This window comes from Haliotis rufescens, unplaced genomic scaffold (genome assembly GCF_023055435.1).
Source record: "Haliotis rufescens isolate VD_foot unplaced genomic scaffold, xgHalRufe1.0.p SCAF_5, whole genome shotgun sequence".
In the NCBI taxonomy this organism is placed as follows: Eukaryota; Metazoa; Mollusca; class Gastropoda; order Lepetellida; family Haliotidae; genus Haliotis; species Haliotis rufescens.
This window is the reverse complement of record NW_025964223.1, coordinates 41,474,949-41,547,037: the sequence shown is the minus strand read 5'-3', so window position 1 is coordinate 41,547,037 and position 72,089 is coordinate 41,474,949. Positions and strand designations below refer to the sequence as shown.

The following is a 72,089-nucleotide window of genomic DNA, read 5'->3' as shown; positions in this document are numbered from 1 at the left end:
ACAAGATATATATGTTTTGAATTCATAGACATTCCTTGTCAGACTGACTTTTAAGAACAGGAGGCATAACTACTACTGTTACGTAAGTGTTATAGAAATAGTGTTTCTGTCTCCAGAGTCGTACAGAGTTATTCTCAAGCTCACATCAGATTCATCTGTGGAGAAGTCTCATTTTAGAATGGAACGCTTGTTATCTGCCATCAGACCTATTACACCAGATTGTTATATGGGGTCAATTGACCTGAGAGGCCTACTATTCTGTGAATATTGCTGAAGAGGACATGGCTTTCCTTCGATTTGTTTGGAGGGGAATCATCTATCAGTATACATGTACTTTTATGCCTTTTGGACTAACATCTGAAGGGTTTACCTCTCAGTGGCTTATATTGACGATTCTTTGCTCAAGGGAGAATACAAAAAAAAATTTGTAAGGCTAATTTAAGTGGTATTAAAGACTTATTGGAGAAGTATGTTAGTATTCCCATTAAGACGGAGATTTCAATTAATTTGCAACATTTAGATATGACATGCTGTGGTGGTCTCTGACTGTCCTTAATTCTGCTCAAGTATCTAAGGTTTTAACAAACCAGGTATGAACAACAGATGCATTATCACGGAGTTGGGAGAGGTGTATTGTAAGAAAGAAATGCGAACAATGAAAGAGCATTACCAGGAACATTAGCTGGCAAACCACATCAGTTGTTTTAGTATGGACTAAAGTCTTATGTGTAAGTGTTGAAAAACAGTGACATATGGGTTATATTCTGGAATAGACAGTTTAATAGCAGCAGCATACACTATTGAGCATATTCGAAAATAAGAGATGAATACAGAAATATAAAGTGGTATCCAGTGATGTTAAGACAATCAACAAAAGAACGACGACGGGTATGTGGCCAACAAATTATCGTTTGAGATCAATAATGAGTCATGTCACAAGGATTGGTCAAACATTCGTTTATACGGCGAGGCATTGTCCAATATATGTGCAAATAAAATTAGATCTGCGTGTCTTCTTGCAGCGCCTGGCCAAGGTCGGCGAAGGTCGGGTGGCCTTTGACGTCGTTGTGAACGTCCCCCAATCACGTCCCAGGCGTGCACTATGGCGGAAAGGTCAGGACTCATGGCTGGCCATTGCATTCCGGTCATGTTTTGCTCTTTGAGGTACTCAGTTATGATATGTGCAGGGTTGGCACAAGCTGATGCCTGTCATTTTGAAGCACGCCAATAGCCCTAATTCGTTCATCATGTTGATTTTCAACTATAAATTCATCATACTGGAATCTGAGAACTTGGAGACGGATCCATTCGTCAGACAAAAGTCGCTTTCTGCACCACGTCACAGACGGAAGAACGAAAGTTTGGAGGCAACGGAACACGGCCTAAACCCCCAGGAACATTATGACCGACTGTCGCATACGGTGGGGGCTCGGTAATGGTCTGGGGGTGTATCTCTCATGATTGCAGGTTGGATTTGTCACCATAAGCGACCTTGGGCGGGGGTGGTTACTCTTGGTCGTCCCAACATTGACCGATCACGTGTTGACCCATGCTGTTGAAACCGATCCAATAGCTTTCTGATGGTGCTGGGCGCTACATTGAAAACCCTGGCAACAGCTGATCGGGATTCCCCTGCATGTAAGCGGCCTATGACGTTGTTTCTTTGCACTTGAACTGTCACTGTTCGATTGACGCAGATGCCAGGCAATCAAAACCCTGCACTTTTATACCGTTCATAGTGTTGCTGCACGTGCAGTGCGTGGAGCTCCATGGCCCTTTTGTTCATGCACTGGGTGCGTTTTTCCGAATCGTACGTGTTTCCCGACTAACGGTTTGCATGTCCTTGTTATGATCATTTTGGTCCTGGAAATTTGTCACCGACACTATAACACACTAAACCTCTTCATTTTGCACCTCTTAGTCAACTAATTTTACTTTTATGGACAAAAATATCCGTATTGCGTTTCTTTTTTTCGAAGAGTATATATTTAATTTTAGCTTTTCACTTTATGGCTGAATTATTGCCGATGTGACGTTAAATATTAACTCGTTAACTAGAACTAAGCCGACAATTTCCTATTTTGATTTGTACATGTATCATGATGTTCCCGTGTTCTTTTCTGGAGGTGATCAGTTCATGATCACTTGCCTTGTCTTTGTGGCGAGAGGGGTGGGGGCTGAAGGATACGCCCATATTTTCGCGAACGCCTGGTATCATAACTATTTGATAGTGATCATGATTCACAAACACTTATACATGCTTATGATACAGCCATAATTACACAAGTGAGACTTTTTATGATTACGAAACGTGTTTGGAACTTATGTTTTCTTGAATTGACAGCCAGTGTCTCAAATGACGAACTGGTACGGTTATGTTCCTTCTGGTTTATTAAAGTATGAGGGAAACTTTGGCACCAAATTTCAGTTTAGTAGGCAGTCTGCAACAAACAATACAACGGACGATGGAGGAAGGGTCGACTTTTCATTTCACAGAAAATATACAAAATATTAAATCTTAAAAGCACTGATTTTGAAATCCGTTTGAAGCACACTAACTGCAACACCACAGGTAACAACGACTATGATTATTCACAACAAAATTCGAAAAAAAAATAGGAAACTATAACAACAATGTTTGCATGACCCAAGGGAGTAATCGAAACACTACATAATGTTGCTACAGGTTGTTAATCACCAGATCGCCATTCGAATATCTCTCAGAAGGATCTTCAAATTTCGCTCCGCTTTCACATGGTTTGCAAAATATTTGCAACATGTTTGTCATTGAGCTAACCCATTAGCCTTTATAGAATAAAGAGTGTTCAAGTCAGAACGACACAGAGAAAATCAATAAGCCACTAGCACTTGGTCAGTGAGCAGAATTTTCTGTTTTGTTCTATTACATGCCTGAGCGCGTTAAGTAATTCTCTGACGAGCATGAAGAGATTTTTGTAGGCTAGGGGTAAACTAAAAATTAGTCAGGGCATCTTCCAGAAGTGGGATGCAAGGATGTTTTGCAGCGTCGCGTTTTCTTGTTCTTTTTGTTTCGTTACTGAAATAATCATTATTGATGATTCCCAGTAAACTACGAGTAGTGATGTAATGATTGAGCCAAACAATATTCACGTTTAACCACAACTATGACGGATTATCAATTTTAAACCGTTAAATGTACATGTGAAAATTCTTTGGCTTTCTTCATCTTTGGGATTCTGGGGTAGAATCATCGCTCGCCAGTATCCAATGCTTGTCGTAACATTTATACCATGTAGATTAGAATACAAAACCGTCGTCAAATAGCTGGAATATATGCTGAGTGCGGCGTTAAACAACACACAAACAGCATACATAACCCTGTAGAGATGTATTGATGCCAACAGGTATGCGTGAACTGGATGCCAACATTCTGTGTACACGGGTATGCTGAACATTTTCTGGCTTGCCAATATCATCTGCCACAATGCCATGGATGATTGCTAGGATTGCTAGGTCACAGGAATGTCTAGTGGTATTCCTTGCACGTGACACATGGTGTGTTGGCTCCATTCTTCTGTATGCCAAACTCCTTTCTCTTTGTAGACCATCTATATATTTTGTATACAAATAATCATCTTTTCCCATTGTTCTTTTTCAATTCTGAAATCAGGAAGACAAATATAACCTGACGGATAACGTGTCACATATTTTACGCCATCTGTATGACTGCTAATATTGACGTTTAATTCACTGAGCCTGAATATGATCTATGCGTTAATACAAGTGTATGATCATAAAGAAACTTATCAACTATCACTGTACCAATTTACCATGTATTCAAATTCCATTAATAACACAAAAATGTTAACGTTTTGGTATTTTCCACAAAACATAATGTTCATATTGCTTTCAGGATCGCCACTGCCAACAAACAATTGATTTGGGGCATATCCCTGAAAAACGATTTACCCCACCACCACCCCACAACGCACAACCCGGTGCTTTAGCTCTGTTCGCAACATCCATTGATAGTGGTACTTTTACCTTATGGGCCCATTCAAAGAGTTTGTTCAATAAAATATATGCTACAATCACGAAAAAGGACATTTACATGCAACGTAGCTCGAAAAACTTCTTAAATCTCATTAAATTGGATCTTTTTACTCCTATTCGATTTATCTCTCCGTCACAAACCTGCCATAGGTCACGTCAGATGGACACTGAGCAAACGCTGACCATCAAAAACTGGAAGATGTGTGGAATTGTTCAGCCAGCCAGATTCGAGCTTTATGGGACGATTCGGCTTCACTTCACATGATCCGTTGTCTGTCACATTTCATGTCCCGTATTCGGAAAGAAGACCCTAGCAAAAAAGACACGTCGCTTTATGGATGAAATTGTGCCGAAGCGACGTTAAATTATATCTCACTCACTCATCCACACATATCTTCCCTCGATGTGGGTGTGGATGCCATGACGTTTATGTAAAATCGGCAGGGAGTAATTTCTTTCTTTGTTCTCCATTCGGAACTGCCAGTTAAAATTTGTTTTCGAGACACATAAATCAGACCTGCTCATATGAATGCTTCGCTCGCTCGTACTGAAAATTGAGAAGCCCCCCCACGCTGAAAAACTGACTGAAAAGTGTACCTCACGTGACCTTGTCAGATTTTGTCAGATGTATCGAACCGGAGAAAATATTATATTTTGATGAGACTGAAAACGTCTTAAAATGATAGTGTTTCCGATTTTAATGATTGCTTTGGTCAGTATTATGAACTGTCACAATCGACAATTTTCATCTACTCACTTACCAACGGATTAATTTGTCTGATCACTTTGGACAGTTTCGACAGTTTCGAGTGGCTGCGTTTGTTTTAAAGCTGCATTTTTCAATATTACAACCAAATCACCGCGGGATACACGAAGAACGGTTTCTCCAAATTTGGAAATCGAACCTGGGTCTTCGATGTAACGAGCAACCGCTTTAACATTTCGGCTGACCCACGGACCCCTTATTGTGACACCAAGAGATGACACTGATTACCTCATGGTATTATAATAAGGACATATTGGTAACACAAGGTGACATCGGTGATAAATCTCACCTCAAGTGTAAATCTTCGTCACATAAATCTCCCCTCGCGAAGTTAACATTCGACAGGATATATTAGTGACACCAGGTGAAATCACTGACTAATCTCACCTCAAGAGGTACATTTTCGTCAAGATAATGGGTGACATCAGGATATCAGTAATAAATCTCACCTCGTAGAGCAAACCTTTGACAAAATTACCCCTTTCAAAGCGACGGTTGAACTTGTAGTTTCAATGTAGTTTTTCAAACAAAAGGAAAGAGGCTCCTTCGGTCTATACGAAACATAGTGTCTGTCTCAAAACATCTGTCAGGGACCTGTAAAACAAGAAGAGACATCTATCACGTTAACCGTTTTGTATTACGTCTGGGTTATCATCTAATTTTGGTTTCTGTAAAACTATATCTGAAACTCTGGCGCTTGTTGTAGCTGAAGTTGTAACGGTAGTAAACCCTGACACGTTATATAGCTGAAGCTGCAGAAATATTAAACCCCGACACGTGATATAGCTGAAGCTGCAGACGTATTAAAACCTGACACGTGATATAGCTGAAGCTGCAGAAGTATTAAAACCAGACACGTGATATAGCTGAAGCTGCAGAAATATTAAAACCAGACACGTGATATAGCTGAAGCTGCAGAAATATTAAACCCCGACACGTGATATAGCTGAAGCTGCAGTAGTATTAAAACCTGACACGTGATATAGCTGAAGCTGCAGAAGTATAAAAGCTTGACACGTGATAAAGATAAGGCTGCAGAAGTATTAAAACCCGACACGTGATAAAGCTGAAGCTGCAGAAATATTAAACCCCGACATGTGATATAGCTGAAGCTGCAGAAGTATTAAACCCCGACACGTGATAAAGAGATACATTTTCGTCAAGATATATGGGTGACATCAGGATATCAGTAATAAATCTCACCTCGTGGAGCAAACCTTTGACAAAATTACCCCTTTCAAAGCGACGGTTGAACTTGTAGTTTCAATGTAGTTTTTCAAACAAAAGGAAAGAGGCGCCTTCGGTCTATACAAAACATAGTGTCTATCTCAAAACATCTGTCAGGGACCTGTAAAACAAGAAGAGACATCTATCACGTTAACCGTTTCGTATAACGTCTGGGTTATCGTCTAATTTTGGTTTCTGTAAAACTATATCTGTAACTCTGGCGCTTGTTGTAGCTGAAGTTGTAACGATAGTAAACCCTGACACGTTATATAGCTGAAGCTGCCGAAATATTAAACCCCGACACGTGATATAGCTGAAGCTGCAGACGTATTAAAACCTGACACGTGATATAGCTGAAGCTGCAGAAATATTAAACCCCGACACGTGATATAGCTGAAGCTGCAGACGTATTAAAACCTGACACGTGATATAGCTGAAGCTGCAGAAGTATTAAAGCTTGACACCAGATAAAGCTGAAGCTGCAGAAGTATTAAACCTTGACACCTGATGTAGCCGAAACGGCAGAAGTATTAAACCCATGCGCGTTATATACCTGAAGCTGCAGAAGTATTAAACCCTGACACGCAAAAAAAGCTGAAGCTGCACGTATATTGATTACAGTGATCGAGTTGAACATTCATATTCGCATCGGTAGTACTTCAGCCATAAATCGACGCATTGTTTGCATGCTTTGACGAGTCACGGCTGTATGTTTCCGTGAATTCGTCGCATCCTTTTCGTCTGTTGGGTCTCTTTTCCTTTCCAAGTCTCAGAGGTGAATGACGACTCTCAAAAGTTTTGATTTTTTCTCTTGTAAATGTATGTATAGCATAGCGTTTAAGTTGGACACTTTGTAGTAGCAGTTGCAGTACTATGTGGTTGCCGTCGTGCGTACGGTTTTCACTAATTAAAATCTAAAACTAAAAATTAGTGTAAAATCGAAAGTATTATTCATGGTCGTCAGTCATTGTTGCAGCGTGCGATGTATTTTCAATGTTGCAGATAATTGTTAATTTGTACTGTAATTGTTGCAGTTTACAACCATGTGTTCAGTGACTACAATAGACGATGACAGTGTAGTGTTACCACCGTCTTTTGGTTTTGGTTGTGTTTGTTGTTGTGTTTATCGCATTCAGCAATATTCCAGCAATATGACGGCGGTCTGTTATCTCCTAGCCTTGAGCAGACCACCCAGTGATTGACATCGATCTACGCGGTTAGGATACATTGGCATATATCAACCAAGCCAGAGAGACTGACCACCCGATCCTGTTAGTCGCCTCTTATGGTTGGTTTGCACTCCGCACTCAACAATATTCCGGCAATATGACGGCCGTCTGTAAATAATCGAGTCTGGACCAGACAATCCAGTGTTTGATATCATGAGCATCGATCCACGCAATTGGGATCGATGACCTGCTTCAACCAAGTAAGCGATCTTGACCACCCGATCCCGTTAGTCGCTTCTTACGACAAGCAAAGTCGCCTTTTACGGCAAGCATAGGTTGCTGAAGACCTGATCTACCCGGATCTTCGCCTCTTATGACACACAGGGGTTGCAAAAGACGATATCATATCTAACACGGATCTTCACGGGGCAGTGTTACAGTCGATGTATCATATTGCTATGTGATGTCCATGTCACTGTCATGAAAGAATGAAACTGTGATTTTGAATTTGTTCTGCGAAAGTTCCTTGAGGAACATACCATGCTTTTCGCCTAACATCTGGTGTCACCTTGATACGTGTATTTCAGGTTTTAACGTCAGTTTGGATTGGTGTATTGAAGTGTAAACGATTTAAAAGCACTGGTCAATCTGTGTGACCTTTAATTCTCAAAACTTCCTACTTTGAAGTTCCTTTGTACTTTCAAGTTCTCTGGTTTCGCCGAAGAACATAGCAACAATGTTACTTTGTCGGTGTTTGCCGGCTCTCGGTCTGCTCATATTCAGTTACGCAAAAAGAAATAGTTATCTGGCTATATACAACATACGCTGAAGTTATTTCAAAATCGACATAATTTAATTCTCTGAACAGTTTGACAAATAATATTTGGAATTAATATAATCTTTAAAAAAAGGTAACAGGAAAGTGAATAAAAATGTAAACGTGTCTCGAATGCGAAACAACTTTTTCTGCATTTGGGGGCAATTTTGACATGAGAAGTTTCAAGGCTGTCAAGTGACACTGTGAAGCACCAGAAGCATACATGCGTTTGTCGGCAGTGTGGTCTTCTGGGTCATCCAAGCCCCTGTGACCTTTTTGGGATTGTGTCGTGTAAAATTGCGGCATTTTCGAGACCATCGTCATCAAAATGAAATGTATAAAGTGTAAACTTTAAAGTATGAAATTAGATTTATGAATGACATTGTGTTGGTTTCATGTTATTTGTGATTGAGAGAAGGTTTTGATAACCCCAAACCTTTGATGTTTATAGTGCAATATGTAATAGGCATAATGTAACTATTACTTTCTGTAAATGTCATATTAACCAGACAACATACAATATACCAGTTTCTCTCATTTGCTTGTTGTACACATTTCTGGTGGCCATACGTTTTGTGAATGTTTTCAAGGGTTAACCAAAAAATAAGTTTTATCTCAAATCAATATCGCCATAATCCTCACAAACATTGCAAGAGTTCCTTACTGTGAAATTGAACATGTCATTTTAAAATTTTCTGCAGTGGCAATCAATTTCAGTCTCTTCAACTGTCACCATGATTTTCGAGATAGGACATGAAATCATTTTGGTGTACACATAGTGTAAACATAGAGAAAACGTGATTAAATTGCGGAATTATAAACAAAACAAACGCATGTCAACGTTATGTTCACAGGAAGCTAAAAATACTATCCTATATGTGTTTTTCCGAGGCAGACCCATCTCCAAAAGTTAGTGAAGTAAATGTTTCGTTTAGTCACTCTCCAGCCGACAATGTGAACGGATATTGTCGCCAAGAAGTACCAATAATATAAAGTGGTGTTACTAATTGTCCTTGGCGTCCTCCAAGATAAGCACCAATTGGGTCGCATTTGGGCTAATGGGGATATATCGAACCTCTTATCGGAAAATGAAATGTCAACATTTGTTCTTAATGCAGTAAGTCGGCCATGTTGTCGCAAGCCGGAGGACATTGATATAGTCGGTTTCGCCCCTTTCTCATCGTCTGAGAGCCTACTATTTATACCTCAGCAATTACGGAGTCAATCTTCATCACTTCAAATTCGGCCTGTCAAAATATTTTCAAGCTAAGATTTAATTGTTCTGATATATTCCACTGCTTATGAAATACATGCACAAAGACACTCTTTACTTTCTTTTTCAACTTGTTTTATGAATAAAAAAAAGAAAGGCATATATATGCAATTATAAAATTATGTATAATTCACGTATAAGTTTCAATGCAGCAAGATTTCTAATTTGCATGTACTTGTCAATAGCTGTTTTGTCGTCTGAGTAATAAAAACACTCACCTTTTTCTAATCAGAGAGGTGATTGCGCCCGAGCTCGAGAGTACATACGTGATGACAAGCATTTTTGATCATACCTTTTAAGAGGTGAGGAGAGGTGAAATGAGGTTTAACGTCGCGTTCAAGATTATTGCACTGATGGAGTGACGTACCTTTAAATTGTAAGGAGGGAACACGGTGGCATCGACCTCACAAGATGTGGTCATTTCTCTTGTTAGACTTTGGACGGCTTTACGCAAATCATGTTCTGCTGTATTAGGTCAATACTTTACAGAAACCTTTTGAATTTGGAAATTGAGGTTGTTAAATCACAATATACCCCCTCAGATTGAAACAGCCGATTTGACGGCCACGTTACCACGGAAGATAATATGCGTACTTTTGTAGTCATTGTCAGTAGGCATTTTTTAATAACTATATCTACAATTACAGGGTTACACAATGCAATATTCAAAAAGTATAGGTTGCAATTGATTTCGTGCAGAAAACACGATAGAAATCTACAAAGAGAATATATTTTAAGTTTTGGGGGCAACACAGAGCATGTAATTTGGCGCTTTTCTATTTACAACTGTGATGTCATATCTTTTGCGTCACAATGAATTATATGACATCATAATGGTGATGCGATGAAGAACGAAAACTTTACATTGACTGCTTAGTCTATAGGGGAACCCACTATATGCTAGCTTACCAGGTTACCGTGCTCGTATGCTCTCAATGTCTGTCATATGTTCGGGTGAAGTATTACGGTGTTAACAAACTGTTTGAGCATATACAGTACAATATTTTGTTTAAAGGCTGTTGTCGATGAGTCCGTGTTTCAGATCGACAACCCCCTCAGTACACAAAACTCAACTCACGCCACTTCAATCAATATATTTGCTGACACCAAAGAGTTCGCGTTTTATTATTATTATTATTATTATTTTGTTTTTTGTTTTTTTGGTTTAACGCTGTACTCAGCAATATTCGAACTCTATGACCTCTGTAACTATTCGAGTCTGGACCTTAAAAACCAGTGATTGACATTAAGAACATCGGTCCACGCAATTGGGATACGATGACATGCATTAATCGAGTCAGCGAGCCTGACCACCTGATCCCGTTTGTCGCCTGTTACGACAAGTATAGTCGCCTTTTTACGGAAAGCATGGGTTGCTGAAGACCTGTCCCAGCCCGGATCTTCGCGGGTTTTGCGTTATATTTAGTTATGGTGGAATGGAGATAAACATACTGCGTTTTCAATGTTGCTATAGGTTTCATTACCTGAAGGTTTTTAACTGCGCATTGTGTTTATCTCCTAATTACTGAACTAATAAAATGGGAATTCGTTTGTATTTAGTGATTGATTACTGTGTATAATCCTGAATAAAAAGAACTGATATTTCACTCGAGTGCAATAACACTCCATGCCCGAACTGATTTCAGTATGCATGTTGTTATTGTTAGTTTGTTGTTTAACGCCGCACTCAGCAATAGTCCAGCTATATGACGGCGGTCTGTAAGAAATCGAGTCTGGACCAGACAATCCAGTGATTGACAACATGAGTATCGATCCACGCAATTGGGATCGATGACATACATCAACCAAGTAAGCGAGCCTGATCGACCACCCGATCCCGTTAGTCGCCTTTTACGACAAGCATAGTCGCCTTTCACGGCAAGCATGGGTTGCTGAAGACCTATTCTACCCCGGAACTTCACGGATCTGTTACTTAGTGCCTCATTACATCACTGACGTGGTTGCCAGACACTAACAGGCCCGTACTTCTAATAAAACCCAATTATAAACCCGAACCATTAACATAAATGTTAACTTTTGTGAATATCACAATCTTCCATGTATTTGCGGCCAAGAATGTAGGTGCGTATGAACCATAAGATCATACTGGATCCAACAGTATTGAAATCCGTTACATACATGTACAAATATGCATCATTTACGAGAATTGCATATTCTAGAAAATACATGAGAACGATTACCATATTTGCACACACTTGTATTATATGTTCATTATGACTTCAATGTGTTCGTTTATTGAAGAACGGGGTTAATATGTCGCGTGGACCTCGGATTACACGTTCATTTCCTAGCATGAATACATTTGGTAAATACTATTCTTTCGTGTGGCGTCCGAATAATCCCCAAAGCTTAGTTCGTTTCTTGGCTGTTAAACGCCGCACTCAGCAATATTCCAGCTTTTTGACGGCGGTCTGAAAATAATTGAATCTGGACCAGACAATACAGTGATTGACATCATGAGCATCTATTTACGCAAATGGGATACGGGAACATGTATCAGCTAAGTCAGCGAACCTCACCACCCGATCCTCTTACGACAAGCATATTCGCCTCTTACGGCAAGCATGGATTGCTGAAGACCTATTCTCTACGGGTCTTCACGGGTTCCAAGCCTTACTGTTTACCAAGACTGACGTAGTGTGTACAAAGAGTGAGTTAAGGATTGTGGATCCTCCCTATGTGCAATCTCCATCGTATTTTAGCCATCGAACTGGAACTTACCTTAAACAATTGTTTTTGCATGATAGCATTAAATAAATAAGAATAATGCGCAACGGGATTTCATTTTCTCGTCCTCCATACAGTCAGAACGGTAAAATATTATAGCTTGTACGTTCTACAAAATGGACAATTCATCCGACGATTTTGATCATCGTGTTTGTTTAACAAACAGGAAACGTTGATTAAAAGCTTCAGGTTTTAGAAAAATCGATCATGCTCGCTGGATTTGAATTTCTTTTCTTGACAACGTGTTTACTCTAGCCGATGACACGGACTTTTGCAAACAATCTGGGTAAATATCTAGGCACCGATAGAACAGCTACTATAAATGTAATGAAATATTTCATATAGCATGCCACAATTTACATACCGATTTGTACAAGAACAGGTCAGCACAAAACAATCACTTGTACCAGAGGAGGTAAATATAATTAGGATTCTCCGTTAAAGAACGTTATCTTAAATACTTAGGGAAACAGTAGATTTGAGATGTCCAGTAAGCCAGCGGAAGTGGTGCAATGTCGATTACAACAATATTTAATCCAATGACGGCGTGTCGAATCAGGTACAGCGGATCCTGGCAGCAGAATGAATTTTACTTAACGCTACCCTCCTAAATATACTTATTGTTGGAACCTCATTATTTGAAGCGATCGAAACCATGTCAGACGTCCCTATTACCAATTGCGATAACCTGATCTGCTCACAGTGTTACTTAGTTCCTGACACTTTCTACACGTTGACAAGGTAACCTGGCGTATGGAATGTGACATGCAATCAGTTATATTTTTTTATCATGGAGCCGTATGGTAGCTGCTGACTGCACAAGACTTGTTTTATTGATTGAACCTAAGAGAAGACACAATTTGGACTTTTTCTGTATGACATGGTTCTCTCAAAGAGGTCATTTTTTTCAAATTGTCAAAAATCCTTTAAAATAAAATACTACCGGTTTAAGTGAGTGAGTGAGTGAGTTGGGTTTAACGCCGCTTTTAACAGTATTCCAGTCATATCGCGGTGTGTCGGCTTAATGTGGGAGGAAAGCCCGAAGTGATGCAGGTCTCAGACATTTACCACTTCGGTGAAACCCACGAGCACGGGTATGGTGCTAACAAACCTAGAAACATAATTTGGGCGAACCGGGATTCGAACCCACAAACATAGGTTTCTGGCGTGCCCAAGGGACGCAACTCTGCACAGCGAATCGCGGCGCCTTAGACGACTGGGCCACCCGTGCCCCCACTCCCGGTTTAAAGATATGCTGACGATGTATCAGTTGATAGTTAGGGTAAATGTTTTCCTGTTTAAGTAGTGTGTGATTCTCTTTATTTAGCTGTGAGAACGCGTCACCGACGATTAATGGCTCATGATATTTTCATGATCCTAATCCGTTCAGATAAATGTCAAGTGTGTTGCGTAAGAAAACTCATGCAGAGATAATCCTCTGGATCATCTGTTACTTTATAGCTTCCTAGCATTGGGCTTAGTCCGTCACGCCACTATTGGTATCAGATAACTATCAGGAGGGACACATTAGGAGCTGTTGCCGATAATTTTCGTAACACTACGTGTTGGTACGCGGCAATACATGTATAATACAGGTCGGTACACACTAATACAGATGTTACATATTGTATGTCCTCTTGATGGGAGTCATGTACACTGTACGTCGGTACACTACAATAGCGACTCACCAGTTGTAAATAGCGATGAAAATGTCAGGTGCTTCTGTATTTTCACGTAAATAGTTGATCCTTTTACGGACGCTTCGATAACTATCTATTTCGTCACCATCAACAGTAAATGGCATTAAGTCTTCATGCCTCAGAAACCTGTTCATACACGGGCAATATTTGTGAAGGCCAATTGTGATGACTACCCTCCTTGTTTTTGCGGGACTATTGCTAAAAGTGGCGTAAAACCAAACCAACTGACTAACTGTAAATGTATATGTCTTTGGTTACTTACCGTGTTCTACATTGCAGTTGACCTATTTACAGACCGCCGTCATATGCCGGGAATTTTGCTGAGTGCGGCATTAAACAACAAACAAACAAAACAAATCTCCCCTCGCGAGGTTAACATTCGACAGGATATATTAGTGACACCAGGTGAAATCACTGATTAATCTCACCTCAAGAGGTACATTTTCGTCAGGATATATGGGTGACATCAGGATATCAGTGATAAATCTCACTTCGTGGAGCAAACCTGTGACAAAATTACCCCTTCCAAAGCAACGGTTGAACTTGTATATATGAAACATAACAATCACACATATATATGATTTGGTCAGGCAAACCTAAGCTTCAATCAACACGACAAATCCAAACTTATTTTCTAATTGTTCTCTGGGTCTCAGTTATTCTATATTCAATTACAAACCCTCTCAAAACTGTTAAAAAGGGGACACGTTCTGTATAGCACATGCGATGGGACTGTGTGTAATTGATCTATCTAATCATACCGTTACAAAAGAACTTGTGGTTCAGTATAGGGCAACGAATCTGTTCAATGTTTTCCCAATTATTATGAGGGGAAACATTCTATTTTTCCTTACCTGTTTCAAGACATATCTATGCATCTACACAATTGATTCTGCTGCACAGAACTCTCAAATGCTAAAACATAGAGATGCCTCCATTCTACGAAAGGTGACTGAAAAGTTCTGAGCTTAATTAGGAAGAAATGTATAGTACAACATTAACTGCATTTTGACCAAATACATATATTTTTGCATGCATTAAAGTGACTAGGTGATATCTATTGATGAAAATTGGCAAGAACCCTGTCACCAAGCATCGCCAACTGAAATGGCCAACTACAACAGTCATCCGTGTGGCCATGGTGTCAACTATAAGGGAAGGTGTTCCTTCCTGACAGGTGAACAACGGAGTTCAAGAGGGGAAGAGAGAGATTCGACTAAGATTCAAGATGACGAAGATCCTCATCTGCCACCACTAAGGAGAAGGTACAATACATGATATGATTATGTCATCACATGCCACATACATTTAACCAATACAGTAGGCATATACCGAGAAAATTCTGAGTAATGTACTGTGCCCGACTGGGTTCAAATACTTCTGATCAGAAACGCTCCAGGTTCACAATATCCCGTGAGAATTCACGTTACTTTGAAGCAGGCCCAACTGATTTTGGTGAGCGATTTGCAACTGTGGATTGATATTGGGTTCATAACATTACTATCAGCGAGGACCTATCAAGGCTTAACGTTGCAGAAAACATTAAAGGTGCAGTATTCTGCCAGGACAATGCAACTTACAAGGCTCCGCAATGCATGACTGTGATTTTGAACTCTTTGAACATTCTCCACATTTGACACCTTCGGATTTCCAAACAGCCAAACCAAACAATTTTGTACTTCGGGTTTGAAGATTCAACAGAAATTGCAAGATGATAATGTTGATGATCCCAAACAAGTATCAGTGTCCACCGTATCAGCAAATATAATAATTTAGTGTATGTGAACGTCAAACGTTGTCGATAAAAAGCCCACTGGAGCATATTCACATTGGCTAATTTGCGAAAAATTGTGAATGGAATTATCAAATTCTTGGCCTTTTTAAATAAGCCGAATATGCAAAAGAGCTAGAATGTGTTTTGGGAGTGTACAGTTTTAGATCAACACAGGTGTTATATTTTGGAACATATGTTTTGTAAACATGGGGCGTTCTTTTGTTGGTCTACCTCTTGTAATATAAAAGATGCTAATTAATTTGAAAGGGGGTCTTGGAGTGCGTTTGGTTTAACGACGCTTTGACCTTCCATGGCCTGTTAAACTGATGTGATGCATGTCCGGCTAATGGCAACAACAACACCTAATATGACGACCATTAAAGGAACATCATCGAATGTTACAGGATATCGCATCGGTGATATCGTTTATGTAGGTTAGAAAGGAAAGAGTGTTAAACACGTCCAAAAATGCATAATGCTAAGACTGCAATAGAATCTACAGTGGCTAATCGAACTCCCAGAAATCTAGCACATAAATGAATACTTTATTATTTTCATATAAATGATAAGGCGTCACTATTTTGCTGACATTTGCACAATTAAACAAACAGGTTAGTCTTTTATTTTCTGACCAGTCGTTGTACTGGTGGTTGCACTCCTGGGCTGGGCTGTCCGTCCACGATACTTTAGAATAGGCTTTTGCTGAAGTAGCTCATAGTGATTTTGTTTTTCTTCCATATAAACCATATTAATGCAAGGAATACCACAAAGAATAAAGGGGTGATGGGTTGAAATGGGGTAAAACATCGCGTTCAAGATTATTGCACTTGTATAGCGATGTCCATGCACGTGTTTGAGTGTCTGTGTGACTGCCTTTTCCAGATTGGACTAATGGCGATTTTATGGTGCTTCATTAACGTGCTAACCTTCAATGTTGTTATTGGTGCCCTTCAGTAGTTCCTTCAGTTATGACAGACATTATGACTGTGTAGACACGTTTTATGCTGAAAATAGGTGTTTTAAAAAGGTAAAGGTAACTGTAAAAAAATAATTTTTCACGCAGTATGCGATTTTCTTGTATTTGTAGATATTTCTCATGTATTTATAATCATTTTTGACACCTCAAACATTGTACATATCTGATTGTTGTCAGTGTTGTCAGTGTTACCGTTGAATACCGTTGTTCAGCGCATTATTTTGGTATCTGCATCTTCCGTATTGATTTAGTAGTTAACTTGCTACTCGGGTTTTTAGGAAACACATTATGGTTACTTCTCCAGGTGACTATGCTTGTCGTATAGAGGCGACTAACGGGATCGGGTGGTAAGGCTCACTGACTTGATTGATGCATGTCAATTGCGTGGATCGATGCTCATGATGCCAATCAATAGGTTGTCTGGTCCAGACTCGATGGTTTACAGACTGATGTCATACAGCTGGAATAGTGCTGGGTGCGGCGCTAAACAACAAACAAACAAACAAACTTCACCAGGCTATTGCATTCCCTTGGCCGACAAGGACACGTTGTCCTCTACGACGTGGCGCATTCGTATAAAACCCTTGACAAAATTATGTGTCTTTACCTCCATTTGCTCGGATTTAAAATACATCTGTGATCATTGTCAGTGTAATGTTTTTGTAATCTTTTTTATTGTCGTCTATTGATAAAACTAGGTGATAGGAATAAACCTGTGAATCTATTACCACGTTTTCAAGATTACTTTGTTCTTGTTTAATGGTGAGAATGGAGATAAATGCACAATGCTTGGCTGAAGGGGCCTACACAGCGAAGTATATGCAACCAATGCTGTCTGTATATGCCTGACAAACACTGTGTTTACGTTAAATCCTAATAATTTGGAACTTCAAAGGGACCGATGGACAGTTTTGGAATCGTTCTACGGATCTGTCAAGCTGTTGGATCTGAAAGTGACATACATATATGTCAGAGTAATCATGCTGACTAGTCAACATACATCTACGGTTTTCATTTAAATCGCTGATCAAATATCCCTTTATATAATACATGGTGACCTATAGTTCGAGGACGATAGCTCAAAGTGGCGTAAGTCCCGTGAAGATTCCGGGGTAGAATAGGTCTTCAGCAACCCATGCTTGCCGTAAAAGGCGACTATGCTTGTCGTAAAAGGCGACTAACGGGATCGGGTGGTCAGACTCGCTGACTTGGTTGATACATGTCATCAATCCCAATTACGTGGATCGATGCTCATGATGGCGTTAAACAAGAAACAAACAAAGTGGCGTAAAACTATACTCACTCACTCGTATTCATATATCTTCTTCCGTTATGATTTTCCTTAAGATATTAATTAACCAAAGGCAAACGACAAGTGTATATTGTGACAAAAACATGTAGAACGGGTACATTATAAAATACTAATAACACAAACGAAGAGGTACTTAATGGAAAGCACTTTGTCAAATAAAATGCACACACAGGCAATCAACATTTAATCATTCAATTTTATTGTTCAGTATATGACATAATTTGTTTTACATATGTGATAGCAATCTAAATCTAGTTTAGTAGTTGTGATGTGGAATAATATTATTTTATGTTCCGTCAATTCAAAAGTAATTACGTGTGAGAGAGATTTATAATTGTTTCGTAATATTTCTAGTATATACAGTGTATGTATCTCCATGTATGAACTCATTCAGTCTAACGGGAACTCGGTGAATCTCAAGATTTAGACTGTGCATCAAAGTAAGTATTTGAATCATTTCTATAATACATGTAAACACATTGTTTAAGCATAATGCAGTTGCTATATTTAACTATCATCATGGACATACACATGTATCTGCATTTTTATTTCCAGCACAAAAAGCAGTTAATCCATATTAACATTGTACAACACACGTATGTCTTAGGATGATGCATATGTTTGCAGTGTTTGTTCGTTTGTTTGTTTTATGAGAGATGCGTGTCTGGTTGTCAAGGGCTCCTGTCAAGGATTGGTCAGGTGAGGTGAAATGGGGTTTATCGTCGCGTTCAAGATTATTACACAAATAAAACGACGTGCATGCGCGCGCGAGCAGTCCTTGTTTTAGCCCCTTATTACTAAGCGCTAGGCATGGTAACAACAAGTTCTATAATTTAACGTTTTTTGGTATGAAAAGGGCGGGGATCGAACCCACAACATTTTGCTCTCCGGGCAGATGATCTATACATTAGACCACAGAGGCGGTGTTAAGAATTAGTGTTTGTTGACTTAGCAATGTCCCAGTTATATAAAAGCGACCAGTACATTATCTAATCTGGACCCGATATTCCAGTGATTGATATTGTGAGCAACGTTCCACGACGCCGGGGAAGGTGCCACTCCGTCAACCAAATCAACGAGCCAAATCAACTCCCTCCCGATGAAGTCGCCTCTTACGACCAACATAGGTCAACATGGACTTATTCTTACCCTGTATACGACGGGGGGATTGAGGGTATAAACTGTACAAAGCTTGTGTCTCGTGTGTGAATACGTTGGGCTTAATGACGCTTTGAATCGTTTTTCGTTTGAGCACGACGTGTTTGCTTAATGAAAACTGACGCAGATCCCAGATGTTTAACGATGTGGTGAAATAAACGATCGCGAATATGGGATTACAGTGAGAGAGATTTCAGTCTATGATGATCGAAACCTGGTAGGCATATGGGATCACTCTGCCAAGCTAATTGTGGTTGATAACACGGCGAGGTAACACATGCGTGAGCATATTGTCCAAACACTGAAGACGTTGTGTACTCTATCGTTTACATCTGCCCCAGAATCATGTAAGTTAAATTTGTTTTGTAGATGAGAAGCTTCATAGTTGCTCTCCTGCTGCTTGGGGTTGCAGTTAAGCCTACTGAAGGTATTTGGAAGCTACATTTTCAGGATTCTGAAGATATTTGGGCCACAGCTGCTACATAGTAACTTACGTACTTATCAATGTCTGAGAATGTCTATCCAAGACTTTGAACGCCTGCCAAAGGCTATTTTTGTCAATCCATTTGCAATTGTACATTTCGTCACATTCATATGCCTCCAATTATGGCCATGCTGCCAGGAAGGTTGATCGTATCCACGAATCTTTCACATATCACTAGAATTTGAAATAAATATTTAATTTGAACTTGTGTACGACATACTTAGGAGAACAAACGCTGAATTCAATGTTGCAGGTACATGTCAAAGTTTTAAACACTTGTAAATAATTTTGTAATACTAAACTATGTTAGGCAATTTCTCTTTTAGAATATAGCTTTGCCTTAATGACGCACTTATATAAATAAAAACTTGTTTTCGACGCTATTTGGTTTAAATAATGCCGATGCGACATTATATGTTAACTCACAGTTATTACAAATTGAAGTGTCGTCTCAATAAAAGTAGGTTGCATAACATTTTGATTGATGTGATTGTTACAATTTGATACAAAAGCTGACACTACCCTTCAACTTAAAGCAACGTTAGATGCGATAAGCAGCAGTGAGCGTGGTGTTCAAGATGTTGACTCGAATGGAGATGGGAAGCTTGATATGGCCGAACTGAAAGCAGAGTACGGACAACTGGGCGCTCGTGAACTCATGCACTTTGCTGATTCAAATGGTAGGTTGTTTGTGTGTACATACTGTCATTGGATCCATCTACGCTTTATATTAAGAGACGAGAATTGCGTCCGAAGACGATTTCTATGTACATTTCCGAATGAATTATATGTATCAAGTGACTGACAAGGGTTCTCAATAGGTGACCACGTTCTTGAGGCTGAAGAGATTGTGGCATTAGAGCAATACGCAGACTCCCACACATAAGGTAAACATTAAGCATTTTGAATTGATGTCAGTGGTTTAAAAGACATACGAAATGCAACCATGTTCAATTATTAATATATTCTAGTTTGCTATTGCCTGGCTAATTGTAAGAGTAATGTCATTACGAACTACCGAAAATCACACAGTACATGTGTTACGAGATGATACAGTGTATGTATGTTATGGATAAATGTTTTTGTATGCACGCGCTAATAACATTGGTTGTTATTATGTTTTAACAGGGAAATGAAACAACAGTGAAACTCTCCGATCAACTGGAACGTAAAAATGAAATAAATCGTTTGCAATCGATTTGAGGTTTTATTATTTTTTGTTAATCATTAAAATTGATGTCAGTTCCAATCGTGTAAGAAAGTTGTGAGTGAATTTTGTTTAACACCGCTGTAATCAATATTCAAAGTCACATCACGGCTGTCTTTTGACCAGGCAAGCAATTGGGAGCGCAACGACACACGCGATCAAAGCCGACATTCAGAAAAAGTCACCGAATCTGACCACTCGATCCAATTTAATCCGTACTTGTGGTTAACGTGGTTTACTTGGATTCTACCCCCTGGAAATAGTTTATATATTGAAAGGTCTTACACTTACAAACATATACCAAATGCACGTGTATCGTGACCATTAAAGGGATTCCAGCTGCTGAGCTTGAAATCATTCATGTGATGAATGTTGTTGAATCACGGTTACCCGTTGTTTTATTATACAGCTTTTGAAATAAAAGCCTTGTATTTTGTATGACTTTGACATCGCTGATGGGACGTCTCAAACTGTCGAGGGAACGTTTTCGTGCGTTGTATGCTTTTGCGAAGAAACTGTGCTCGTTAGCTATTATAATAAGAATAAACCAATCTTTTAATTGATGTTGGTTTTAATAACGGTTACAAGTATAATTTATATCAACTTAAAAAGAAAATACCCTACCCTAAATGACATGTAAGGTGTGTGTTTTTTTCAACGTGTAGCAGAAAGAGGACAACCATTTATGCAGTTAATAAATACTTGAAACGAGCTTCTAAAGCTCTTGCTATGTCTCCTTAAGCTTACAAGCGACACATGTAGAGTTAATAAATTGCAGACGTGCAATTGTTGAAATGCATTCAGAAAATAAGTACATGTCACTAAGACCCATGAAGAAAAACCTTGAAACTGAACATGATTTAATACAAGCTATGGCAACTTTTGCAAACATTTGGATACAGAAACAAAACAAGATAAGTGATGAAAATAGGGCTGTGTTTTGTGAACGATCTGACATCCTTCGTTTCCGAAATCATTATCTTCGAAGAAGGATACAAGCTTGTTTTCCAAGATGAAACGTGGGTAAATGCCTCTCACACAGACATCAGTCAGTGGGTACCCAGTGGGGACTCTAAGGGATCTGGGAGAAAGTCTTTCCAGCCAAGGCCAAGGACAACAGGGACTACCACACAGAAATGAACGGCAAGGAATTTCTAGAGTGGGTAAAAAACAAATTGGTCCCTGCTTTGCCCGCCAAGTCCCTTATTATCATGGACAATGCACCATATCACAATATGCAGGATCCAGACAGCAACGCCGCGACGTCTAATAGCCTTTAAGGAGATATGGTGACGTGGTTGAAACGGGTGATTATTACCTTTCTCTCCAGGGCTACAAAACAAAAGGCTACAAAAGTCTATCAAATCATGAAATCTAACAAACCTGAGCGATCTGAACCCAATAGAATTGATATAGGGTATCGTCAAAGGTGACGCGTTGGACGATTGATCACAACGTTTAAATTGTGGGATGTTGAAAATTAATGCTAATAAATGAATCTCTTGGTCGGGTAACAGTGGAGACATGGCAGCGTTGCGTTACCATATTCGCCAACGAGATAGCGTCAAGATACTGGTCATGTGATGGACTTCAGCAAGCACCAGTCTCACCATCAGCAGTGACACAAGCAATTCCGACCTCGAGGGGTGTGACATGAGCGAGTCAGATTGCGATTAAAATTGTCATGACATGACCCCTCTTATCTTGTCATGTCCTGTACCGTTGTGTAGCACGGGTTTGCGGGTGTGACCACTATGGATGTCTACTTCTTAATTGTGAGGTACATATCTTACGGGATTTAAACTTACTCGTTCATGTGAATGACGAAGGAATAAGCATATATTCCGCAACATTGTGATGCACAATAAAGAAGTTGACATCCATAAATTCTCTCTCTTATCTCTGTTAATGGCTAGTGCATGCTAATCGTATGACCGTGAGCGAACTAGTATCATGGCGGGAACACCATTGGCTTCACTCATAGTACACCGGAGGGGAATAGAACCTTGGCACTAGTATCACGCCGGGAACACCATGGGCTTCACACGTAGTACACAGGAAGGGAGGAGAACCTTGGCACCAGTATCACGGCGGGAACACCATGGGCTTCACACATAGTACACAGGAAGGGAGGAGAACCTTGGCACCAGTATCACGGCGGGAACACCATGGGCTTCACACATAGTACACAGGAAGGGAGGAGAACCTTGGCACCAGTATCACGGCGGGAACACCATGGGCTTCAAACATAGTACACAGGAAGGGAGGAGAACCTTGGCACCAGTATCACGGCGGGAACACCATGGGCTTCACACATAGTACACTGGAGGGGAAGAGAACCTTGGCACTAGTATCACGCCGGGAACACCATGGGCTTCACACGTAGTACACAGGAAGGGAGGAGAACCTTGGCACCAGTATCACGGCGGGAACACCATGGGCTTCACACATAGTACACCGGAGGGGAATAGAACCTTGGCACTAGTATCACGCCGGGAACACCATGGGCTTCACACATAGTACACAGGAAGGGAGGAGAACCTTGGCACCAGTATCACAGCGGGAACACCATGGGCTTCACACATAGTACACCGGAGGGGAAGAGAACCTTGGCACCAGTATCACGGCGGGAACACCATGGGCTTCAAACATAGTACACAGGAAGGGAGGAGAACCTTGGCACCAGTATCACGGCGGGAACACCATGGGCTTCACACATAGTACACCGGAGGGGAAGAGAACCTTGGCACTAGTATCACGCCGGGAACACCATGGGCTTCACACATAGTACACTGGAGGGGAAGAGAACCTTGGCACCAGTATCACGGCGGGAACACCATGGGCTTCACACATAGTACACAGGAAGGGAGGAGAACCTTGGAACCAGTATCACAACGGGAACACCATGGGCTTCACACATAGTACACAGGAAGGGAATAGAGCCTTGGCACTAGTATCACGCCGGGAACACCATGGGCTTCACACATAGTACACCGGAGGGGAATAGAACCTTGGCCTTTGTATTGCTGCAAACTGTCCCGCACTTCTCGTACTTTCTACAAATTAACGAAAATACGATTTTCCCCCTTAATTCATACAAATGATAAGATGCCATTGTACGATACAAATAACAAGGACTAAATTTTCATAGAGACCGGTAAACGTGATATTCTTTGTTTGTTTGTTGTTTAACGCCGCACTCAGCAATATTCCAGCTATATGACGGCGGTCTGTAAATAATCGAGTCTGGACTAAAGTCAGCGAGCCTGACCACCCGATCCCGTTAGTCGCCTCTAACGACAAGCATAGTCGCCTTTTACGGCAAGCATGGGTTGCTGAAGACCTATTCTACCCCGGAATCTTTACGGGTCTTATAAAGTTAGTTGAGTGAGTGAGTGAATTCAAGTCTTACTATCGCATCGTCAATATTACAGCCACATACAATATAGCGATGATACAAGGATAATAAATACACAATATACATATAACAATGAACAACAAAACAACTACACTACCTGGATTTGTTTTTAAAAGTAGTATGCAAAGGTAAAATATATGACTATGCATAACAGAGGGCTATTGATCACCAACGACCAAAGCTATGACACTAGACTGGTGAGCATGGGGATATACGGTACCTGCGCGCGATTTTAGCCATCAATAAAAAATCGAAATATTCTACGTTTAAACAATGGAAGGAATAAAATACTCATGTACTGTGAATGATGTGGACTTTGTTGTACACTATCGTGGGGACAATACTTTTAACTACTTGAGCTCCGTTATAGGACACAGCCACTAACCATCTAAGTTACCAAGTAAACACTGCCAATATTATAATTATAACTATGCACATAGTTTCAACATTTATGAATTAGTTGATTTTCTTTTAAAAGGACAAATAGTTAAACGAGAGCTTATATTAATAAAAAGGTCATTTATGGATGAAACGTTGGGTCATTATATAGCCCAATACCGTCAGCTACAAACACGAGAGCGTCTTGTCTGTTGGCTGGTATGATATCTATCGATAGTTTTGCATCTGTGTATTTTATGTGATAGATTAAGGTCGAGTGCCAGTACATTATCGGGATATAAACGTTGAATATATTTTGAAATCTTCGCCTATATATTTTGTAAAGGTGCATTTATACCTTTGTCTTTTGACAAATAAAGAAATGTGAACTTCGACTGGGAAAATTCCTTCACGTAGAAAAAACCATTCATGTAAGCAACCTGCAATTATATTTCAAGTTCAAATGGTCAGCAAATGTCAGCAATGTGAGGCATTGAAGCCAGTAACACTGTACAATATTCAATTTCCACAGGAGCAAGCTTACCTTTTACGAACGCATCACTCGCTGTTTCTCGGATAGACTGACTGACTGACTGAGTATGGTTTTACGCCGCTTTTAGCAATATTCCAGCAATATCACGGCGGGGGACACCAGAAATGGGCTTCACACATTGTACCCATGTCGGGAATCGAACCCGGGTCTTCGGCGTTTCTCGGATAGAGCATACAGTGACTGAAGCCAAGGTAAGTGACTGACTTTGCTTACAATGAATAAGTGTAGTTTGCGCCGCATACGATTGCTTTTTGAGTCCTCATTTTGAATATATATGGTGTCGTTGCACGAGTGACTCTCATCGTTATGACCTCCTAGAGCTGATCCAAATCTTAGGAGCGCTTAATAAGTCCCTTTGGGTTACAAGTCAGATCGTGAAAGGCCTCGGATCGCCCAAGTGTCATATCATATATGTACAACCAACCTTCTAGACACTGTCCCATTCTGAAACCCCTGTTCATTCATACACAAAACCGGATAACCCTTAATTACTCTTGCTGCTACAGACAACTGAACACAGCATTCAATATTTGACGAGCGATTCAATCCGTGAGATTATCTCATTCAACCTAGTTCCAATGATATAGTTCCCGAATGTGTCATGCAAATATGAAGAAAATAGTTTTGTTCTGTATGTCCTGTTAACCTGTGTACAATTGTAATTGATGATAAACATAACACACGTCCAAGCTACATATACGATCCGAGTGTGTACCATCCCTGCCGCTTTAAGGGCTACTCTGGTTCAAACCTACATCAAGATATATGCCACGGCACTTTAACACATTTAAACTCACCTGCCATTCAACAACTTAAAATGTCAACAAAGACAGCCAAAGTATAAGTTCTGTGATGTTTTTCATATGGCCTATGAGTGAGTGAGTTATTTCAACCATACCATACAGCGACGAGAACAAGTTGATATATATGCAAGTGAGTCATGAATGCAAATTTGTATTTAAAAAACAAGTTTGTCAAACATATATATCGGCATAAGAATATTATTTACTACTGTTTAGGTATGGCCTATGAAGTGTTCACATCTTTATACAACTCACTTGTGCAACTTATATTGACGTATGGCGTACGGGCAGAAAGCAATGAGTACAGTTCACAATAAACCCTGACGTGTTTTCCTGGCAACCTGTGGGAATACATCAAATATCGCAACGAGAGGAGAAAAGGGCTGGACCTAGTGTGTCACAAAACAGGACAAGACTATATCACAGATCAGCTAATAAATTATAATCCCATCATTTTACATGGGTGGCCTTCTCAACGAAAGCGGTCATCGGAGAACAGAGTAGAGAAACAGAACTAAATCGCTACAATGTTGGCGAGGTTCTTAACTCGCCCTGAGAGATTAAGAACATAATTCACAAGTTAAAGGTGATGAAGTTATTCGTCTTAGATGAATGGACAAGATCTGTGCCCTGGAATGTAATGGATGTGGTCTAAATCGACGGGCATGTTTCTCTTAGTGTTTTGGTGAGCGACAGTCAACAATAACCACTCGAGCTGCATGTGTATCCAGTAGTAAGTAACAACAGTTACATTTTACGGACTACTTTAATTTAGTTTGTTTAGAAACCTAAAAATGACGGCGGCCTGTAAATATACAAGTCTAAGCCAGACAATCCGGTGACTGACATCATGAACATCGATACACGCAATTGGGATCGATGAGTGGCATCAACCAAGTCAGCTACTTCCACTTTTTACAGGTGATCTCGTTCAGACCGGCGGTCGGGTAGTCTGTGGTTAAGCGTTCGCTCCTCACGCCGAAGACCCGGGTTCGATTCCCGACATGGGTACAATGTGTGAAGCCCATGTGTGGTGTCCCCCTCCGTGATATTGCTGGAATATTGCTAAAAGCGGCGTAAAGCCCTGCTTACTCACTCACTCACTCGTTCAGACCTCTGAATTAAGCAATCCCATCGAAATCGGGAAGCATCGAGGTATTGCTAAAACGCTACCGTACATAGGTTTATTCCCAAGAGATATACATGTTCATGTCTTGCATCTAACATGTGAGATAGTATCTCATGATCACAATCTGGCACGATGTTCATTTTTCAGATCATCATTTATTTTTCCATGCAGGCAGCTAAAGTACTGTAAGTCCCCATGGTCCCTAGTAAGGTGTTCTACCTTCAGCTGCTGGCGATCTACAGCCCGTTTTTATACTGTGATGTTATGTTTAGTGCTATCAATTTTATGATTCAATACTAGTCTTAAGTCTACTTCTGTGATAAGTCTAGTTAATTTACTGTCCTTACTGTATTGTGTTTAACCATTTATAGTCACGATATGGCTGAAATATTGCCGATGTGACTTCAATTTTAAATCACTCACTCACTCACTCGTCATTTATTTGATCCTTTGTTTACAGCTTTACGTTAGTCAGCTTACAAAGAGACGTAACGTATACATTATATTGCCATTACACTAACGGTGAAAAAGATTGACCCATTGCAAAGAGTCAAAGCGTATATAATGCTCATTAGTATTGGAGCATCACTGCTAATGCCGGACATACAACAACAATACAGTCCTGCCCAAAAATGACATCTGTTTCCTCTATTCATACATAATTAAAATTACAACCGATTAAATCTGTTTCATATACATGTCCATGATGAAATGGCCCAATAAAGACACAATCACGCTAAACGTGAAATGTCTGAATCATCGTTTTTATTACGGTCATATATTTCCATGATGTGTTCAGTGACTTGATTAATAATCAATAACAAATGTGTCACATGCCTATGGCTTGATTTATTATAGAGATTAGACTTATGACACAGTTCATATTGTCATTACACTCGTACCCATTCAAACTTGCCCTTACGCATCAATTTACATTTGATATTGGTTAGAGTGACAGTTTCTGCCTGCACATGTGCTCTCATGTTTCTTATTTTTCATTAATTTCCTTACAAAATACATTTAGCATTCAAACTTAAAAAAACGCATAACACCATGCTTTATTACATGTATAGGATACTTCTGACAAGAAAAACTCATTTTGCCATTACCCAAAATACAGCCGAAATACATCTACTTTTATTTATGCTATTCTTCATTATAAAATCACCCATGTTTCCCCACTTCTCAATTCAAAATGTGAAACCAAAGGAAAATTCTGGAATGTCTAAAACATGACGGAGATTGTACGTGCATGTTTTAGTGTTTTATGAATATATATTCACAAGTATACATTACACACTATACATATAATGTTCACTTGGGTTCCACACATTTCGTTCCAGATGGGACACTGTCATAAAATACAAGGACGGATACCATTTATATTATTCGTAAAGAGAATCCTCGTCAACATGAAATATTCTGCAGTCAAATAGCAGTTTAAATGACCCAATGCAATCACGGCGGATGTTGCCGACCATCTTTTCTACTAAATCGCGTTATGCTAAATCATAACATCACATTTGACTTTTGGACACGCTGTGCATTGCACGCCGATGTTTATTTACGCAGCTACCAAAGCCCGACACGTAAAACCAGACATAACAACTTGTTTTGAGTAAAACTCATCAAATCCTACAGGTAAAATCAGACGATTTACAGTAAATAATGTGGTGTGTGTGCGAGAGAGGGAGGGGGATGTAGAATCTATCCTTACATGTAATACATTTATCTCATTGTCTAAACTGACACATGTTTACGTTCATTTTGTCATACTACCGAGATAACATATGTGCTGCGCATATATATATATATATATATATATATATATATATATATATGTACGGACCAGTTATATAAAACATACGGACTGTCAGTTATATAAAACGTGACATTATATAATTTTATTTTTTTAATGCACCCATTTCGCATTATATCAGGAAGTGTATTCCTTCAACACATGTGAGTTGTCTACTCCACAATGTAACCAAAGGATGCGGCAGCAGAACGTGTTCCGTATGAAATACGTGGCTATGCTAATGTTTCATCTGTGCATAATGTCAGAGGCATGTGATGATGAAGTGACCAAACTTTCCAATTACTAACAAGTTGTATGGAAAATAACTGGTTTGTTGGTGAACACACAGACACACCATTGAAAATGGTATCCAATAATTTATAAATAAATGTTCTGGTAAATTGCAACTTTATGCTGGTATGGTTCTATGGTTTAACTAGTTAAACTAATGTAAGTATGTTGATGATTCATTCTTGATTGAACAATACATAATGAAATGTGGTGTGTGTTAGGGACACAATACCGATGCAAACAAATGACACACTGTACTGGCTGTCGCCAATCGTAAACGTCAAATAATTACTTGTCTCTTTAACTGCAAACTGAAAATTCAAGTGGGCTTGCATGACTGTATTTACACGTAACTATAAGAACTTTGCATGAATGACCTTAGTTGTGGTCTCTCCAAAGTGTGCTCACAGGATTTTGATCCGATCTTATACATAGCCGCCACACTAGCCATATTTCGAAACTCAAAAATTGTTATAATAATTTTTCTTCGACCTCAATTTTTGAGAACGCGTGTAACACGCATGTGACACGGGTGCCCAACGGGTTACACAGGCAACATTTGCATTCTATTTTAAGCAAAATGTATCTCATCTGTGTGAGATGTATATGCAATCCATACAATAATTTAATATTCATTCATAAATGTATTGATGGGTGTGGGGCATTGACCCTCTATTCGTAGTGAATTGTGGGAAAATGTCAGTGTATGGAGGTGTCCAACCTCTGTGACATTCTGAATGACAAGGTATTGAATTAAAAAGATATGGTTTGTTAATTTCATTGACTAGCAAATAGGTTATCACATAATGAAATGATAAAATATTTTCGTGGGATCGTACCGACGTTTATGTTCATAAAGAAAGAACGAGGGTATTTCGACGAAGAGCCAACGCGCAAATACAACCAACTACACCTGTATCAAATGAAACAGGCGGTTGAATGTGCAGAGATGTCATGACTACAAAACTGCACATGGTGAAAAAGTTTATGTTGACGTTTCAGCTCCATGTATTTGAGTGAGTGAGTGAGTGAGTGAGTTAGGTTTAACGCCGCTTTTAACAGTATTCCAGTTTTATCACGGCGTGATGCAGGTCTCAGACGTTTAACACTTCGGTGAAACCCATGAGCACGGGTATGGTGCTGACAAACCTAGAAACATAATCGGGGCGAACCGGGATTCGAACCCACAATCATAGGTTTCTGGCATGTCCAAGGGACGCAACTCTGCACAGCGAATCGCGGCGCCTTAGACGACTGGGCCACCCGTGCCCCCCTCCCATGTATTTGAGGGAAATTGTTCGTGAAAAATTATACACGGTTGTAACAAAACAATGACGGTACAGTGGTGAAGCAACTGAATTGAAATAGAGGTCTTGACTAAAATCGACAAATATTGATCTGATACACAAGCATAGTCGCCCTTTACGGCAAGAATGGGTTGCTGAAGACCTATTCTATCCCGGATCTTGACGGGTCAAAGTGAGTATTTACCGACCCTGATCACAAGATGGTATCGGATAGTACATTGGAAAAGCATCGGTATTTCTGAACAATTTGACAAATATGATACACATATCATATTGTGGTCCATGTGCAGTGATAAAACAATCACTTAAACACAGTCGTTCACAAGACTGACATATTTTGATAAGAAGATACGCTTGTGTATTCTGATGAACAAACACACTAAACACACCCATCCCGTAGAACTCACAGATCATTATAACTCTACACCCTACGACCTGTATGAGCGCATCATTCGATTCTACAAGAAAAAGGAGTGTGTAACTTCCAATGACATACATGTACATTGTAGTACGCTATGATAAACATAATTCTGATCCTGGTCATCCAGTCGACGTCATACCAGCGCAAACAAATATCAGCTTTTGAAAGGAAGCTGATTTACGAGCGGCATATCCTCTCTATAGCTACATGTATGTCATTAATATGCCATTAGAACTGTTTCAAACGCAGTCTACACCATCGCCATAGACTTATTGTCTACTTGTGTTTGTCACGCAATCATTGATGCAGTCTGTCTCCTGTTGGTAATGACGACATTACCAGTATGTGATGACCTCACAATGTCCATTAAACGTTACATTTGACTTTGTTACTATGATTGTATTTATCTGTCGTCAGTTTAGCGTCGATTTCCTAAATCACCAAAACAATGTAACTGCATGGCTCCAAAGACAGATGGATAGGACGGGTATGATAGAGCAGATCGACAATAATATTGTTGATTGATGCACAGGCTTGCTGTCTAATAAATACTCTGTTTTGAAGGTGGATCTGCATCAGTCACTGTTACCTGACCACATCCACATGAGAGAACGGAAGATCCGCGATCAGAGTCTGTCATAGAATAATGTTTGGTCTAATTCTGTACCAGTCTACACACTAGGTATTCTTGTACACGTTGAAATTAATACAATATTTGCATCATCTTTGGAAGGGTAGAATGTATATTCAACATGTTTAAATTTGAATAATTTCTGTTATATATAACATTATCATTTTTGTCACTGATGCGTCAAATTTAGAAATGATCTCACATGTCTACCATAAAAAGGCTTGAAAGCTTACCTCAGGCGTTGAATGTTGTAACTTTGATCAAACACCTTCTGAGCAAGAGACGTACGACGATCTTTGAAATCTTAGTAGATAGGATATGCTCGAATGAGCCTCAAAATTGTGAAATGTAGACACCAAGGGCTGCAGCTGCAGGAACAACTTTGGGAAAGTTGACGTCATCCCTCATACAGGCTTGTGGGGCATGGTTTGTTACTCAGAAACGTTATACACAGTTCTAAATATAAACAGATGAGGCTGTACACTGGTCTCCTTTAGTTCTAGTTCAGGTTGGTAAAGCAGTGGCAGGGAATTGGCTATTTGCCTTTGCCAGCCCAAGCGGAAATTCCGATTCATATACATAAGGAACAGATCAGCAAGAAGGGGAGCGTAATTGGTGCCTATGGGGATGGATGCCTACTTCTTGCCTAAATGTCTTACCCCCAAATTTTACAAAGATGTTGTCATTGAGGAAGTCCAGCATTTCACATTTTGTTTTCTCAGTATACTTAAGATGGCATTTGCTTTCAATTTTTGACAAATTGAACCTCTGAAGATAGACTGTATCTATAGTCCCCATGCAGCGTTTCGTAACAAAAGCTCCATGGATCAAGGATGTTTTCCTTAAGTTTCCAATGTGGGATAGTGGTGTACAAAGTTGATACATCAAATGTTTTGACAGAATTGATCATGGTTCTTTTCTGAGATTGTAAAAAGGCAAGCAACTCCGTTGAGTATTTTGAGAATCCACATGGGTACTCTTAACACTTAACCCCACTCGTATGCCATGTGCATGTAAATCTGTCGATATGTAATCATATAATTGTCAACGTAAACTGGATGTAATCTGTGAAATGTAAATTATTTAAAACTTGTTTATATTTTGTGTGATTAATATTGTCATGATGCAGTGTTCACTGCTCGAAAGGGCGCCATCACTCACTAAACTTGAAATGATGCTGGTAATTGTTAACGACCCCTTATAATATCTGACGTATGACGTACAGATAGATTTAAGAGTGATGGGTACACGTTTATTCCGATATGATGCAATATTTCCTTCCTGTTTAGTGACAGTTGTTTAGAATAGGATATCCAATGTCCAATGTAAATTCATGTGAGCTCATTTGGGGGATTTCCTTCAAATGTCGTCATTTCGTGTACACATTGAACACGTCTTTACAGGGGAACGTTTTCGTGAATGTTTATCTTGGTACAAAACCATTATTACATCGGTACAGCTTAACATGTTATACTGAACTTTACTTTAACCAACGTACAATCATAACGCATATTTTTAACCAAAACTCAAAAGACCAAACGTGTAGATTCTTGATCATAATTTATTAGTCCCCAGCAACACATGTTGGTCGAAAGCACTTATCCCACTTGGGTGGTCAATAACTTGATAAAATATGAGAGATTTGTGTTATCAGATACAAACAAATATCTCCAGAAAAGTGGCAAGTTCCCATAAGTTATCTGTCTTTCATCCAGCTCCAACCCCTCTCACCCACCGCCACTCTCATCCCCGCCATACACACATACAAACCACCACCACCACCAAATGTTTACTGAATGCGAGGCTAAGATGAAGCGTCTGTCTTCGTTTGACCCAGTGCGCAGTGTCGACAGATGTCAGATAAGCGACTTCCATACCACGTGTATCCTACATGCCACAGTGGCCAAACACAATCTAATGCTAATGCATGATTTGTGTCACAAATGACGCACATCATTGAAAAAAAGTATACCCTTAATAGCTGGTATGAAATCGTCTGCGTATGACAAAACAGGGCAATTGTGTAGAACAATTTAGTCTAGATGTGAGCGGAATCCACCGGCTGGTGCTGCTAAAGAGAAATGGAGAGATGTGTAAACGCTTGGAAGTGGTCTCAGTTGTGTGTTATGTTAGCTCTCTTCTTGTGAAACTGCTTTATTTGATTTAATGTCAATAGGAGACGTGGGACATTTTGAACGAATCGTTTCCTAACTACTACACACTCAGGCTATTCAAGGAGTTGACCAGCGGTTTAGCGTTGCCATGCTAACAAGTTGGTAATAACGTGAGTGGAAGTTAGGTTTGTGTTATCATCCGCAGTCTTATAATAACGCTTCTAGGGAAAAACATATTTCAAGAGTTCAATTGACAGACCCTGGAGTGGAATCAAGTTCAGACATCCTTGGATAGTCGTTCGAATGCGGTAATTTTACAACTAGAGCGAAACATCTGGTGGACGGAGAAAATGGATCATTGTTGACTCTAAGGCAAGAGCAGAATCGAATATTATTGTTACAAGTTAATCAGTTTCACGTCATGCGGATTTCAAAGAAAGGAGTTTAAGTTACCAGCAGAAAAACATCAATCCGTTGCAGAAAACTGAAAGGAAGTTTCGTCAAATTCAGTTTTTGTTACATTGGCTCAAGTTCGAAGAAGAGAGTGATCATTTTATATATAAAAATGGATATTCCCCTGGATTTGTTCGTGACAGAGTAGTGTTCTGCCGTCAGGATTTACAAACAGGGGTCTTCAGGACCATTTCATGAATTATAGATACATCCTGTATACAGTTCACCACTGACCACTGAAGTCAAGAAAGGTTCGAATCTGACATTGTACACCATGTGTGCATATGATGTACCAGACATCGTCACACCATATATATATATATATATGACGTAATTGCCATCGTCGCGCTACATGCATATGTCACGTACTGTACATCGTCATAGTACGTCAATATATGGCGTCGCTGATATCGCACTTCTGAATATGACGTACTGGAGATCGTCACACTACATGCATATATGAGGTGCGTGACATCTTCACACTACATCCGGACGTGACATACTGGAGATCGTAACACTACATGTCTATATGAAGTACTCAAGATCGATATGCATCATGTATATATGACGTATCTGCCATTCCGACGCCACACACATAAACAGCTAATCTTACATCGTCACACTTAAAGAATATTTCATTACATCTATCCTCAACTACAACAACCCTTTTGTATATTTTGTTGACATCAAATACAACATGAACACTGTTGGGACCTCACCTACCTTGTACACAGTGTTATGATATATGTACACGCAGTGTTATGACAACAAATACAACACAGCTACTGGAAGGAGTGCCTGCCGTATTGGATGTGATATTTCTGACATATTATTACGGAATGTTCCTCTTGATTGCTTGTGTCAACGTACCTGGCAACATCCTCGTCATCGTAACGGTACTGCGTCACGAACCACTTCGTCAGCCTTGCAACTACTACATCAGTAGCCTGGCAGTGTCTGATCTCATCCTGGGTTTTGTGTACCCACTATATAACATATCGCACATAGGAATACCAGCTATAACGTGCCCGTTAGGTAAGTACTCCGCCTGTTCCTTTGGATTCGAAGTGTACTGATATAATATTCTGTTGTATTGTCAGAATATCAAAACATGTGAAGCGTATATTTTGTGTGGTCTGAAAGAACTTAAGTTCTTTATAAGATTTCAAAAGGGGTTACAGGTACTGTTAAATGTGACAAAAATTACTCAAGCTCAAAAGGATTAAATTTACTTAATTGTATACTTGACTGGTTCGTAATAATGGTTCAGAATACATAGGTTTTGGGGTTTTTTAAAAGTTGTTAATAAACCCTCCGAAGATAGAAGTTTTAATTTCAGCGCAATCTCTTGTCTATTTACACTGTGTGGATTCAACCTAAGTCGTTTCTTGGAAATCTACATGACACCTTCCATTGCAGGGGTCCATGGTGACGAAAAACGCAACAAACTATCAAATAACAGTAGCTTAGTTATTTTGAATTTGTACCACTCAGTAAAAGGGATTTGTGAGTTTTCGTGGTCTGTGGAAGACATAAGTGTTTTCGGGATGTTATGTGGACAAACACAATTCAATAGAAGCAACAGGCCAGAAAGGAAAGTATCATTGCCCAAAAATACGATAATCTTCCGATGTCGAACGTTTACGGTTTGGATCGGTTATTGACAGCAATTTTAAATGGATCGAAGGATAGCCTCTCGGTGTATTCATACGCACGAGGGACCGTCGGGTAGCCTAGTAGTTAAAGCGTTCGCTCGTCACGCCGAAGACCCGGGTTCGATTCCCGACATGGGTACAATGTGTGAAGCCCATTTCTGGTGATAGCCGTGATAGTGCTGGAAAATTGCTAAACGCGCGTACAATCATACTCACTCACCCACGCACAGTGTTTAAGTGAAAATGCTTCATTAAGAAGTGTTAAAATGTAATTTGTTACCTCATTAATCTTTTAATCCCGTTTTGACCAACAACAATCAAGTATTAATCAATGTCATAGTAGAATAACCATCCAACAACCGTTTCAAGGTTTAAAGTCTCTTTAAGATACAAACCTCCGGCCACTGCATCTAATTAAGCAACGTGGGCTAACGAATCCCTTTGAAAGAGATAAGTGTCCCACTACCACAAAGTGGTAAGTAACGTCTATCATACCAACGTTCCCTCCCACAATCAAGGAACTCATGAACTTTTACAAGGTCGCTAGCTCGATGTCTATATACAGCTTGTGTGGGGTAAATGATAGATAGCGCAATAAAGACATCAGTGTGCTCAACCCATCACCGCCTACAGACAACATACAGTTGTTTCTTGTAGGCAACGCGCCTGGCATGCACATGCATACTGCTGCCATTGAATATTAACTCCAACTACGTGACAAGCATTACAAATAGAAAACGACGTCCCTGTAGAAAGTATTACATGGAAATTGATGAACAGATTTGTTTATGCGAGAATGACCAGAATGTATATCTAAATCACCAAGGCTAGATTTATATCGCACCTATAAATGCCTACTACGTACATGTATACATCCTGAAAAATATCTATCGTCGATTGAGACTGTAGTTTAAGAAGAGCTTTAACAAAATATTAATGTTCTTCATATCATTTTAAAAGACGTCGTTGAAAGGCATTTAGAAGTGATACACATAAGGAATTTCACCTGATGAAGAAGTACATACTCCGAAACGTTGTGATCCCCATAATACATTGTTGACAAGTTGACATCCATAAATTCTCTTCCTGATTTAAAATACATAAACATAGAATGTCTTGTGATCATTACTTTGCCGACAGTCTATGCAGTTTCTGGAAAGAAAACTTTGATGACGAATACCGATCACTAACATATGTCCAGATTATACTTAACTAAAGGTCAAGATATTTGCCATTGTATTATTATGAATATCCTACTATGCACACGTTTATATCGTTACTCACAACAAATGACGACAGCATTTTATTTCAGCTAGCTCCCCGTTTTGAAAAAGATGTTAATGCTTAGAAATTCCAAAACCAATATATATTGAAGCACTCTGTCACAATGTGCCTGATATATTATCCAGTCATCTGTACTATTGGCCTCATGACCAGACTGTACGGAATACATTCCGTTCTGTTCTACTAAGTGATGAACATGTGTATCCTATTTCGGAAGACTGAAACTGACATTTGGTATAAAAAAGTTCCTATTTATAAGCAGACCGAGGCTTTAAAAAAAAATGGTTCATATTTCACATTTAAGTGTATTTATGTAACAGTGGTACGACGTCTTGGCTGGAAGAACAAGGGATAATTGTTGGATGAGATGGGTGGGGGCGGGTGGTCATGAGATCTACTCTGTCTGTAGTTTAATCGAGGATATGAAAGTCACAGCACAAAATATATGGGGAAATGATGATATACTGAACCAAATTAAAAACTTCAAAATCCTAAAATTTTAACATTTTGACCAGTTGTCATTGTGGGCCCTTATTGTGTATTTAAACAATAATGGCCACGTATTGTCTTCAGATAACACCCGTTTTTGTGCAGGTGAATCGATCAAAATCATGTGCACAGCACTATATTGACAAAAGTGGTTTTTCATGTGCAACTGGTCACGTGGCCATAATACTGCACGTATTTTCAGCCATACTTGTTAGCAGTCATTAACAAAAAAAGAAAAACACAAGAAAACAAAAGTCTTTACGGTCACTTGTCATGACACGCCTTTCAAATGTGCAACGTGAACGTGCCATAGGCATGTTGCAGACGGGAACGGCCGTAGCTGAAGTCGCAAGGATGATGGGTTGTAGTCGACGGACTGTTTATGATTTACAGACGCGTCTACAGCAAACGGGTACCACCGCTGATCGCCCTCGGCCAGGTCGACCACGTGTGACGTCACATGCAGAGGATCGTCAGATTGTCTTACGTCACCTCCGTAACCGATTTTTGACGGCTACATTAACAATAAATGAACTGTTTAGGGGTAGACTGAGTGCGCAAACTGTTCGAAATCGTCTGAGAACTGCTCACCTTCAAGCACTGCGGGCCGATTCTGACTCAATTAAACAGACGTCAACGTCAATTGTGGGCACAGCGACACTTGCGATGGAGGAATTGGAATCAAGTCGTCTTCAGTGATGAATCCCGATTTAATCTTCGATTTGCTGATGGTAGGGCGAGGGTGTGGAGGCGCTGTCATGAATGTTACGCCCAGTGTTGTGTACAGGAAGCTGACAGATTTCGAGGCGGAAGTGTCATGGTGTTAGGTGCTTTCTGTGGCAATGCACGTTCCAGGCTTCTTGTCATCCGTTGCAACCTCAACGCTGCTGCTTACCACGACCAGGTACTGGCTCCAAAACATGGACCCGGTTTGATCTTCCAACACGACAATGCCAGACCCCACACAGCAATTTTGACAAGGAATTTCCTTCAGAATGCGGGAGTCAACGTCATGGACTGGCCGTCAAGGTCTCCCGACCTCAATCCCATCGAACACGTCTGGGATGCTCTTGGCAGAAGTCTGCGCACTCTCCAGAACCAACCACAGAATTTGCAAGATCTTGGCACCATTTTGCAGCAACAATGGCGTCGTCGTCCCAATCATGTGTTCACAAGCATCACAAGGTCCATGCGGAGGCGTTGTGTGGCAGTTGTCAATGCACATGGTGGCCATACACGCTACTGAACTTGTGTGCCATCAGATTCTCGTGCTTGGGACTTATGATTTAAACTGTTGATGTTATTACCGAATACCTTGGAACAAATTATGGTTACCACCGTAAATTAAAATCCTTCTTTGGACATTAATGATTAAAAATTACCTTCTCTGATACATTTGTCCGTTGTATATCATATATGGGATTACTTTTTAAAATGTGAAGTTTTTAATTTGACTCAGTATATAACCTAATACATAATAGTGAGGTTAAATTACTGGTATATAATTACAAGAATATATAATTAAACAGACATAACATTTCATTATTACATTTACTGTACACAATGACCATCACTTTATCGAAGCACAGAAGCATTTTAGTTGTTTAGGGCAGAACAGACATCAGTATATTATTGCAGATACAAAATCTCGTATCATGGACGAAGGCTCTCCACCATGGTGCCAACAGTAATGCAGTGTTCTATGTGTGCCGCTTATATACTTAATAATAAAATGGCACTACGAACAATGTGTATCATACGCAGAAACACGCTTTCTCTCCCTCACACACACCACACACCAGAAGTAATACACTGTACATAGGAACACATTTTCCAGTACTAATCACACTATGTATACAAGTATTATTGATAACTCACTCCTACAAGTCTTAGTGTTCTAAAATACTACTGTTGAATTATTTTAATTCTAACAGCTACACATATAAGCTCAAAACTATATAAATAACTCCTGAAAGCACCGTGTAGAAATGTGGTAGCTAAACACACTAATTGTACTCAACAACCAAAGTTCCTGTGACACCAATATTTTAGTGTATTTTTCAAACAAGTAAAGTTTGGTTTTAAATATTGTAGTACATGTATGGAATCAAGTCACAAAAACGCAACTGCTACAGAAAAGCATGCATTCCATGGAAAAGTTGACTTTTATGCAAGCCCCATGCATTTCTCTACCAAAGAATGGGTATAAAAACATGTGCGTTAACGGGATTCCATATGCAGTGTTTAGCATCGTGCTGACAACAACCACAACAAATTTAAGCAATTATTCAACATTACGAAACGCCATGCCTGTCCGAAAATGAGCGGTGCGAGCCATTGGTATGCTTGAAGCAGGATCGATGTTGCAGGACAATTTAACGTCCACAGAAACACCATCTGGTGTTTATGGCAACGATGGCAACAGGCGAATGCAGTCAGAGACCATCCTCGGAGTGGCAGGCCACGCGTAACCAATATTCGACAAGACAACTGGATTCGAACAACACACCTACGAAATCGATTCCAGCCAGCAACAGTGACTGCAAGAAGCATCCCTAGCCTTCGACGAATATCTTCACAAACCGTACGTCGTCGCCTCAGATGTGCAGGGATTGTCTCCAGAAGACCCGCCAGACGTCCCATTTTGACAGGAAACCACCGTCAAGCACGTCTACAGTGGTGCAGACAGCGTCTACGCTGGACGGCCATGCAGTGGGGACAAGTTCTATTCACTGCCGAGTCTCGTTTTCACCTCAGCCACAGCGATGGACGGATTCGAGTGTACCGACGTCGAGGTGAACGTTACGTCAATCATTGTGTCATGGAAGATGATCGGTTCGGGGGCGGCAGCGTTATGGTATGGGGTTGGATTACAGCAAGACAGAGGACCCGTTTGATAGTGGTAGAGGGACATCTCAATGGACAGCGCTACCGCGACGAGATCATCGGCCCTGTTGTTCTACCGTTCTACTGTTGACGCCTGGTCCATTCCATGAGACGAGGATGTGTTGCTTGCATCGCAACAAGAGGTGGACACACACGCTATTGATTTGTAAATTGACATTTTGGCATGTTCATGTTTTTGTTTTATGAAATCACGCATTTTCAGATTTGGTAAAAACATAACTTTGCATTAAATCTTATTCAATGTCATAGGAACTTTTGTTGTCCAGTATATATTATGTTTCTTGTTGCTTGAATCATTGCTAATCACAAAACATATTAATGCCTCATGACTTTGATAAGTAAACGATATACTTACAACACTGCAGATGATATTAAGTTATACTTTTTTACAGAAATGCAAGTAAAATGATGAAAGCATAATTAGCAAGGCTAATTCATATCCTAACCTCCTTATGATATATTTAAATACTGAAGAAATCTGAATTAACTTACCCCAATTTAGGCTATGTTTGTTTGTTTGCTATTTAACGCCGCACTCAGCTATATATAAACTATATGACGACGGTGTATAAATAATCGAGTGTGGACCAGACAACCCAGAACTTCACATCATGGGTATTAATTTACACAATTCGGATATGATGACATGCATCAACCAAGTCAGCTAGCCTGACCACACGAAACTGCTTCATTAGGGGCGGGCCATTGATTTGTTTGTGGTTTTTGGGGTTGTTGTTTTTGTTGGTAGAGAGAGCCCAGTATGCAGTTTTTCTCAAATTGACAGAAAATGGCGTTCTTTACATGTTTGTACTCACACCTCCTAGAGAGATTGTGGATGATGGACATAATAAGCATAACTTTTGATCTAAACTGACGAATAAACGCCAGAACACAACCAAAACGCTTTGGTGCGTAACGCGCCTGCTACAATATCAGTGGAACTTGAGTTTGAAGTGAAACTTTGGTTACACTTACCGCTTGCCAACCTACAACAATATGAATATAAAAAAGAAAGATATAGTGTTCATCAAAACCACATGGAACCATCCGCAGCCATGTCAATGCGTCATCATTATCCCTGTCAAGACATCAGTAGCCATGTCAAAGCGGTATCATACGCCCTGTCAATGCGACATCGGTAGCCATGTCAATGCGGCATCATACGCCCAGTCAATGCGACATCATTAACCCTGCCCACCCGTGAAGATTCCGGGGTAGAATAGGTCTTCAGCAACAAATGCTTGCCGTAAAAGGTGACTTTGCTTGTCGTAAAAGGCGACTAACGGGATCCGGTGGTCAGGCTCGCTGCCTTGGTTGATGCATGTCATCGATCCCCCCAATTGCGTGGATCGATGCTCATGTTATCAATCACTAGATTGTCTGGTCCAGACTCGATTATTTACACACCGCCGTCATATAGCTTGAATATTGCTGAGTGCGGCGTTAAACAACAAACCATCCAACCAACATTAACCCTGCCAAGGCGACATCAGTAGCCATGTCGATGCGGCATAATTGCCCCTTACAATGCGGCGTCATTATTCCTGTCAATGTGACATCATTAGCTCCGTCAAAAAAAAGTCAAAAACAGATCTGGTGGTTTTAAAAGTAAAACATCACTGACAATCTCTCTACCCTGCTGTATTATTTCCACAAGGTAACACAGGGCCCCATACAACATTTTTCCTTGGCCAGCACAAACGCCAGACTTATCACCTCTATAACACAAGGGATCACCTTGAGCACGAACATATCGCTCTTATAACAAGGATCAGTTATAATAGAACAGGCCCTCTGAGAAAAATGACGTTGAATCCTATTTCTGGTGATCAGACGTCTCACATCTTATATTAATGCCCATGGTGGGTATACTCGATACTGACTGACAATTGTGATATTCTGAAGGATTTTCGTGTGCTGAAAGAAATGATTATCAATAAATCAGTGTTACAGGCATACTGTCTAGCATGCTCATGTCTCGATGTCAAGATTATGGCTTTGCTCATTTTATTATTGGGATGGCCATATGACTTTTTTTAATTTTAGTTAGTGGGTTTACTGGGTTTACTTGCAATCTGAAGCTGGAGAACTGGGCTGGTATGTTCTTGTTTACATTACCCGGATGTTTATCATTCTGGAATGCGTAAGCTACAGACTCACTGGACAGGGTGAGGTGAGGTGAAATTGGGTTTAACGTCGCGTCCAAGATTATTGCACTTATATAGCGACGTGCATGCACGTGTATGTGTGTGTGGCTGCTTGTACTAGTCCGGACTGATGCCGATTTATAGTGCTAGCTCAATGAGATACCATGCCGCAGTTTAACATGAATACCCCACTCAGACACAGTATACTGACTCCGAGCCGACCAGTCCTTGTTTTAGCCCCTTAATGCCGAGCGCCAGACAGGGTAACAACAAGTACAATCTTTTAACGTCTTTTTGTATGACGCGGCCCGGGATTGAACCCTGGACCTTCCGCTCTCCGGGCCACTGGACAGGAATCTAGTAAGGTTGTGGATACATTAAATTTCAATAAGCATACTGCTTACCATGTACGGGTTGCAGTTGATGTTCATGAAACGAAATTTATGCCGTTACCTCTGACATTTTCTGAATAACAAATTAATCATCTGTGTCTTGTAATTTAAATTACATTAAATATTTACTATCCGTTTATCAGTTGTGAGTTTAAAAGTATTTTCATCACCCCTTCCTGAGGTTCGAGTATTTTTTAAATATATAAATAGCAGGTTGTTCATAGTATCGACAGACACAGCCGAGACATATGATAGACTTAATTTGTATTCTAAACAGCGCGACCCGTGTGAAGATTCGGGTTAGAGTTGGTCTTCAGCAACCCTTGCCTGTCTCAAAAGGTGACTGTGCTTATCGTTTGGTCAGGTTCGCCGACCGATTGCGTAGATGGGTGCTCATGATGTCAGTCACTAGATTGTTTTGTCCAGACTCGATTATATTCAGACCGCCATCATATACATGTACATCTAAATTCACAACTTTTCTACTGTCGGCTAGCCCCAATGGCTAGACTGGACCCTCGTGGAATGGTTCATGCCATAAAAGTCCAGCAACCGAACACTAATTAAGACGGGCGGACCTTGTGTTTATGGTCTGGTGAACACCGGTCAATGGCCGCTCATTAACTCAAGATTCACATCTCACTGTTTTGTTTTATCTCACTATTCATTTGATGCATTTGTCAAATTCAACTAAAACCTGGACTCATGTAACATGCATCGCACACGCGCTGCACACCCGTTGCACACGTGTGACATGCGTGTTACACGCGTTCTCAACGTGTGTTAGGGGAATGAACTTCTGGGCAGTAGTGCAGCTGTAATATTACTGAGTGCGGTGGTAAACAAACAAACAACGCTGTATTCATTTATGTTGATCACATAAAATAACTTGTCCGTTATTTTGTAACCATACCGTATCTCACCCCTGTGTCGAAACAAAACATGCTATGAGAAGGCTTAGGTTTTTCATAATATTAGATGAAATTGTGGTTGTGAATTTACGCTGACGGCAGACTTGCAAGTTATTAAAATCAATACTGTGTTGTTGCATAACATATTTATTACGTATTTCCTGATCATCAGCTTCCTTATTACAATTGAGTTGTATCATTAATCACTTTTGGGTAATTTAAGAGATAAAAGTATCATGCCAAATGAATTGATATAAACTCCTGTGACGAAAACTGTTGTTTGAAATCATAGCAAGAGATGACATGGCAATATTCTGGATTGTTATCGCTTCGCAAACCATTTGTGAATTTGTGTCAAGTGTATAAAACATAGCTCATGTGCTAATATTGGCGACAAGAGAAGAGAGGAAGTGGACTCTTCCTGTGAAGCAATGTCGTCATGGACAACCAGATTAAATGCCTGGAATCATCTATTCGTACAAGCTAACCCGTTGAAAGCGTATCTAAGGACCTTTCTATTTTTCACAATTTTGGCGTTTTAGTTGAAGAGGTTTAAAGTATAAGGAGTGTGTAAGTGATCGTACGTGAGACACGAGGCTCAGCTTTGTTTGATTAACGCCACACTCAGCAATAATCCGGTTATGATTAAGGTGAATCGTTTGTGGATATGAAAAGTTCAAATACTTTTAAATAGTGTCCACCAATATTTGATTGCAATACTGACACATGTTACACCTTTCGAAGTGTATGTTAATCTATGAACAATTCTGGATTCCAACTAAGACGTTATAACCGACGTCGTTCTTTATCTGCATGTAAAAGTGGTCATACGGTTCCACGTAAACTTGTTTTGTGTAAATTTCATGATTGTTTTCTTTCTAATTATTATAGACGTTTAAATAACTAAATTATATTAAACTGAGCGGCAAAAGGAACTGTACCTTTCAGTTGATTTTATCATGTGTTTGATTTTCAATTGAAAATATCTAACTTTAACGATATTATATACTGAACCGCAAAAGAAACGTTATCATGGATGGAAGTCTCTCGTTGCTCTCGCAGTGTGGGCACGGCCGTTATCATGCTGAAACTCGTGTTTGAGGCGACGTGCCAAATGAGGTATGGCGTGTGGCCTCAAGACTTGATCAATGTACCGAGCTGCTGTGACACCATTGCCTCTCCCTGGGCCGAACCTCTGTGCAAGACCAATTCCACCCCACACCATGATGCTCGGACCACCCCACGAGTCTCGCTCAACAACACAAACATCCGAATATCGTTCCCAACGGCGTCGACAGAATCTCTTTCTGCCATCTGCTGTTGAGATAGTGTATGGGCTTTCGTCTGAGAAGAGGACTCTTCCCCACTGCTGGTGGCCCCAATGCTACTGCTGTGTTGCCCACTGAAGACGGTCCCCGTGATGACGTGAATGACGTCAGAATGGGTCCTCGGTGTGGCCTGTCACAGTGGAGGTGTCTGTTCGTCAATCGTCGACGCTAGGTGTCCGCACTAATGTGTCGCTGGTGTGTCCCCATGGCCTGTCGAGCAGTTTCCGCAGCAGTAACAAAGCGATCTTGAAGACTTGAAATGCATTGGCTACTTGTCGGGAGGTTTGTCCAGCTTGCAATCGTACAGTGCAAGGGTTTGGTGTCGCTGATTTCTTGTCAATCTTGGCATGTGGTAGCAATTCAATAACGAATGAATGTTACTGATACACCACTACTGACGGGTAACTTTCAAAACATTGCTTTTGTCGGCACACTTTGCATTTTAAAGCATGGTAAGGGATCATGTGATTGCAAATAACACGTCCCATTTTAATTCTGGAAACCCAAAAGTCCAGAAACTCTACGCTCTTTGCCCAGTCTCGGTTAAAGGTATTTACAAAATTAAACATGCCGTTTTCATGGGAACATACCAAGGAAGAAAAAATGAAAAAAAAATTGTTTAAAAACTCAATATTTAGACTATGTCGCCCATGGGCCTGCCCATGGGCGAAGTGTGGCCCATGGGCCTGCCCATGGGCGAAGTCTGGCCCATGGGTAGGCCCATGGGCAGGCCCATGGGCGAGAATATGTTCCTTTACTTAAAACTCATGTTTTTGATTCGCAAATACATTTAATGTATTCATTCAAGTATCATGACACAATATTTAACTCATTTTAACTTAATTCAACGATTTTATAGCGATATTGAAATATTTCGCCCATGGGCGAGAAAAGGGTTTGGCCAATGGGCGAGAATATGTTCCTGTACTTAAAACTCATGATTTTGTTTCGCAAATACATTAAATGTATTTATTGAAGTATCATGACACAAAATTTAACTCATTTTAACTTAATTCAACGATTTTATAGCGATATTGAAATATTTCGCCCATGGGCGAGAAAAAGGTTTGGCCCATGGGTAGGCCCATGGGCAGGCCCATTGGCGAGAATATGTTCCTTCACTTAAAACTCATGTTTTTGTTTCGCAAATACATTTAATGTATTCATTTAAGTATCATGACACAAAATTTAACTCTTTTTAACTTAATTCAACGATTTTATAGCGATATTGAAATATTTCGCCCATGGGCGAGAAAAAGGGTTTGGCCAATGGGCGAGAATATGTTCCTGTACTTAAAACTCATGATTTTGTTTCGCAAATACATTAAATGTATTTATTGAAGTATCATGACACAAAATTTAACTCATTTTAACTTAATTCAACGATTTATAGCGATATTGAAATATTTCGCCCATGGGCGAGAAAAAGGTTTGGCCCATGGGTAGGCCCATGGGTAGGCCCATGGGCAGGCCCATGGGCGAGAATATGTTCCTTTACTTAAAACTCATGTTTTGGTTTCGCAAATACATTTAATGTATTCATTCAAGTATCATGACACAAAATTTAACTCATTTTAACTTAATTCAACGATTTGATAGCGATATTGAAATATTTCGCCCATGGGCGAGAATATTTTCCTTTACTTAAAACTTATGTTTTTGTTTCGCAAATACATGCAGGTGTTCTTACTATTTTCATGGCACATAATGTAACATAATTTTACTGAATTCAGCTATTTTACAGATTTATTGAAATATTTCGCCCATGGGCAAGAAAAGGTTTTGCCTTCGAAATCCTTGATTATTATATCATGCCAGAGTTCTGAAATTCAGTGACAATGCTGTTGAACAGTAGAATCTGATTGACGTATTTTGCAGAACCTGTTTGACACTATGGGTTCCAGGACCACTAACACTCTGAGCTGAAAAAGTTTGGTCCTAACCGCACCCAACATCTTTAATGAACCCGGCCTTATCTCTCAAAACGTTTTGGCAGCTCATCATACGAATTCATGTGCGTGTACAACATTAAATTTTAGTTAGTTTCTATTTCATTTCCCATTTTATGACCCGTTGATACATCCCACTGTGCAATTACGTGACAGGTACGCGTGCGCGTATTTTAATGGAAAGAAACTATTCGTCTTTTATTGCATAACGTTTGGCTGAATATCTTACATTCTAACGAAATCTCGAAATAATTATTTAATTACAAGCAGTGTCGAACTGACCAGTAGGAATTATGTTTCAATGCGATTGAGGAAAACGTGAGTGAATATTGTGACACTAAAGCAACTTTTAACTGCATTGTCATTTTTGGTATGAAAATGGTAATAGTTAAGAAAAACGTAACAGCCTTCTTATGATAATTCTCATATTCTCATTAGTACGTTGTGTCTAATTACAGTGTCGGCCTTATTTACAGGTGATTCTACAATACTTGTTGTCGGTCAATTACAATCTGCCACACCACGCGTGAATAAACAGTTATTACAATCTGCCACACCACGCGTGAATAAACAGTTATGCAGGTGTTGCTGTGGGCAAATACCTAGCCTGTACATGTATATTTTTGTGGATACATGTATTACATATTTTCGTTGATATGTGGATATATTAAGCACCAAGACACAAAAAGTTTATGAAAGATGAATTTGTGCCTTGATATATATATTCAACGCGAACGAAGCTTGTATTTTCTCCGCGATCCTGATGTGTATCATCGTTTAATTGGTCATTCATTAAAAGTATGTTGTGAGGCGATATCAAAGGAGCCGCTCAATATACACAGTGTCGTCCGTTTCGCGTGAACTACCACCCTACCCTGTCAGTAAGAGTTATGTAATCGGTACACAAATATATTTGGTGCGATGTCAGTGTGGAAGGAGTTTGAATTACGTCCGCCAGTGGCCACAGAAAGTATAGTACCAATCAACAAGGCCAATGCCGTACTAATAACCTAGTGACTCGCGTAACAACGGCTGTCAATATGTCTGCTACATCTACCATACCATCATCCCTGTCACAACTGGCGTATTAACGGCTTATTCAAAATATTAATTGTAGAAATGTCGTTACCAGACTAACGTACGTCGTATTCAGTCCTCAACTGGATGTTACATTCCTTATATCAGTTAACAGCGCTGTTTGTGAAAATATTTACTAGACATAAGATTTTAAGACTAATAAAATCAATTGTAAGACCGCATAGACCATAAAACCGAATAAAATATGTCTTGGTATCATCTCTTGTGTATTAGATGATGGCAATGACCGGAAATGTTATAACGTTAGATTAAGAAGGAGAAACATTAAAGTGTTTTACAATACTTGGAAACATGAGCAATAAGATGTAGCAACATAAACATGCATGGAATAGGGAAAAAGGATGAAAACAAATTGAAAAGGATTTTAATACAAAATTATCGAACTAAATAACTTGCCTGAACAGAAAGGGTACCCAAACTTGTTTGACAGTTATTCGTGTGTTGTAGACTGTCGAATGGGACACATGTGTGTACGTAGGGTACGCATATCTATTGCAAGTTTTAGTACTCATACAATTTCTCTTTTTGTGTTTTGTTTGTTTGTTAGTTGTATAACGCCACACTTAGCAATATTTCAGCTGTATGACGGCGGTCTGTAAATAATGGAGTCTGGACCAGACAATCCAGTGATTGACATCATGTGCATCGATCCACGCAATTGGGATACGATGACATGCATCAACCAAGTCAGCGAGCCTAACCACCCGATCCCGGTAGTCGCTTCTTACGACAAGCGCTGTCGCCCTTTTACGCCAAGAATGGTTTGTTGAAGATCTTCACGGGTCTATTGAATGCAGGGATTTTTGTAAAGTCATTCAGACAGCATACAATGCCAACTAAAAAATTATACTCAGTGTCTCCGCAAAGTAATATAGTACGGTACTTAGAGTACATGTGAGATTATACTCAGATCAGGGAGATGTTTTATCCATATAACGTGTTATTATTCTACCTAACAATGTATTTAATGAAATGAATGCAAAACAAACTCAACGGCTAAAAGGTTTCATTGAAAAAATACCCCTAGTCTTGACTAATAAAACAACTGCAACCCGACACAGATTAAACGCAACTTACAAACACAATCATAATCTGGTTAGTCTGTATCACTCAACGAGGCCGCTTACTCTGCCCACAGTATGAAAGTATTGGGCAGTTCAGTAATTAGGAGCCAAAACCAGGCAGGTACGCTGGTCACACTTGACTGGTCTGACTGATGATTAGGTCGTCTGACAATTGTGAGTGAACCATAGCAAGAAGTATCTGCGAAACTATTTGCTCCTTTTATGGGACCGATTAGTTTTATGACCATGGGCCTCGGCACAAGCGTGGTGTTGGAAGACAAGTTATACATGTACATCCGATATGGTGACTGTTTTTCGCTATTCATATTCTAAATACATTCATAATACCACAACATTTTAGTACTCCTTGAAACTTTACAATCACTTCAATATGTACAATAGATTGAACGAGAACACTTGATATATTGCAGATTAATAAATCATTGTCTCTATTATCAGCCGCTACGTTTGTATCGTTTGCATTGTACAAAGAAATATTTTATCTGTCCTTTTGCAGATTAAGCCTCAGAATGTGCTCATTCGAATTAGGAACAAAAATAATTGCTTATCATGAGTATATATGATACAGTTAAAAGTTACTTGTACACTGTAGACGTATTCACTTTAAAGTCGCATACGACCTTCGCGAGCGAGTTGAATGATCCACGTTAATTGGAACGAAGTTTAGAGAGGGTTATACAGTTTTGTATTTGGTAATGTGTAGGTTTGTTAAATATAATTTTTTAAATTCCTTTTATTTCAATATGTAAAAACATAACTATGCGCTTAAAAACAGAGCTGACTTGATGGGAGATAGCCACCTCAGATTGTCTGTTGGACACGGTTTAACCTTACTGTGTCCTCACCCTGGTTGTTGTTACCGTTGTTATAAGGGATTAAGAGCTACGGCTCATTGCATTTTTGGTTACAGTCTGTATCACTAAAGTGGACATGTGCAGGTAAACTCTGTTCAATTAGTATATGAAATGCCCCAAAATGTGAACTCCAGACAATAATAACCTGAGGGTAAATCCACGTGCGTCTGCCTTTCCCCTCGTTCACCTTCGAAATCCTTGATTATTATATCATGCCAGAGTTCTGAAATTCAGTGATATTGTTGCTGAACAGTAGAATCTGATGGACGTTTTGTGCAGAACCTGTTTGACACTATGGGTTCCAGGACCACTAACACTCTGAGCTGAAAAAGTTTGGTCCTAACCGCACCCAACATCTACAAGTTTGTAAGCTTGTAGACATCATTAGGAAGTAATTAACAGTCCCATGCTGAGACCTTTCTCAAAATTCAGACCGGTGGCAGGCTGCCAACAAAGAGAAGAAAATATCGCAACCCCGACACGAGTGTGCTCAGTCAAACAATGAACTTACGACCGGCAGAAAACAACTCCAGTTGAGTATGCCGATGCTGTATCTCAGCCGTGTTGGCCTGAAAATTTAAACATGCTAATTAAATCCAAAATCGTATAATTATTTTTAATAGAAACCGTATCTTAATTTGTTCTTGCACTGCATCATATCGTGTATTTCATCTGTATATGTGTAATGTGTATATGTATCAATGACTACACTTATACCGCATATTCTGCAACAGACTATAATTAATCACCTTATTATTGTCTCTCCATTTACCATGGCTGACTGCACTAATACCCTTTTAACAGTGGACACCGATATCAGTATACAGAGAGAGAGAGAGAGAGAATATTGTTTATTAAAGTGTCACATGTTATATACACTTCGTAGTACGATATATACAAAACAGTAAAATATAACATCCGGCCAAATATGACCTACGAGACACTATAAAACATATCAATCATAAAACTATTCAGTTGAAACAGAATAAAACATACATACCTCGTGATGCAGGCGCGGAGCACGGCCGTGGGCGGTTTCAGTGAAGAGCGCACCAGTATGCCAGGATACAGGGCAACTGACTTCGAAAGTCCTTAGTTAAACAGTGCGCTCCCCCTTAACTCCCCCCACAGCGTTGCGCCGCCCACACACCACGTCATACATACATACATACATACATACATACATACATACATACATACATACATACATACATACATACATACATACATACATACATACATACATACATACATACATACATACATACATACATACATACATACAAGTCATACATACATACTTGGCTTAAAATGAAATTGCCTTCTTTTAACCATGTTGTAAATTGATTTGGCTAAAATACATTGGAGCGATTCTTCGTTCATAATAAAAATAAACTTTTCTAAACTACTCATATAATGAAATGTTTTATCTACAGAAGTTGCTTCTTTAGCTAAGTTGTATCTTAAATCATCATAAAATGGACATTCTATTAAAAAGTGACATTCATCTTCAACATAATTTACATGATCATTAGTAGGATTGGCGTGACAATATTTACAAGTCCTATCCAACAGTATACATGTAGGCTTTTTGTTCAAAAAGGAATATGCAGGAAATTATATGTAACAATTAACTGTGTACTAATTACATGTTTGAATGTTATCAGTTTTACGTTCTGAGATACAGTGATGTAAGCATCTTCTAAAATCTTCTAAAAATATAATAAAATACAAAACTCTCTGCCGTAGTTTTTTGTGGAAATCATTCGATCAAGTAAAAAATGACTGCGTGACAAGACGAATCAACTATTTATACCCGATAAAAGAAACTGCCGTATTTTAGGAACAGTGCTATAACAAGACATTTGAAATTTCTAACAAGCAGATACATTAGGGACAGTGACTAGACTACAGGTACGTAATCCGTATCAATCAAAGGTGTAAAAAAACTGAAAATGATATCTGTCGGAGACCTACCAACTTACCAAGTTTTATCATTACTATATTTATTACAATGCAAATACTTTAGTGATACATTTTGTATATGAATTTGTATATGGAACCATACGTACAGCATGACAATTACTTGCTATTCGTCAGTTTACAACACACATAACACGGTCAAAAAATTTAGGCACCGCTTTTGCGAGTTATGTAGTACAGTAATGTTTTATTAAAATCTATTTCAATTTGTTTTCACCATTTTCCCTATTGACAGTCGTTGTTACGTGCGTCACTTGGTAATTAGTACGGATTGACCTTGTTTATTGTTTCTATACTTTGAGGATTTCTGTGACAACTGGCGGACGTAATTCAAACTCCTTCCGCACTGACACCGCATCAAATATATTTGTGTACCGATTACATAACTCTAATGGACAGGGTGGGGTGGTAGTTCACCGGACGACACTGTGTATATTGGGCGGCTCCTTTGATATCTCCTCCAAACATACGTTTATTGAATGACCCCATTAAACGATGATACACATCTCGATGAATATATTAAGGCACTAATTCATCTTTCATAAACATTTTTTTTGTCTTTGTGTTTAATATATCCACATATCAACGAACATTTGTAAAACATGTATCCTAAAAAAAATAAACATTTTCAGGCTAGGTATTTGCCCACAGCAACACCTGCATAACTGTTTATTCACGCGTGGTGTGGTAGATCGTAATTGACAGAGAGCAGGTATTGTAGAATCACCTGTAAATAAGGCCGACACTGTAATTAGACACAACGTACTAATGAGAATATGAGAATTATCATAAGAAGGCTGTTACGTTTTTCTTTACTATTACCATTTTCATACCAAAAGTGACAATGCAGTTAAAAGTTGCTTTAGTGTCACAATATTCACTCACGTTTTCCTCAATCGCATTGAAACATAATTCCTACAGGTCAGTTCGACACTGCTTGTAATTAAATAATTATTTCGAGATTTCGTTAGAATGTAAGATATTCAGCCAAACGTTATGCAATAAAAGACGAATAGTTTTTTTCATTAAAATACGCGCACGCGTACCTGTATATTGCATACCTGGTGTCACGTAATTGCCCAGTGTGATGTATCAACGGGACATTAAATGGGAAATGAAATAGAAACTAACTAAAATTTAATGTTGTGGAAAATAACTCCAATGAATTGGAGTACATGCACATGAATTCGTATGATAAACTGTCAAAACGTTTTGAGAGGTAAGGCCGGGTTCATTAAAGATCGCTACAATAAGTAAAACAGGTGAAATTTGTAGAACTAAAGGAAACATCCAACCAAATGCCCTTTTTAAATAGTAATGTAATGATATAATATAAAGTATATTTCACATGATACAATATACTTTGCAAACAGTTAGTTGATGCTTGAAAGGGACTGACGTAAACATGGGCGAAATATTTTAATAACGCCGTAAAATAGTTGAATTAAGTAAAAATTAGTTAAATTTTGTGTCATGATACTTAAATAAATACATTTAATGTATTTGCGAAAAAACAACCTGAGTTTTGAGTAAAGGAACATATACTCGCCCATGGGCCAAACCCTTTTTCTCGCCCATGGGCGAAATATTTCAATATCGCTATAAAATCGTTGAATTAAGTTAAAATGAGTTAAATTTTGTGTCATGATACTTGAATGAATACATTAAATGTATTTGCGATACAAAAACATGAGTTTTAAGTAAAGGAACATATTCTCGCCCATGGGCCTGCCCATGGGCCTACCCATGGGCCTACCCATGGGCCAAACCTTTTTCTCGCCCATGGGCGAAATATTTCAATATCGCTATAAAATCGTTGAATTAAGTTAAAATGAGTTAAATTTTGTGTCATGATACTTGAATGAATACATTAAATGTATTTGCGAAACCAAAACATGAGTTTTAAGTAAAGGAACATATTCTCGCCCATGGGCCTGCCCATGGGCCTACCCATGGGCCTACCCATGGGCCAAACCTTTTTCTCGCCCATGGGCGAAATATTTCAATATCGCTATCAAATCGTTGAATTAAGTTAAAATGAGTTAAATTTTGTGTCATGATACTTGAATGAATACATTAAATGTATTTGCGAAACCAAAACATGAGTTTTAAGTAAAGGAACATATTCTCGCCCATGGGCTTACCCATGGGCCTACCCATGGGCCAAACCTTTTTTCTCGCCCATGGGCGAAATATTTCAATATCGCTATAAAATAGTTGAAATAAGTTAAAATGAGGTAAATTTTGTGTCATGATACTTCAATAAATACATTTAATGTATTTGCGAAACAAAATCATGAGTTTTAAGTAAAGGAACATATTCTCGCCCATGGGCCAAACCTTTTTCTCGCCCATGGGCGAAATATTTCAATATCGCTATCAAATCGTTGAATTAAGTTAAAATGAGTTAAATTTTGTGTCATGATACTTGAATGAATACATTAAATGTATTTGCGAAACCAAAACATGAGTTTTAAGTAAAGGAACATATTCTCGCCCATGGGCCTGCCCATGGGCTTACCCATGGGCCTACCCATGGGCCAAACCTTTTTTCTCGCCCATGGGCGAAATATTTCAATATCGCTATAAAATAGTTGAAATAAGTTAAAATGAGGTAAATTTTGTGTCATGATACTTCAATAAATACATTTAATGTATTTGCGAAACAAAATCATGAGTTTTAAGTAAAGGAACATATTCTCGCCCATGGGCCAAACCTTTTTCTCGCCCATGGGCGAAATATTTCAATATCGTTATAAAATCGTTGAATTAAGTTAAAATGAATTAAATTTTGTGTCATGATACTTGAATGAATACATTAAATGTATTTGCGAAACCAAAACATGAGTTTTAAGTAAAGGAACATATTCTCGCCCATGGGCCTGCCCATGGGCCTACCCATGGGCCAGACTTCGCCCATGGGCAGGCCCATGGGCCACACTTCGCCCATGGGCAGGCCCATGGGCGACATAGTCTAAATATTGAGTTTTTAAACAATTTTTTTTTCATTTTTTCTTCCTTGGTATGTTCCCATGAAAACGGCATGTTTAATTTTGTAAATACCTTTAACCGAGACTGGGCAAAGAGCGTAGAGTTTCTGGACTTTTGGGTTTCCAGAATTAAAATGGGACGTGTTAAATTCACTTGTTACTCCAGACTTCATTCAGAGACCATATAATAGTCTAGTTACCCAGCCATAGACTACTGCAGAAATACGTGGTGGTTAAATAGACATAACTATTTCTAACAACAGTTATTTGAATTTTTGATTACATAAAAAGCTCTTTTACTTTAAATATCCTTTCGTTTGCCCCTCAGTTTAGATCATCTGACTGAAAGTCAACAGCGCCATGTCAGTCGTATGACAGGTTGTCCGTCGTAAACTGTTACGTCGTATAAATATTGAATATAACTTTTCGACGTCTCTGAAATTTCTTGATAATTGAAGCTGAACTTTTGTTCATAGTTCCCAGCAGTGAGTTCTCGAAACTTTCTCTCAGCAGACATATTGACAAATATCATTTTCACCGCTTGCTCAGACATTCATGTCGGTATCCTGTACAATGGTGTGACCATTAACACATGTTATGTTTTGCGGTATATATATTGTGCATCTTTGACGTTCATATACCGGTGCCACTCGGTGAGCATGTAAGTTTGGCCCTGACAGTCAGTTATGCATGTGTGAATGTGTAGTTTAATTAACATGCTCTGATGATGTGAAGCAATCTTTACCTGTCTTTACTTGAGGTTAAAATACTATAATGTACGCCATATCTGCATGTAGGTAAATGGTCTGTGTGTCGAATCCTGGTGTCCCAGGTCCTAGCCCTCGAGATCTGCTCCTCCTATCACCTCGTGGCCATCACGGTCACTCGCTACATCGCCATCGTCCATCCTCTCCGCTACCATCACTATATCACCACAAGGAGCACTGCTATCTGGATCCCCATCATCTGGGTTCTCTCAGAGGGTGTCGCTGTGGCACAGTATACCTTTTATGATCCAGGTTAGTAATTGTCTTTTTGTTCGTTTGTTTGTTTGTTGTTTAACGCAGCATTAAGCAATATTCCAGCTATATTACGACGGTCTGTTAATAATCGAATGCGGACCAGACAATCCAGTGATTGACATCATGAGCATCGATCTACGCATTTTGGTTGGTTGGTTTGTTGTTTAACGCCGCACTCAGCAATATTCCAGCTATATGACGGCGGTCTGTAAATAATCGAGTCTGGGCCAGACAATCCAGTGATTGACATTGACAGTCAGCGGGCCCGACCACCCGATCCCGTTCGTCGCCTTTTACGACAAGCATAGTCACCTTTTACGGCAAGCATGGGTTGCTGAAGACCTATTCTATCCCGAAATCTTCACGGGTCTTTACGCATTTTGGATACGATGACATGCATCAATCAAGTCACCGATTCTGACCATCTCTCCCGTTAGTCGCCTCTTACGACAAGCACTGGTTAGTAATTGAATACTGGTATTCGATTTCATTGTTTCAAATGTCCAAATTTCAGAACTTCGAATATTCATTAACACCGGCAAATCTAAAAACACAAAATGTTTATTAACATTCAAAACTTCACATGGCATCAGTAATTGTCCATAACCCGCTCTCTCTTGTACTCTCACTGTGGAATACTAAAATACGTCATGATACAATATACATATTCAACTGTAACAACTGAACGTGCTCGGTTAGCAGAATGTGGAGAAAAAGAGCTAATAGAAACTTTTCTGATGAATATTTAGCATACTTAATTATATATGTCATGACTGCAGCATTCATTTTGCCAAGCAGAATTCATGAATCCAATTTATCTTTAACTACGCTATTCAACAACTGTTTTGCCTGGTCTTATTTTTCTAGCAGAGAATAGCTGTATCCTTCTCTTTGAAATAATATCTTGTAGTCCGATACGATATTTCTCAGGGTGACGAGGTATCGCGTGTCGGACTGAATTGAAGGATCTGATATCATGTAGCTGTAAAGCATTAATTATATATATAAAGCATCGCTTTGGTGTCAAGTCAGTGGTCTATACTTTAACAAAGTTAGACTTAAATTATACAATATCACGATCAACCTGGATATTCGCATGTGCTTTTCAATCTTTTGATCCAACAACCACATTTTATCCACAATAAATATTTCAGTAACCTCATACCCTGTGCATGTTGCCGTTACCTATATCCAGCCTAATGGACTGAGGCGCTGTAATTTATTATTAAGAGTTGCGTCCCCTAGTAGTGCAAGGATCCGCTTGTCGTAGTTTCCGATCCAAAATTCACCCTGAATAAATATCTAGTGTATGTCAGAACCCTGCCCCTGCCCGTTGATGTTCATATAATTGTAAGTATCTAAGGCTTGTGTTACCTTTTCCAAAACTGAGGGGCGATCGGGTAGCCTAGTGGTTAAAGTGTTCGCTCGTCACGCCGAAGACCCGAATTCGATTCCAGACATGGGTACAATGTGTGAAGCCCATTTGTGGTGTCCCCCGCCGTGATATTGCTGGAATATTGCTAAAAGCAGGGTAAAACCTCACTCACTCACTCATATATTTGTTTGTTGTTTAACGCTACACTCAGCACTTTTCCAGCTATAAGACGATGGCCTGTAAATATTCGAGGGTGAACCAATCAAGTGATCGATATTGGGAGCACGATAACACGCAATCAGCCAGGTAACCGAACTGACCATCCGATCCACGAAGTCTCCTCTTTCGACCACCACTAGATGCCGGAGATCAGCTCTAACCTGAAATCCCCAAGAGGTGTCATGATATACTTGAACGCAATGCACATGTTTCGATTCCGAGGAATATTCAGTTAATCCGGCTACATACTGATAGTATCTTAAAAACAGATAAGACAATTTGAACTAGGGCATAATTTGATATTACGGTTTCCTGGTCGCAGATCGATATTTTGAGTTTAAAAACTGGTCCGCAACATTACTTACGGGAATTTTTGTTGTTCCACTTCAGTTGATTACAAGGGCATCTGCCAATATGAGCTTATCTTCTCCCTGCATCATGTCGGGATCCTGTTTGTTATCCAACTCTTCTTCCCACTCAGCGTCATGGTGGGGCTCTACTACAAGATTGCACGCATCGCCCGCAGGCATGTGAGTATCTACGTGTGGAGATCAACACGCTTCATATAGTTTCTTTACGACGACTTGAATACACTGGAATTTCTCATATTTTGAAGAATTTAATTAAGTTTGTGTAATTGGTACTATGTATAATGCTTGACCCATTTTCTTTTTACATTTCTGGTGTCCCCCGCCGTGATATTGCTGGAATATTGCTAAAAGCGGCGTAAAACCTCATTCACTCACTCACTCACTCTTTTTACATATGTTGAAATCATAGATAAACATTACAATTATGCACAACATTTCTTAATTTCTTTTCCAAAGATGTTATAAAATATCAAGATATTTGCATTCCCAACTGGAGACGCACAGCTTTTTGATAATTTGTGGGGTGACTTTTAAACGACATGAAGCTGCGCTTGTAGGTACATGTACTGACCGGTTGTTGCCTCTGTACATAGTTAGTCAATGAGTAATACATGTATGATCACAGCTTTATTATATATTACAGAACATATATACTATATACTCAGTATCACCCTAACGAAAAGGATGTTTGTCGTATAGACTGAATATACTGCATATAAGTTATCCTGAGATCTTGGGCGATTTGGTAGACTTTTCGTGTAAGTTCCTAAGATGAGTACTGATCATGACGACTGTCTCCTGTGAGCTATGAAGAATTGCATAAATCGAGGAAATATAACTAATACATACTCAGTCTCTCTCTCTCTCTCTCTCTCTCTCTCTCTCTCTCTCTCTCTCTCTCTCTCTCTCTCTCTCTCTCTCTCTCTCTCTCTCTGTGTTAAGTTTAAACCTTTGCAAATCCTTCTAGGTTAGGAAAAGAGGTGAGGTGAAATGGGGTTATATATTATAAATTATTATATATCATATATTACTTACGTTCACGTCCACTGACATACCATGCCACAGCTTAACATGAATACCCAACTCAGACACAGTATACGGACTCAGAGTCCTTGTTTTTCCCCTTAATGCCGAACGCAAAAGGCTAACAACAAGTACCGTCCTTTGACGTCGTTTGGTGTGACGTAGCCGGGCATCGAACCACCAACCTTCCGCTCTTTGGGCAGACCACGAGGTCCGGATCCACTAGACCCCGACGGCAGTCTGTTAGATTTAGCAAGGGCACACAATTGGAACAAGCGGGCATAAAATGTCCTGATGTCGCTTTCACATGTACAAAGTAGATGATCTCAACTGAATCCAAGATATATCCGGAAGTTTCACGATATACATGACCAGTCGTTGTATCAGTGTCACTTGCAATGACAATATTTAGGCCTTTATATGCGCAACGTGTTTTAAGCATGTCTGAAGAAGGCGCGGGTGGCCAAGTCGTCTGTTATACCGCAAATCGCTGTGCAAGGTTGCGTCCCTTAGTCGTGCCAAAATATTGTGCTCGTGGATTCGAAACCCAAATTAGTCCCGATTCTTTGTTTGTCAGTTTGTCAATAAAAATAAATTCATTCTGAACTTAAATAATGCATCTTTCAAAATATATTCAAAAAGACATCTCCTCGTCTTTAAGGTCGTTGTTGGGGGCGGTCGGGTAGCCTAGTGGTTAAAGCGTTAGCTTGTCACGCCGAAGACCCGGGTTCGATTCCCGACATGGGTACAATGTGTGAAGCCAATTTCTGGTGTCCCCCGCAGTGATATTGCTGGAATATTGCTATGAACATTGTAAGTTCACCACCCCTCTTAAGGGAGTGTCGCTCTGTCTCCTGTTACCAGTTACTTGTCTTGTGAATGAATTGTGATGATAAAGTATAGATCAGATGAATGACAAAATATTAGGTTGTTTTTGTCAATAGCATAACATTTACCCCTTATATGAACCATAGTTACAACAATGCAATGTACTTGCCATAATTAACCAAGCTGGGTCGATGCCATGTCGAGAGAACATATGATCATGAACCATAAGGCTACACCACTTTCCACGTCTTCCTTGATTGAGTGAGTGAGTTGTGTTTAACGCCGCTTTTAACAGTATTCCAGTTATATCACGGCGTGTCAGCTTAATGTGGGAAGAAAGCCCGAAGTGATGCCGGTCTCAGACGTTTACCACTTCGGTGAAACCCACGAGCACGGGTATGGTGCTGACAAACCTAGAAACATAATTTGGGCCAACCGGGATTCGAACCCACAATCATAGGTTTCTGGCATGCCAAAGGGACGCAACTCTGCACAGCGAATCGCGGCGCCTTAGACGACTGGGCCACCCGTGCCCCCAGTCTTCCTGAGAAATGTAACATATGCTCGTGTCAAATTACTTAATGTCGAAAATGTCCACTGGGATATTCAATTAACCTTGGAAATTAACCTTATTTTAGGCGAAGGTTATGTCGCTCCATGAACCGCCACGACCCTCGCCATTCCGGATATCATTCAGCAGATCAAGCAGCATCCTCGGACGGGAGGTTAAATCCACCATCATGGTGTCAATCCTCTTGTTCAGTTTCGCCGTGGGCTGGACACCAATGGTCATCTACTTTTTCGTCAGTATCGCATGCGAAACCTGCCACATCAACCGTTTCATCAGGTAAGTTTGTATGTGTTTCATTGTAATCGATAATCGAGTTTGGACCAGGCCATCCAGTGATTGTTTATTTGTTTGTCTAACGCCGCACTCAGCAATATTCCAGCGATATGACGGCGGTCTTTAGATAATCGAATCTGTACCAGACAATCCAGTGATTGATATAGAGTGATTGATACAATGAGTGAGTGAGTGAGTTTGGTTTTACGCCGCTTTTAGCAATATTCCAGCAATATCACGGCGGGGGACACCAGAAATTGGCTTCACACATTGTACCCATGTCGGGATTCGAACCCGGGTCTTCGGCGTGACGAGCGAACTTGATAGAATGAGCAATAATCCATACCGTTGGAGCTTCGAAGACACACAACAATCTATGACACCGTGTCTGACCACCCGACTAGTGCACGATTGCCAGGAACCTATCATTCTAACCCGGTCTTACGTGTAATGCATTTTTTTGTAGTATTTTGCGTTTTATTTTTGTTTTACGCCACAGTCAACAATATACGGAGAGTTGCGGGGAAAAACCTGAGCCCAAATACAATGGAGGGCATTGACAAACATAGTTGCTAATATTAATAACCTAATCCCCTCTGAGGTCCACACATTTCTGCCAACGAGGCTGGAGTGCCTGGATCCCATTGATGTGAACGGTTTCCTACTGCTGGTGTAAAAACTCTAAGACTTCCATAGCAGACATATTTGGCAAGTTTGGCAAGAGGTGGCCATTTTATGGTGACAAATCTGGTGTACGCGGAGGATGTCCAATATAAGTTCAAAGCCAGCCATGCATTGCAGGTGCATTGTCCTGCACAACTTTAGCCTTGATATCCTCACCTAGTTGTCTAAGCCGTTAATGGTCTGACGATTTAGAAGGTAGTTCACCAGAAAACTGAGGCCATGACTTTGTCAGCTGATGGAACAGACTTAACCTTTTTCGTCGAAGGAGATTTTTTCACTGCTTTGAATTTTGTTTAGTCTGTCGCTGATATAGGTGGTCACAAAACTCATCCATGGTTACAAATCGCTCAACAATATCATCTGGGTCTGCTTCAAAACGACATAAATCCTCATGTGAAATGATAAATCGGGAGCGTTTCCAGGTTGCTGAAACCTTTCTTATGACCGCTTTATTTCTCAGAGAGTTCTCAACTGTCTCATGAGAGATGTCTACTGCATTGGCTCTGTGGCGTGTCAATCATTATGATCATTTCATATATCTTATTAACATTTCTCTCAGGGGTGATAGTTGAATGCCTTCCTGATCTGTGATCATCTTCTTCTGTTGAAGAGGCAAAGGATGGAGCAGCATCTCCCAAAGTTGCATCATGTCCGCATGGATAGCTGTTGGGGTTAGCCCTTACAGTTGCAAATAACTGAGGAAGGCGCGCCGCCAATTTCGTCAATCACATCAATAGACTACCTCGTCACTATGATGCCTGTAGAAATAAGCTCCCTGGTTGCGTATTAGTTTCGCATACACCCTGTTAGCAGCATGTAAAGTATTGTACTTAATGCATGGAAGCGGTAAAGGCTGTAACATTTTCATTAAGTCATTAAACTATCCAAATTATGTCTTTGATTACAGGTAATGTGTTCGCATATCTGAATTTGGCAAACATTTTGTTTCATATAACTGTTATTCTTATTCTAAGTGGAAACATTGATAAAAATAATGTTTTTTCACTTCATTTTCAAATCAGGTCAGTAGGTAAAACACTAATTCCATTGAATTGTGGCAATAAAACCACTATAACTGGGTATCAAAATCTGCCTGAACCATTGCATTATTCTATACACAAAACAAAATGAAAATATATGACATAGGGGCTGAGATATTGTATACAATGTTATCCCACCCCCCAAAAAAACAATTTTGACGAAAAATGCTTATTGAGATATGGTGGTAGATTATGTTGATGTAGTGGATGAGTAGGATAATTGCAACAATGCAACAATGCCTCATGCAATGTGTACGACCACATTGTCATTGACAACCGAGGCATTTTTTGACTTCCTGAAAATTCACGCACACACTTGCAAGCTTACTACCCAATGGAAATTGTGTACAGATACCTCCTTTATGCAATCGAAAAGGTTTAAGGTATACAGGAAAATCTTGTTTTTCACTCCTGGCCAACTGACTAAGACATGATCTGACCATTCGATCCGATATCGTGGCCTCTTACAAGCATTGCATCGGGGTGAATATGACAAATAGTTTCATGCACATGTCTATATTGGAATCCAATATGGAAGGGAGTTTGCAGTCATGTGGATTTGTAATTATTGAGACGTTTCCAACAGTTGTCGCCAGGAACGTGGAGTGACCGGATAAACAAGTGTTTTGTCCAATCAAGGACAATCAAATAAATATATTCTACGTGAACCTTTTTATCAAACCGAATTCATGTCGTCCAGTGAGAATCTTTTCCACTTTAATGTTGCGTTTGTCTCTATTTCAACAAACACGTTATATATCCATAGTTTTTATATTATTGGGCGATTTCTATGTTTCCATGATACACCAAGCTGGTTCTCATAACATGCCAAGCATATATTTCAATAGAATGACATGTCTGATTCTCATAACATGCCAAGCATATATTTAAATAGAATGACATGTCTGATTCTCCCTATCAAACGTTTCTGGTATACTTCACACACTGGTTTTCAAGCAAGCTGTATGTTCATCATCACTTTGTTTCAGGGCCAGTGCCCGTATTCTGCTGTACATGACGTCAGCAGTCAACATTTTCATTTACGCTGGTCGTCTCGGTGACTTCAGGGAGTTCATACGCCGTGATCTAAGGAAGACGTTCCGATGTGTTGTGAAAAGGCTGCAGAGGAACACAAACTGATGGGTTATCCTGAAGTTATCCTATCAGCATACCACCAACTACCTGAAACTGTTCATCTAACATCTCCACGCAGCCATTAAACTGTTGATATTTAAGGAACGATATTAATAGTTTGCTAATTTTAAACGCCAATGACGTCGACCATAATGTGATAATATACTCACCGCTAATACGCGAACTATAGAAAGATCTAGAGAAGCATTTACGTTAATAAGAGATGTTTCCAATGTGTACCAATTAATGACAAAACTAACAATTAGTCGAGAGTAACCACAGAGTGACTCTTTTTCTTGTCCCGTTATGCTGCACGTGATTTCCAAACTTGGCATGCTATTCCAGCACGAGATGTATGAAGCATCTCGAGTCATGGATCTATGAAGTTACATGTGATGCGTTCATTAGCATCGGTTCACACAACATACCAATATGTTCGTTTGTGCATCGAACCAAACTAATATCTCTTGAATACGAGTAAGTCTTTATATATTAACCAACATGTATGGTATTCGGGTTCTTTTGGCGGTGAGTATACTCACACATTCTTATCTGTATTGTCTTGTATCGTTGACACTTAAAGTATTCTTTTGGCGCAAAACATTGTTGTTGTTTTTCATTTTGATCAGTGCGCACTTAAATTATATACACATCTCCCAGGGGAGTATTCAGTTTAATTCGCCCTGAAGCGCTAGAATGTTTGGTGTCCATTTATCATCTCATTCTACCGGGTTCCCATTCTATGCTGGGTGAATAGAGGCGAACTTCGAATAACGTCATTTGCAAAGTGATGCCACACTTTTTGTATGAACTGTTATTTAATGTGGGCGGGACCGAATTCCTACAACCAGATTACCTGTGCTCTTTACAGTCTTGATCTTTACCATGTATTTTTGTGTTGTGTGAAATTCAGTCTCGGTAATAAAAAAACATCATTTATTTCAATTATCGACCCTTATAACAGTGACTAACCAAGTTCTAACACGCTAGGCGTGATATATCGCACGAGGATGGCATCTCCTTACCATATGATGAATCAGTCCTACAAATTTACTGTTCCATCACACCATTTTCACAACTCAGTAAGCAATATTCCAGCTTTAGCATATCAGTAGTAGGTTTTTCGGCAGGATAAAGCCAACGGATAAAATCGATATCCGTTGGGGTTATATACGGATAATAATGCAAATATGAAAGGTCAGGTAGGTACTACTTTCAGTGTTTACAAACAGGAATGGCGTTGCCCTTGTCAGTCGACGCAGAGTTAACCATCGTGAATCTGGAGAATTTACTTCAATTATTGTTTTTATTATCAAAAAATAGTCCGAGATACTGAAAATCAGTGTCTACCTGGGTCGTAGCTGAGGTATTTTACAAGTTTTGGCAACTTTGGAGATATAAACTGCGAAACAATTTAGCGAGACCACCAACCTAGCGGGATCAGTTTCCATTGCCGCGCTTGTTGACCTCATCGGCTTGGGTCCTTTTCCCAAATTTACAACAGTTTGATTTGTCATTTTGTCGCTGTGTGTTCATCTGACTCTGCACATCGTAAAGTTATGACCTTCTGATCATGATGACGGGCCACGCAGTCTCTAAACACGTGAGAGGGGCACGGGTGGCCCAGTCGTCTAAGGCGCCGCGATGCGCTGTGCAGAGTTGCGTCCCTTGGGCACACCAGAAACCTATGATTGGGGGTTCGAGTGAGTGAGTGAGTGAGTTAATATTTAATGTCACATCGGCAATATTTCAGCCATATCGTGACGAGAAGTTAGAAACTAATAATGCATATATTTAAACTTTATAAAAACCTGTCATCGAAGGACAGTACAATAACTAGCATATCACAGATTAGATTTAAAACTAGTTGATCATGAGGCACTAAAGGGAGATCACCATACCAATGACCATGGGGACTTACAGTGCCTTTGCTTCCTGCATGGACCCTGGCAGGATTTATAAAATCCCTACAGTCACTGGCGATAGTATACCAGTTAAACCTTATGTTAAAATGACGAAAATACTACTTTTTAAAATTCTGGCATGCATACAAATACTTCGAATGATGTGGGACTTACATAGCCTCTTAGGGGGACAAAAGTTTTACGCTACTTCAACCCCCCTCGAGGGTACAGCCACTAACAATCTCAGTTATAAATAAGCACTACCAATTTATAAAATAATACCCTAAATACATCAAAATTTATGAAAAAGTTCAATTTCTTTTAAAAAGCATAATTTTTAATCATAATTAACGTCATTAAAAAGGTCCTTGGCCGTTTTAACACTGAAATATTTATCCCTTGTGATGGAAAAATCAATACAGTCAAGCAGGACATGCCTGACCGTGATTCTTCCATCACAAGGGATACAAAACGGAGGATCCTCACCTTTCAATATATACTCATGCGTATATCTGGAATGGCCAACCCGACATAGTCGCACAATGACCTCTTCAAATCTGGACTGACAGCCCAAGTAGGTGTAACCGATATGTGGTTTAATTTCATGTAATTTATTAGTACCTACCTGGGTGTCCCACTTCTTTTGCATAATATCACGGATGTAAGATCTGATTACAGGTTTGTAATCAGTATATGGGATTAGAAGTGTTGTCACAGATTTGTTGAGTGCTGCTTTTGCAGCAGCATCGGCCATTGTGTTACCAATGATACCAACATGGCTTGGTAACCAACAAAAGACGATTTCATATTGGCCAGTAGCAAGATCATTAAATAATTCTATAATTTCGTGTAAAAGTGGATGTTCATATGACATATTCTTAATGGCTTGAAGACAAGAAAGGGAATCAGAAAATATGATGAATTTATTATGTTTGGACTGAGTATTTATATATTTGAGAGCTGTTAATATTGCCTGTGATTCTGCTGTAAAACTTTCATTTGGTAATCTGGATGATATGGTTCTGGATCCAATTACGGTGGCGCAAGGAACTGCGTCACCATCCTTGGATCCATCTATAAATATAGACTTGTAAGTACTGTATGTGTTTCTTAATTGATTATATTCTTGCTGATAAATGAGTTGATTGGTGTCTGATTTCTTTAGTGCCGTTAATGAAAGATCTACCTGTGCCTTTACTAGGAGGAGACGAGAGTATTTGAGTCGGACATATGATTGTGAGATCAATATTTGCAGCAGAAATGTCAGGTTTTATTCTTATTCCAAGGGGTGGAACAAGCGACGGTTTCTTATGATAGAGTTCTACATGATGAGGATGAATAACGCAGTCATATGCAGGATTTGATTGATTATTGTGGGTTCGAATCCCGGTTCGCCCCGATTATGTTTCTAGAGTTGCCAGCACCATACCCGTGCTCGTGGGTTTCACCGAAGTGGTAAACGTCTGAGACCGGCATCACTTCGGGCTTTCCACCCACATTAAGCTGACACGCCGTGATATAACTGGAATACTGTTAAAAGCGGCGTTAAACCCAACTCACTCACTTAACACGTGACGTGTCATAGTTTAAGGTTAGTCGCTTCCCTTTGGTAAATGGCAGTTACTCCAGCTGGTGGACCGATGGATTGCCGCAAAGGGCAAGTGGAATCAATATGTGTAGGTTATTGTTTTTTAGCCTCTATGTAGTTACTATACGCCACTGTCCATGACACAGGTTTCAGGTGGAACTATATTGACTGTTGTCACTGTCCACCTGACAAATCACCGATCTTTTGACGTAATATATATTAATGCGTACATTCCAGGAAAACTTGCAATGTTCGGTTATATGTTTGTGAGGGATGAGAACAGGTTTGTTTTTTTTACAACAGAATTTAAGAGTGACATTATATGATAAAGGGGTTATCACGTTGGTGTGTATCGTGATGGTACATTTCCTGCATTAGTATTAATAAATACTTTGTATCAAACCTCGCCAAGGAGGGGGCACGGGTGGCCCAGTCGTCTAAGGCGCCGCGATTCGCTGTGCAGAGTTGCGTCCCTTAGGCACGCCAGAAATCTATGATTGTGTGTTCGAATCCCGGTTCGACCCAATTCTGTTTCTAGCTTTGTCAGCACCATTCCCGTGCTCGTGAGTTACACCGAAGTGGTAAACGTCTTAGACCTGCATCACTTCGGGCTTTCCTCCCACATAAAGCTGACACGCCGTGATATAACTGGAATAATGTTAAAAGCGGCGTTAAACCCAACTCACTCACTCACCCAGTCACCTAATACAGGATATTTTACCACCAAAAACATGCCTTTCAGTTTACATTCTATATAAGAACCTGCACTGTCTTGAAACTCCAAAAATTGTTAATATATTTTCTTTACAATTGTCATCACTTTTCGTTTTGATAATGCCTTTCAAAAAATGGATTTTTCCCGAACCCACCAGAGAAGACGTAAAATGGATTAACGAAGGCATTCATGATCAGATGTCTGAGAAGTATTCAAGTTGATTAGAAATCACGTAAGGGTTTGAGTGTCAGCGTCTGAGTCTCATGTGTGTCTGTTGTTCTATGGCTGAGTCGTGTGTGTTCGTATCTGTGGTTGATGACTTTGGTTTTGCTAGGAATCTGTTTCGTCGAATAATCGAGACTGACCAGAAATGGGCTTCTCACATTCATTTGTCAGAATGTATTATATTAATTGGCCAATATTCACTATTTACTATTCAGTTTTATTCGTGATTGGATAAATAGAGGTTATCACGCGATTGTGTTTGGGGATGGTAAATAAACTGCATTAGGAATAAACATTGTATTTAGCGAGCCTTGGCGAGCTAAATACATAGTGTTTATTCCTAATACAGGATATCTACCATCCCCAAATACACAAGCGTGATAACCTTTTTATCACATAATGTCATTCTTTAATTCTATGCTTCAAAATCGCTTTCCCTCTCTCATAAACATTACCGAAACATTGCGAGTTTTCCTGGAATGCGCGCATTGATATTTATTACGTCATAGGGTAAGTGATGTGTCAGTCGGACAGTGACAGTAGCCAATATAGTTCCAACTGAAATCTGTTTCTTATACAGTGGCGAAGCAACATATACGCAAAACAACAATTGTTTTTAATTGCCTTTCGCGGCAATCCATCGGTCTGTCCGCTAGAGTAACTGCCCTTTGTCAAAGGGAAGCTACTCTAAACCTAGTCTACGAGACGTCACGGCCACGGTCAGACGTTGTTGACAGTCGGTCTGTCCTGTCATAACGTTAAGAAGTGTAGTCAGATGTACACAGGGCGACAAAACGAAACAAGGTAACAATTCAAACATATTTCGGCCAAATCCAACTATTTTAATTTGTGGAGAAGGTTTCAAGCCGCAGAGGTCTACGAGCACAGATATGGCTACTGATCCCGCTTGGCTAGGCCTCGTGCCCTCGCAAAATTGTTTCTCCAAAGTTGCCAAAACTTATAAAATGCCTTCGCGACGTCACAGTTAGACACTGATTTTCAGTATATTAGACCGTTCTTTTGATAATGATAGCAATTATCTCTGAAGTTTATAATTATCCAGATTCCCGATGGTTAGTTCTGACTTGATCGCCGAATGACGAGGGCGACGCCATGTTTGTTTATAAACAGTGAAAGTAGTCCCTACTTGACCCTTGATATTTGCATCTCTATCCGCATATCCGGATATCGTTTTTATCCGTTGGCTTTATCCTGCCGAGAAACCTACCCATTATATGATAAAGGCATATCTATGGTTATCTTTTCATTCGCATACACACTCGTAGTTCAAACTTTTTTCAAACTTCCCATAAATAATTAATGCTAAACAATTTTCTTCACAACAGTACAAATTCGTTTATTTCTTGACCAGTGACATATTTCACACTGCCCATATTGATGACAACACACAGCGCTCAGACGCAATAACAAAGTAGAAAAGTCTCAGATCTAGAGCTCCAGATTTGCTGCGTATCTGCGTGAAATACGCATCAGAAATGCAGAAATACGCAGTAAAATATAATCCAAGCGTATGAATTACGCAACGAACTATACAGATACGCTACAAAAATTAAATTTGTGCGTATCATTAAAATATTGTGAAGTAACCCTGCGTATTCGATTAGCAAATCAGCAACTTATTTTGAAATTATAAACGGGCATTCTGTCAACCTTGCTAAACTCCACGATGACAGTCACATCATGATCATTTGCCATCACACTTTCGTGTGGAAGTATCGTGGTATTTTTGAGTCCTATAAAGCTCTCAAACCCACACGACACCAGTTTGCAGGGACTAGATGAATAGTGTTTTTAAATATTTAACTTAAATACCCACATGTGTAAAAACTAGTGGGTAACAGAAATTTGAATACGCAGATAGAATTACTGATACCCAATGATTTTAAAATGCATGGGTAAAATACCCACAACACCAAAAGCTTATCTGGAGCTCTGAGAAAAGTGATCCTGACGTGTAGCTGGTTGGTTGGTTTGTTGTTTTACGCCGCACTCAGCAATATTCCAGCTATATGACGGCGGTCTGTAAATAATCGAGTCTGGACCTGACAATCCAGAGATTGATATCATGAGCGTCGATCCACGCAATTGGCATCGATGACACGCTTTAACCAAGTCAGCGAGTCTGACCACCCGATCCCGTTAGTCGCCTCTTACGACAAGCATAGTCGCCTTGTGTATAGATGGAGTACGAGTACCAGTACTTTATCGGGATCTAACGTGTCACGAGAGTCCTGTGTTTCCGCGACAGTGTGTATATATATACCGATGAAGTACTGACTCAGGTTATCTATCTTAGAGCACAGGCAAATACTCGAGTTCCACAAGCTATACACTGCAGATCGCACAAACTGTACCATTCACAATCGAGCTGTATCAACTGTACGGTTCGCGCAGTCAAGTCTTCTTGAGGCCAGTTCAAATGTAAGAGTTTCACGAAGCACAAGAGTTGCACGCCTCTATAAACTGCATACCTTACAGTGGGCATATAAAAATGTACTCCACCTGACCGGCCATTGTGCATACCAGTGCTTTAACCACTGTTGTGAAATTAACGAGCACATATGATGACAGACAATATGGGCTCATCATCTGTCGAATCTATGATTTGAACCCCCGACCAGTCGTGGGCCCTCAGGAATGAGTCAGTGAGTTGGGCTTAACGCCGCTTTGAACAGTATTCAATTTATATCACGACGTGTCAATGTGGGAGGAAAGCTCGATTTCATGCAGATCTCAGGCGTTTACCACTTTTGTGAAACCAGCGAGCACGAGTATGGTGCTGACAAACCTGGAAACTTTATCAGAGTCGAGCTGGGATTAGAACCCATGATGAAAGGTTTCTGGCGTGATCAAAGGACACAAATCTGCACTGCGAATTGCGGCGCTAAGACGACTGGGCCACCCGAGCCCCCGCCCCTCAGGAACAATAAAAAACACATTTAAACCACTTAAAGGTCATGTATGCATCTTACATGTCATAAAACTCGATTAAGTTGAATGGTTCTTAATATAATATCGCCCTAGCAATGTTGGATGTATTGAAAAGTAGACAAATTAAAAATTTGGTAAGTAGTGAGGCAGAAAGTGAAAAACGACCCAGAAAGTCAACAACTGTATACAATATGCTCGACAGATAATATAGATACTGGTAATATACAACTACTTAATGCACGGTTGACCATAATTTGGTAGCCACGAATACTTTAGTCTGTGTAAAGCTAACAGCGATACTTCTACATGTACGTGATGAAATACACTCGGTAAATAACCTTTAACAAATAAAACATTTTACGCCAATACAACTATTGTCAAACAGATTTAGTAATGACGTTACGTGACAATATATGAAAATATTCACTATTTAGAGCTTCGTCGTATTAATGCAAGTGAAAGCAGTCCAACCTTCTGACAACTCCATAGAGTGTACATTACAGTCAGGCCACCTTTCGTCCACACTTCCAACAAATCCTACAGTTGGGTATATCATAATCTGCAAGTAATATGTTTACCTTCTGGCATTCACTTTATTGACAGTGTTGTAACTACATCACGTCGTTATACCTATGTAGTCCGCTATTGTGCTATGACACCTGCATCACATCTCCCTATAGTAATATTACAGCTACATGTGATCTGCAATGTTAGGCTTCAAGACTACAGCTACATCACATCTGCCAACAGTCCTCAGTATTACATCTACATCACATCTGCCTATAGTCCTTAATATTACTGCTGTTGAGTGTGACATTAAACAACAAAGCAACAAACAATATAACAGTTACATAATTATTTTCATGTAGCCCGTTATATTACAGCTACGTCACATCTGCCTGCAGTCCTCTGTATTACAGCTTCATAACATTACAACCACATGATTTATCAGCATAGTCCGCAATGTTACAGCTACATCAAATATCTGCAATATTACAGCTAAATCAAATATCCGTGTAGTCCGCAATTTTAAAGTTAAATCATTAATCCGCGTTGTCCTCTGTATTACAGCTACATCAAATATCCGTGTAGTCCGCAATGTTACAGCTACATCAAATATCCGTGTAGTCCGCAATACTACAGCTACATCAAAT

The 72,089-nt window shown here is 39.7% G+C and overlaps 1 protein-coding gene and 1 long non-coding RNA gene across 2 annotated transcripts; both read left to right on the top strand.

The window, feature by feature from the left end:
* Positions 1-18,162: 18,162 nt before the first annotated feature.
* On the top strand, positions 18,163-20,634 carry LOC124110285. The gene is made up of 5 exons (XR_006857243.2): positions 18,163-18,234; positions 19,322-19,379; positions 19,973-20,116; positions 20,258-20,323; positions 20,565-20,634. It is a non-coding gene; the product is annotated as an uncharacterized LOC124110285 (long non-coding RNA).
* A 12,735-nt stretch (positions 20,635-33,369) lies between these two features.
* Positions 33,370-64,152, top strand: LOC124110286 (adenosine receptor A1-like). The gene is made up of 5 exons (XM_046469533.2): positions 33,370-34,974; positions 55,809-56,030; positions 58,018-58,157; positions 60,488-60,696; positions 63,407-64,152. The coding sequence occupies exons 1-5, from the start codon at positions 34,701-34,703 to the stop codon at positions 63,555-63,557; spliced, it is 996 nt and encodes a 331-aa protein (XP_046325489.2). The 5' UTR covers positions 33,370-34,700; the 3' UTR covers positions 63,558-64,152.
* Positions 64,153-72,089: the final 7,937 nt, after the last annotated feature.

What these genes read in the sequence shown, in the direction of transcription:
- LOC124110286 (XM_046469533.2), top strand. Translation starts at nt 34,701, where the DNA reads ATGACAACAAATACAACACAGCTACTGGAAGGAGTGCCTGCCGTATTG. An exon ending in CACGCATCGCCCGCAGGCAT is followed by an intron (nt 58,158 to 60,487) that starts GTGAGTATCTAC and finishes ACCTTATTTTAG; the next exon opens with GCGAAGGTTATGTCGCTCCA. An exon ending in CACATCAACCGTTTCATCAG is followed by an intron (nt 60,697 to 63,406) that starts GTAAGTTTGTAT and finishes ACTTTGTTTCAG; the next exon opens with GGCCAGTGCCCGTATTCTGC.